Genomic DNA, 72,089 nt, shown 5'->3' on the forward strand with positions numbered 1-72,089 from the left:
CCACCATCTTCTGACCTTGTGCTGCTATTATTTTACATTTGGATGATGCATGTACCAAGTTGCAAATATGCATTGTTGCACCTTCAATGGAGCTAAATTTGTGCGGCAACAACCGAGAAAATTGCGTTAGAGACAAAAATACTTGAGAATAATCGGTCATGTATTGTGCATTGCATGATAGGGAGGGAAAGAAGGGTCGAAATGAAAAGCAAAGCTACATATGAATTCTATGCATGTAGGGTTTCGACTGTTTTGAGTATTGCAACTTTGCAAGTGAAATCATTTTCAGTCCTATCTTTTTTTCTTTGGTTTTGAGTTCACCACATCGTACTACAATCTTTTTCTTTTCCTTTTTTCTCTGGCAAGAAAGAAATCAAACTATTATTCTTTGTTTTTATCTTTTTTTGATGTGTGTTGTAGGGTAACATTTTTTTCACTTCTTTTCTTATCATGGTTGTACCTCTAGTTGTCACACTCATGTCGTACTAGATTTACGCGTTTTTTCCACAATTGATTTACTGGATAACAGCCGGGAGCGGAGCTAGGATTTCCAGAGAGGGGGCAAAAAAAGTAAACTTCCGGCTTAGGCTTTCTACAATCATACCTCTCCTAAGCTGCTCTTCTGTTGTTGTTGGGACAGAGTGAACACCAGCCCACTGAAACATCCTGGCTTTAATGGTCAAATATAAGAGTCGCCGGCCACCGAGAAGTACTCTTACCTCCTGTGGAACCCTTTTACAGATAAAACAGTAAGTTGGTTACGAAAGTTTTATGCCCAGTATGGACTGTTTTTCTATAGCCAACGGTTGGATTAATTTACCAAAGAATGCTTGGGATTTCTCTCGGTGGGTAAATATATCTTTACGCACATGATCATTGTGATTGTGATCGATTAAAACGTCGCCACACGCTAAATCTGAGGTTGTCAAGAACCTTCCTGCAATGATCTACGACACCACTATTGGTGTAAAGAGCAAAAGCTAGGTGTTGCAGTCATTAATGTATAGTCCTCAGAAGGACCATACATTCATATCATTTCCTTGTCCAGATTGCGACTGGGTAACTTACATTGATCAAAAAGGAGAGCACCAAAATTATTTCAAGTCAGATCACGACCTTACTGAACCTACGGACCAATCGCCACTGTTCATACTTCATTTAGAGATTATTATCTCAGTCAGGACCTTGCTAGTTACTAGTACTACACATAGGGACCGAAATTTGAACGATGGACCATGCATGGTTGATGGCTACCTACGTTTACTATCAATGGAAAACCCCATCAACCTTGCAAAGTGGATGTACTACGTAACACTTACTACTCTGAGACCCAAAGATTTTCAGGTATGATAAAAGTTTTGAAGCATATCATGCAAGTGGCCTTTAACTTCCGATTCCGCAATTAATCATCAAAAGAAAAAGAAGTAAAAGCAAATTAATCATACAAAGAAGAAGAAGAAGCAATTAATCATAATAATGAGTACTGTAGTAAAACATATTATTTTCCATTTTCAGTTATTGTGTGTATAAATGTGGCCATGTCAGATGAAAGAAAGAGACCGGAGATATTTGAAACAACCCTTCAGGAGAGACCGTGAAGCCGAAGATCACATAAACACTATCATTATTTTGGAGAAGAATAAAACCCCGAAAGGCTATATATTATGGATAACATGACTGGTTTCTGCCTACTTTTCCGGTGATGTTTTTTTGTTGAGTTGTTTCATATTTCCCGGTGGTTGGTTGTGCTGCTGATAGATCAAAAATGCACAAACAATGTACGAAAAGAAGATTCGCCCTTTTTTAATCAAATATTTTCCCAGAGTTTGTGTTATTTCTTTATTTTATTTTATTTTTGATCGGTCAAAAGGAAAATATTCATTGAAAAAGAGGTACTTAAAGGGGAACCTCAACTGTGTTATTTCTTTATTATCTACCTAATTTGAACGTGGTTTAAGGATTAATTACCCCTTAACTGGAGTTTAAATGATCTGAGAAGTGGAGTCGATTGGAAAGCTCAATCAACAGATTCTGCGGACATAAGGAAAAATCTCAAACACTTTTAGCAAAGATTAGAGATTGGAAAGAAATGACCCGTGAAAAGACCTGCGGGAATCTCATATTTCCATCGGTCTGGCAAGGGCGCTTGTTCCAAGTTAGTCCTAAACCTTGGAGGAAAGCTCACTGTATTCACTGGGTCTGAAACGAATACGTTTGTTTCTCAGAAATCGTACTTAACATCATTATACCTGCCGTTTAAAGCATATTTGTATTCATTCTTTTGGAAGATGCTCGAATGCCGTAGGTATAAGGTAAACACGACATATAGACAAATATATATATACGGGTCCGTTGTATAGTATCTTATTTAGGTATTACTACGAATGATCTCATTTGAAGATGACATACAACCCACACATAGACCTATCCACACACTTGAGCAGATTTTAATGGGCATTATGACAAGGTCATTTTCCCAAAAGCAAAATATCAATTCCTATGGCCCGAAATCGTGATACGTAGCAGTTACGTACTGTGTTTGTGGTTCATTCGGAGACAGCATAACGTAACAGTAGTAAAATACGGCAACCTGTCTTGGACGATCCTGGTATTGCAGCATGGTGAACTGATTAATGAACTGGATACCTGGTCCACATCAACAACAAAATTTAAGCTGATTTGGTTTTCTTTAATCCTCCTTCAATAGGAAAGGTTTATTTGAAAAAGAGGTACTTAAGGGTACCCAATCCAATAAAAATTACAGGATATAGAAAATTAAACTGTTGTGATACCAACTCCATACAGTTCCGTGTTTATGACTATTATAGTTAGTTTGTTCATTCCTTTATTAAGATAGGTGTTTAAGAGTTATTAAAACTCTAGTTCTTTACTTCTTGTGCACGGCTTTGAAGCTATAAATAGCCTGACTAATTATTAGTTTGGTTATGAATTAATACAAGAACAGTTTTCTTTTAACCCTTCTGTCTAAACTCTTTCGCAGAGGTGGCTAACCCTCCAAGTCAAAGGATTTTATCTTGATTTTCTAGTCTTTTGATCTGATATCATTGTGTTTTGGTGTTGGGTCATAACACCTGGATCAGAGCAGGTTTGATCAATCATCAAAGTTTTCACCAATTTTTTTTTAGAAAAGATGACTTATTCAGAAAACTTACAAAATTTTCAAGACACTATTAAGACTGTTGGTCAAAAAATCGATATTCTTGTTACTACCATTAACAATAATCATGTTCATGATGAAGAAGTACGTACCAGAAAGAAAGCTGAAGATAAACAATTGCATGAAGAAGATCGTGTTATTAGAAAGTTGGATTTATCAGAACATACAACTGAATTATCACGAACTCTGACAACAGAACTCACAACAGCTTTAACTACATCTTTGGGTACTACTTTACGCGAGGTGTTTCGTGAATTTATGCCTCAAGTCGCTCAACGTAATGGTGCTGCTCCACCACCACAACCTCTTAATGGTGGTAATGACAATAATATCCGTGCTGCGTCAATCAGTCTGAAATTTCCCACTTTTGATGGTGATGATCCAGATAGCTGGATTTTCAGTGCAAATCAATATTTTAGTTTACATGTGGTGGCTGATAATCTCAAGCTGGCCATTGCTTCTGCACATCTCAAGGGTGATGCCAATGCTTTGTATCGTTGGAAACGAACCACAGTTAATGTTACTACTTGGTTGGAGTTTTGTTCACTTGTTCGTGCTCGGTTTTCTTCTACAAAGTTTGTGGATGCTCGCGTGGCAATTAGCACAATTAAGCAAAAAGGTACGTTCCGTGAGCACATTCCTGAGTTCGAAAGGTTGTTGAATTTCGTCACAGATTTACCTGAGGATCACTTGATCAATTTCTTTATTCATTCTTTTAAACCGGATATTGGTCCCATGGTTAAGCTGCTTGAACCTCAGACATTGACTGCGGCTTTTACAAAAGCAATAAACCAAGAAGATGCTTTGTTAGCCATCAATTCCACACCAAAGCCTTATCGTCTTCCACAACTAAAAACTCCAACACCTGCTGCTGCTATTCCATTAAGAAAACCAAATTTACCACCTGGAGCTAAGAGACTTACATGGGAAGAACAAAAAGGAAAACGAAAAAAATGCCAGTGTTTCAATTGTGATCAATTATTGGATTTTGTGTTTGAAGCCAAGATTGTTAATTTTGGAGGGATCTCCTGATACAGATGAGTTTTTTGTTGAGCAGAAAGATAATGACATTGTCAAAGAACTAGCAACATAGTTTGAGGAAACACTGGCACCAACACTTTCTTTTCATTCACTAATGGGTGCTCCTTCTCCCAGAACAATGCGCATCTAGGGCTTCACCAAAGGTCAAGCATTAACAATCCTTCTTTATTCAGGTTCTACTCATAATTTACTTCATCCACGGATAGCTAAACAACGTGGTTACCCAATTCTTTCTGGAGATGCTGCCTTGCGTGTGACAATTGGTGATGGTAGTCAGCTAAATACTCAGGGTTTTTGCTCTATATTCCACTTTCAGAACTATGAATTTACTTCTGATTTTCATCTTTTATCGATTAGTGGATGTGATATTGTTCTAGGCATTCAATGGTTACACACTTTAGGTGCAATTTCTTGGGATTTTACATCTTTGACTATGCAGTTTCGCATTAATGGTTCTGACATTACTTTGGTAGGAAATGATTCTCCCACAGTAATGATGTTAGACAGTTCTTCAATGCAGCGTTTATTGGATAGAGAGCATTATGGATTTTGTTCCAATTAAGTACATTCAATGAAAACACTTCTACAACTGCTTCTGTCTTAGCACCTGAAATTAAGCAGTTAATATCTACATATTCAGATATCTTTGAGACACCTGTTTCACTGCCTCCTTCACGACAGCATGACCATCATATTCCCTTGTTACCAGATTCTTCACCTGTCAATGTTCGTCCTTACCGTTATCCACACTTTCGGAAGAACGAAATTGAAAAGATAATTTCAGAGTTACAACAAGCAGGTCTTATTAGGGAGAGTTCAAGTCCTTTCTCTTCTCCAATTTTGATGGTTAGAAATAAAGATGACACTTGGCCTATGTGTGTGGATTATCGTGCACTAAATAAGATAACAATAAAGGATCGTTTTCGAATTCCTATGGTCGGCGAACTCTTGGATGAACTACATTGTGCTTGTATATTTACAAAGTTGGACTTACATTCTGGTTATTATCAAATCAGATTGTTTGGCCCTGATATTCACAAGACTGCTTTTCGAACACACGATGGTCATTACGAGTTTCTCGTCATGCCATTTGGTTTTTCAAATGCACCAGCGACTTTCCAAAGCTTGATGAATCACATATTCAAGCCTTATTTACGAAGGTTTGTGCTTGTGTTTTTCGATGAGATTTTAATCTTTAGCAAGAGTATTCTGAGCATGTTGAACATCTGAAAGCTGTTTTTGAGATTTTACGTTCTCATAAGTTATTTGTGAAGGAAACAAAGTGTAATTTTGCACAGCCTTCTGTGGGGTATTTAGGCTATGTTATTTCATCTGACGGAGTATCAGTGGAAGATGATAAAATCAAGAGTATCATTTCTTGGCCTATACCTAGTACAATTAAAGAACTTCGAGCATTTTTGGGTCTTGCTGGATATTATCGCAAGTTTGTAAAAAACTTTGGCATCATTAGTCATCCATTAACTCAACTATTGAAGAAAGATGATTTTATTTGGACTGATGCAGCTACTTCGTCATTCAAACAACTGCAGCATGCTCTCACTACTACTCCAGTATTAATATTGCCAAATTTGAACAAAGAATTTTATTTAGAATGTGATGCTTCTGGTGGGGGTTTAGGTGTTGTGTTAATGAAATCTCAGAGACCCATTGCTTATTATAACAAACCATTATCTGGTAAGAATTTGAATCTTTCTGTTTATGATAAAGAAATGTTGGCAATTGTATCTGATGTTCAGAAATGGCGACCATACTTAATGGGAAGACACTTCAATTTATACACAGATCATAGGAGTTTGAAATATTTTTTGGATCAAAAACTATCATCCATGGAACAACAAAAATGGTTATCAAAGTTATTGGGATATGACTATCAAATTATTTTATCGCAAAGGCAAAGAGAATATTGCTGCAGATGCTTTGTCACGTTTGTCAGGTCCTCAACTAAACTTGCTATCTACACCTATTTTTCTGGTGTGCATGATATTGTAGATGAGTGTCATCAGGATGATGAGTATGCATCACTTATTGCTGAATTGAGTGTTAACCCTGGATTTAAACGTCATTATACTTATATTGATGGCAGTTTAAGATATAAACAACGCATTGTGGTTGTTTCTTCTTCTTCTTCATGGTGTTCAAAACTACTTCAGGAATTTCATACAACTCCATTGAGGGGTCATTCAGGTTATCTAAGTACACTCAAGAGACTTCAACAAAAAATTTATTGGAAAGGTGTGAAACATTCTCTTTAAGTCATTGATCACTGTGACATCTGCCAACGCAACAAGTCTGAATCAGTGTCTCCTCCTGGATTATTAAATCCTTTACCAATACCTGCTGATGTATGGCTTGATATTTCAATGGATTTCATTGATGGGTTTCCTTTATCTGCAAGAAAAAGCTCAATTTTGGTTATGGTTGACCGCCTCTCCAAGTATGCTCATTTTATTGCTCTATCTCATCCATATTCTGCCAGCACAGTTGCTGAAGTATTTATACGAGAAATAATACGTCTTCATGGAATGCCAAGGAGTATTTTCAGTGATCGTGATGCGATATTTATGAGTAACTTTTGGACAGCTTATTTCTCCTTACATGGTACCCAATTATGTCACAATTCATCTTATCACCCACAATCAGATGGTCAAACTGAAGTTACTAATCGAACTTTAGAATGTTACTTACGTTGCTTTGTTGGTATGAAACCCAAAGATTGGTTTCAGTGGATGCCATGAGCTGAGTGGTGGTATAATACGAGCTTTCATACTGCTATTCAAATGACTCCTTATGAAGCTTTGTACAGCCGTATCCACCAACAATTTTATCCTATTTACCTGGCTCTACACCAGTACATGATGTTATCTCAATCTGCAAGAAAGAGATCACACTCCGAAACTCTTAAAATCACACTTGCTTGAAGCACAGACTCGGATGAAGAAATATGCTGATTCTCATCGCACAGAGAGGTCTTTTGAGATAAATGATTGGGTTTATTTGAGACTACAACCATACCGGCAAACTACTGTGGCAAGCACATCTTTTTCAAAGCTTTCTCCTCGATTCCATGGTCCTTTTCGAGTCATGGAGAAAATTGGAAGTGTGGATTATAAGTCAGAGTTGCCTGCAACAAGTCGTATTCATCTTGTCTTCCACATTTATCAACTAAAAAGAAGATTAGGAATGAATACTAATATGGTTGTTGTGTTACCAGATATCATTGACTATGACAAATGGGAGCCATCTGCAGTTCTACAACGTAGAATGTACAAGAAAGGTCATAATGCTGGCACACAATGGCTCGTACATTGGAAAAATCATTCTAAAGATGAAGCCACTTGGGAGGATGATGACGAGATTATTGCAAGATTTCCAACTTTCAAGACTTGAGGGAAAGTCTGTTTTCCAGAGGGGTAGGATGTTGTGATACCAACTCCATACAGTTTCTGTGTTTAGGACTACTGCAATTAGTTTGTTTATTCCTTTATTAAGATAGGTGTTTAAGAGTTATTAAAACTCTAGTTCTTTACTTCTTGTGCACGGCTTTGAAGCTATAAATAGCCTGGCCAATTATTAGTTTGTTTATGAATTAATACAAGAGCAGTTGTCTTTTAACCCTTCTCTCTAAAATCTTTCGCAGAGGTGGCTAACCCTCCTAGTCAAAGGATTTTATCTTGATTTTCTAGTCTTTTGATATGATATCATTGTATTTTGGTGTTGGGTCATAACACCGACCCTAAACTCGTCATAAGCCCATGGGTAGAACTCAACTCGAAAACCGGTTGACTGGATGAGGGAACCCATTGACTTATAAACTACTAATTAAGCCCCATCTAACCAATGTGGGACTAGGATCCCAACATCCCACCACGCTTCCAGACCCAACGTCCTCGTTGGCCCACTCTATCGACACTGACCCGAAGGTAGCCATTTCTCTTATGACGGCTTCATTCCCCTATCAGTATTCAATGCGGGTGACAACTACGCCCATACATAGGTTCCCCAACACTTTAATTTAGCCTATAGGTCACCCCTTACGTGGAGAGGGCATGGGTCGTGGTGGTTGGCTCTGATACCAAATGTTAGGGTACCGACCCTAAACTCGTCATAAGCCCATGGGTAGAACTCAACTCGAGAACCAGTTGACTAGATGCGGGAACCCATTGACTTATAAACTACTAATTAAGCCCCATATAAACAATGTGGGACTAGGATCCCAACATAAACCAAGTTGGGATCCGATCACCCAAAGAGAAGTTAAAAAAGAAGAAGAGCAAGTCTTTATATTTCTAATCGAACTTACTAAATTCCTCTTTCTTGTTGTTGAAAAAATTCTTATATTCCTTTATTTCCAAATACACCACCATATGCCAGCATAGTAAATGTCAATATTAAAGCCAGATATTTAAAATGTATCGAATGCCTCTCACGTTTTATTAGAATCCTTGTAGTTATGTGTTTATCCTTTACGTTTTGGCAACTCGATCGTCTGATTTTTACGGAGTTATTCGGATAACTTGACCAAGATGTCCGAGAACAAATCAGTAAAAATCGTACTCAATTTATCCAAATAATTCGGTAAAAATTGTACAAAATGGGCATTGTTATTCGAATAAGGATGTATAATTACAACTGCTCGACCTATTTGGAATCATCAGACATATGATAATGCTTAATCGACTCTTGTGGTTAATGTGCAAGTTTTCTATTTCAATTTTTTTTTTGGGTGACTTGGTAGATTTTGGGCCATTATGCAAATATGATTTACGTGGTTTTAAAGCATCGCTCGAGTTCAAGATAGTACTTGATAAAATTTGAATCACATATTGATAGAACTGAATACCTGTCTTGGAATGAAGGGGCTCCTTGTATTGCAAGAATAGTTAACTGATTAATAGAACTGGATACCTGGTCCACATCAAATTTATGTTGATTTAGTTTTCTTTAAAAAATTAGTCAATGGGAAAGATTCATTTAAAAAAAAGATACTTAACTAAGAGGTACCTCAATCCAATAATAACAACAGATACAAAAAAATTAAACCGGATGAGATTCTGTCACCTAAAGAACAGTTAAAAAAGAAGAAAAGCAAGAATTAAAAAAAAAAAAACTTTCGGAAGGCAATTCAATGTGATTTTTTACGGGGATTCATGACCCATAATGATGTCACCGTGTTGTTATTAATCCTAGCATTTCTAATCATAGTTGTTAATACTAGCATTTTAATATTTGACTTAATCAAAAAAAAAATTATATTCCTTTTCCAAATGAAGTACCATATGTCGACTTCGTAAATCTCAATATTAAAGCCCGATATCTGAAGTGTATTGAATACCTCTCTCATTTTTTTTAGAATTCTTGAAGTCATGTGTTTATCCATTTTTGTGTTAGCAACTCGGTCGTCTGATTTTTACCGAGTTATTCGGATAACTTGACCAAGTCAACTCGATTTTCGATGTCCAAGAATAAATCAGTAAAAGTCGTACTCAACTTATCCAAATAACTCGGTAAAAATTGTGCAAGGCGAGTATTGTTATCGAATAAGGATGTATAATTACGAGTGTCAACCTATTTGGAGTCATCAGACATCTGATAATACTTAATCGGCTTTTGGGTTAATGTGCAAGTTTTTTATTACAAATTTTTTTTGGGTTACTTGGTAGACCAATATGCAAATCTGACTTACGTGATTTTATATATAAAAGTGGGTTTAATACAACATCTTTCAGGCGATGGTATAATTTTTTTTTGGGTATTGTTAAAGCATCGTTCGATATATCAAATTATTGTCAAATTTAGATGATCAAAACCATACCTTGATTTATAATTTACTACGGTCAGTCCCGAACTAGGAATAGAGCATGGTAGTTGAGTTTTAGAATTCACCAATCGACCTTGAAGATTGAAGACTGAAAAACAACCGAGACATCTATGGGAACTTCATCAACAAAGGTATGTGAACACTGTCTATCCTATTTAATCATATTATCTAGAATTTTATCAACTGAGACAGTATCATATGACTTAGTATTAATATGAATATTGCAAAGAAGAAATCTCGAGCTCAAGATAGTACTTTTCAGAGCAATTCTTTGTTTGACATACCGTAATTGTATATTAAGTTTATACGAGTCATCAAGTTAGTTTTTTATGTTCACGAACTAATTTTAATTAATTCGGACAATACACGAACTTGGAACTTTTAAATAATAAGACTTGATGAATTATTTTCTAATCAACTCGCGTACACGAACTGATTTGGTCAGTTCACGAATTAGTTGATTTTTAGATATTTCTAGACACTTTTAAGAGGTTCCTGGAACACTTTTTGTAATTTGAGTACACGAACTGATTTGGACATTTCCCGAACTTATCAAGACAAAACGTTCCTAAACCCCGATACGACAAAATATTCACAAATTAGTTTGCATTGTTCATAAATTATTTTTGTGAACAAGAATGCTTGATGGTTCGCGAACGACTTAACCATTGTTCTTGGGCTAACCATTTGGTGCTCACAACTTATTTCGACAAATATGCGTTGCACATTCTTTCTTTTTTTAATTCAAAGCAAACTTCTCACATGCCTGCATGGTCAATCTATATTAAGAATCCCATCTTGGTATACAAGTAATTCGTAAGCATGAAAAATAGTTTACGAACTTAGCTTTAATTATAAGCTACTTAGCCTTGTTCACCATTATAAATAAAAGACTCTTTACATACCAGAATCTTAATACTAACACTTCAGTTTCCTGGTTGCCTCTAGAGTCATCCTCTAAAGACCTAAGTTTCTTTATGAAACTGTATTAGGTTGCGACTTATAAAGTCTTCATTGTGGGATTAGTGAATTCCGATCAAACTATCTTTTTCCTGATGGTTCTTGTTATTCAGAATTTTATCTTGATCATCGTAATTCTTATCTATTATAAAGGGCCATCTCTTCTGATATACGACCTTAAATCAGGGAAGTTTATAGAAATTAAAAAGTTCTTTTCGTCTCAGACTTCATAATTCCACAAGTATCATATTTGTTAGATTGATCTTGTGAGGTAGAGTCGATCATGCATCTATATAACCTTTTGAAGAGAGTAAGCCATCCTAATTGTTAAGGTTTTCTTGATATCTACTTTACCTTGAAGATCCATCATAAGCAAACAGATTTCCATTATCTTGATTGCATATATTTCTTAAGGAAATCAATAAACTATCTGTTAGAGGCAGATTTGTGAAAAGTATTCACTTAGGCTGAACCAACTCATAGATATGTAAAGGAAGTCATCTAGAGGAACCAAGTGCGTAGGGTCTTGCGAGATCCAAGAGACGTAAGGAGCGCGACCAAAGTATGATAGTAGGATAGTGTTTGTAGCATCTTAATACAAGACACTGTTCAAAACTAGACTAGGTCCTAGTTTTTCTTTTCTTCACATTACAGTTTTCCTCGTTAACAAAATCTCTGGTGTCTTGTGTTATTTCTTCTGCACATTATATTATTTATATTTATATATAAATATCATAAGTAACATGATAAGGGTTCCAATTCAAGTGATCCTCATAATTTGTGCCCATAATTTTGGAGAGACCTTCAAGATGTCCATAACTTTGATCATTAGAAGTAGACGATTCAGTGGGTTGCACAACGAAATAACCTTGACCAGTAGAAAGAAGGTAGAGGTGATTGCATAACATGCAAAATATTATCCAATGGTTGGAAGGTTGTTGGTTGTTGTGACTCTGCTTGAAATATTGGTTGAAATCCATATCCTTGTTTTGTGTCATGCACAATTTCTTATGATTCACTATGACTTACAATACAAGTATCATGGATTGAAGTCATCTCAAATGTCATGGTCTCCATCTTGAACTTATTTTCGTGCTCCAAATATGTAGCCTGCATTTGTTGATTTAGAAAGTACAAATTGTTAACCCCTTCGGTTCTTTTTTCAGTGACGTTTAGATCTTAATAAAATTAGTACGATTGAGGCCTCATAAAATGACTAGGTCATTTTAATCCCTCCTGGGAAGTTGTATATAGTTGGTAACTCCCAAATCCTTGGTGAAATATTTGACGAAAATGTTGAAAAACCTCCATTTATGGATACCTATATGTGCAATGTTCTTATGGAGAAAGATGGCTTGGAAGAATATTCATATTACGACCTAAATAAGCTAATGCAAGCTAATCACATCCACATATTCTCAACACCAACTACCAGATGTAAAATTTTCTTGAACCATATAAGGTACCCATGTTCATCAACATCCTGTTAGCAATTTAATTGATAATCCTCCCCACCTTGACTGTCCAACATTTCAAAATAATTGAGAGACGTAACCATGGGTTGGGGGATTAATAGCTATTTCTCTTATGTTGAGTAACTAGTAAAGAATCTTCCCCGTAAATACCGAAAAACTTTCTAAGACAACAAAATCAATAGAAGTATCCTTGAGAGTGAGTACTCCAAGAATTCTTTGACATCATCATCATCATTATGCTTAAGAAGATTATCATATGGATAAACAAAAATATTCTCCATGTTTCTTCTCATTTGATATTGGCGTTGTACAAAAGCCGATATACTTCCATTGTCCTAGTAGTACTTTTCTATGATTGGCATTCTTTTTGAGTTTTCCGTAAGAAGTGGTGAACAATTACGGAAGTAAATATACCACCAATATTATTGAAATTAATCTGAATGACAATATTTATAAATAAATAATATATACTTATTAGAGATCATTTAATTGCGATATTTACCTCTATGATGTCAACATACACAATTTGAAGTAAAAATAACGAGCGTTATATGTACTGGTTTCTCTCCCGTTGTAGTTAATATTTCAAATGAAGATAAATATAACGTAACATCGTTCATACTTTCAATGGTGGTTGACTTAATCGAAAAAAACATAGACTTGTTTCCATTTTTGACACGTGTAAAATTTTTATTTTATTTTCTTCACCCTTCATAAAATTAGTTTATATCAATCTTTGACATTTTTTTCGAAGAAACACTGTAGTTTTATACTAAATGAGTTTTTAATACATGAGATACACAATCGTAATTAAGTTAATACTAGTATACATTGTAAATAGTCCTAACAATATCAATATCTAATACTTAATTGATTTTTGTCATGATTTTATTTTGAAAATATATTGTAATATTTATATAATTACGCATATGCTCTCTTCATTTTTTCCATGTTACATTTTCTTCGAACTAAAATGTTGTTATGCCTATTTATTTTTCTTCTTCCTATTCTCAATTGCATCTTTACCAAACCCCTCCAATTTTATGTTTTGAACTTTTATGAATTGCGGACCACCAATATCTCTGATACAAAAATATCTTGTTGTAAGGTCAGATCTTTTTTGATATAAGCTATCTTCAATCTCTATACTTGCTCTCCCAAGATACGAAAGATACTCAGCTAAATAAGTGTGCTTTTAAAACTTTAGATTAGCAATCCAACAACCCCTAAAATATTCATTGATAAGTCTTGTCATATGAAGAACAATGAACGAATTTCCGATACATCGGAATCTAAAAAAACACCTTCATTTAGCAAAATTAAATATAACATACTTGTTATCATAAGTTGTATGAATTTATTCAACGATACCATTTTTCTTAAGTTCAATAATTTCACATTTATGTCCTTCAATTGTATTAGGGGATCACAACCTGTTTATTCATTTCTTTCCTGACATATCCAGTGGATGATAATAAGAATCATCAGTATCTATTGTAGTGGTGTTTAGGAACGGTGGTGATGTGCTTATTCTGATTTTACATTTTCCTGATGCTAATATATGCCATCTTACATTTTTCTGCCGAATCTGCCATTGTAGTTTTGCTTCTCATCAAAACTATGGGTGCTTAACTTTTGTATTTTCTTACAATGGCTGACAACATCGGAAATCACCCGTCGGATTCCAAGATGGCCCCTGTGAGAGAGGATGAGTCACAAAAGAGGGTTGGGTCAAAGGAATCCCAGTAGGTGAATATATATTTGATTGGCTGTACAAAAATGCGTAGAAAATTATAGTAGTTATATGTTTTGTAGTATGTTTGCATTATGAGGATGTTAGTATGTTGGGAATTATGAGGATGTTGGGCATTATGTTAGGCATGATCCAATTTTGGTTAAATTCTCTCATTAGAGAAACAGAAAAACTTGTTATGTAAAGGTTTTAAAAAATATAATTTTACAAAGACAGTCATTTCCTGTTCGTGTGGATGGATTGACACGTTTAAAGTGGTTGATTGATGTACCTGAAGGTAGTTTATACTCTTTTAGGCACCAATCATCATTATTAGTATCAGTTTTTAGATGAATGAATTTTCTCCAATGGATAATTTTAGCAATGTCTCTATTGGTTTCTTCTAGATGGAACCAGTTCGGTTGACCCAAGCACTAGCTTTTCATAAAGATTGTATTATAGAATTACATTGTAAGTTCAATAATTTCACATTTATGTCCTTCAGTTGCATTATATAATTCAATTGTAAAACCATCTGGACCTGGGCTCTTATTATTGCCAAAATGTTGAATAACTGATTTAACTTCCTCTTCTATGAAATGTTTCTCTAAATTCACACACTCTTCAGTTGATATTGTAGGCATGGCCAGTTGATCGAAACCCGGTCTCATTTTATGAATTTCATAGAATGTTGTTATCATCTTCAAACCATATCATCAGAACCAGTTCAACAACAATGGATATCAACTTTGTTCATCATCAATCTTTGTTGTTTAACATCATAACAACTTTAAAATAAACCCCTTGTCTTCATTTCCTGTCATTCCATTTGTCGCTGCAAGAGATTTTTCTTCCAAAAATCCAAGATGATTATCCAGAGTAAAGGTTTTCTCCTCTGGTTTATTCTTCTATTTATTTTCACTTTATAAGCTGTTTGGTTAAGGAGTTGAAAAAATTGGATTGTGAGTATTTCTAAGGCTGTTGAACTGAGTCAAATTTATTTGTGAATTGATTTGTTTCCTTTGATTTGGTAGATGCTCTCTGTTGATATTTACGTCCTAGAAAGTATCGAAGAAACTATAACAATTGAACCGAGATTTGTTACCCTTATCTTTGTTGTTCTCTGATGAATCAATGATTATATTAGTATGTTATTTCTTGATTGAGTAGAGTATTTACAGGTGGATGTCGATCACATAGTGTTCTCTTTTAAAAAAAATAATCCCCTATCTGTTATTTAGATCTTTTAGTTCCCTTTCATGATACAATTTCTTTGTTGCTCAATCTTGCAACATGGTAGTAAATATATTAATAAGCAACGCACTTTAGTTAATTAACAATGCACTTTAATGCTTGACATCGCTAATTTCAGAGCTTACTAGATTGTTCCGCGATACTTCGCATAAACGGAAAAAAGCTACCTATATTAGTAAAATATATAATCCAATTTTTCTTGGAATGGCTTATGACCAGTCGCAAAAAATGGTTTCCGAAGACGCAATTAAAACTAAAGTTAACTTGTTGGTATAACAATACAAAAGCATAACTAATTTATTTTTCTTCACCGACAAGACACAATAGGCGACTTGAAGTATAGATAACGAGGGTTATGTGCACTGGTTTACCTCTCGCCGTGGATAACATTTCGAACGAAGACAAATATAATGCAACAACCTTTATACTTTCAACAATGGTTGACTCAAATCGAAAAAATAAATAAATTGGCTTTTCTAAATTTCTTTATATGTATAACAATGTATTTTTATTTATTTATCTTTAATAAATCTACTTTAAGTCAATCTTTGACATTTTCTCCAAAAAAAAAAACACTAAATTTAATAATAAATAAGTTCTTAATACACCTTGACTTTGATAGGGATGCTGCATTCAGGGCTAGAGTTCTACTAAAATAATAGACTCCCGGTCACAATCAAAGTAGTCGAAACCGGACTCCAAGGTTGAGCTTCAAATGATTTAGTAACTATTACTTAAACAACCGATTCCGAGCTCAAGCGAAATGGGCCGAGTTGTCCGATTTCAGGAGATTCCAAGCCTATTTTTTTATACTTACTTTAATGTTGGATGCATGTTATGTTGAACTTTTACATAGTTTTACTTGTGTTGGTATTACTTAATCAATACAAAAAAATGGTAAAATTTTGGTTTCATTAATTAGGTATAAGTCATATGATCAACGAGACTCTAACCCTATAATAAATTTATCCTAACATTAATCCGACTTTAGGTGAGTTTCAAGTGTGAACTCATTACTCCAAGTTCCCCAACCTAATAGGAACTTGGAGCAAGTTAAACAACTTTAATCCAAATATGTGGCCTTGTGCATTTCTTGTAACGTTCCAAGCCGATCAATCTTTGAAATGCTACTTGCGCTTGAAAAAAATAATTGGCTGAGTATCCACAACACAGTCACTCTTTAGAGTTTAGAGTTCATCTTATTTATTTGGATATGTTGAGCCCTCTTGAAGTTTAAAAAATCCTTCGACCTTGAATACCATAATCCACTAGAGTTTAACCGTTATAATAGTTGTCTCGCATTAAGTATGTTTCCACACGTATTGAAAGAGACATCATCCATTTTCCATTTGACCACCATTCTCCTTGGTTGAATGGAGGTACTTCTCTCGCACCACTTTTGATCCCACAAATGACAAAGAAACCAGAAGGCATAATCCATTTAAAGAATTATACCATTTGAATGTTGGACATCAAGTGCATGTGACTTCAAAATATCTTTTTTTAATTAACTTAACAATTTCGATATTTATGAAATGGAACGTGCGCGTGGTAGCTCACCATCTTTCCATTAATATTTGAAGAATTTGATTGGTGTGCTCAATATGATTAATATCGGGGTATGTCGCTTATCGGCCTTTAACCGAGACGTTAAAAAAAATATCGACGAGACACGAATATTCCCATTATCTCGGTCGTTGTATCAGACCGATATATAGGTCGTCATATCAACAGATAAAATCGATAAGCATATAAAAATATTTATAACAATCGTTCTTTTTTGTGCTTATTTTAATTTTTATTCTCACACAAATTCTATATTTAGGGATATTAAATTGTCAAGTGGGTAACACAATGTACAACTACTTGTAAATTTTAAAATTCTAAGGTTAATTGTGTATATATTCGACATAATTTTTTATCTAGATGTGTCGCACTTGGCCAATACGAATCTGATACACGATATTTATTACTCCGGTTGTGTTTTTCATGTATGAATTAAAACCTCCACCAATAATATCTTCCAACTCTACCTTGGACAGTTAGAGGTAATCACGACCAAATACTTTTCAATCTTACCAACCACCTCTCAATATGTGATATCTAGGCCATTCTAGAAGTGCTGATATATGATTTGGAAGTAAATTTGGAATAGACACCGGTTTTAGATTCTTTGACAATTTTGAGCCAAATTCTTTTTTAACACAACCGGTGCTAATTAATCCGGTTTTTCGATTACTTTTTTTCTTTAAATTCTTTATCATAACTACAACGAAAATAAAAAAAAAGAATGTAGAAAAAAATTAGAAGAATTTGTGTAATAGAATTAGGTAGCAAATTGTAGAGAAGTATGAGTTGCCAGTGCAAAGAATATAACTATTGACGATTACGTCGACTATGGTGTTTTCATTGGCTTTGTCCCTCGGGGCCATTATCGTGCATCATTTTTGCTGCCGCTCGACACGGCATCTATCGCCTAATGAATTTTACCGTAGTGGCAAAAACTCATTTGCTTCAACCCCACGATTGCCAAGTTATCTGAATTGCCCTTTTAGAATCCAAAAACTTTTTTGCAGGCTGGATTAAAGCGTGTGACAGCAGGGAAAATGGAAAATCTTCCATATTCATATTCAACACCGCTAGGAGCGGATGGAGACCCATCCTATGCAATCAAATGCTCCCATTAGTAACCAAAAAGTGTGGTACCAAGATTATAGGTCTAGGTACTTGTACATACACATCAAAACGACACTAGATATTTTTTTTACTGACCAATTATTGTCGTTGGGAGCTAACAGGTGAAATAAATATATATCCCCCGGCCCCTAGTACACACACATACATAATCATCGAGTGGTACTCAGTACTCATCAGTCATTTCATCCCCCCTACTGGTGTAGGACTACCCTACCCTAAGATATACGACCCTCTCTTAAATTGTGTTGTAAAAAGGACACTGAAGGGTCTGTTTAGCGTTAGCTTTGATTGTCCTTTCTTCTCCTCCTTCCTTTTCCCCTCCCAATAAAAACCCTCCTAATATCATATTCTCTTCTCTATTGTCATTCACTCTATTTTGTTCTTGTTCCTTCTCCCTCTCTGGTTTCGGAGACCCTTACACAGTTGTCTTCTATACCTATACCAAGCAAGTGGCTGTCTCTTATTCGTACACTTCAAATTTCCTGTCCTCTCCTTTTCTCTCTAAGAAAGTGACCACCAACGTCTCTCTTTGTTTAAGAGTCCTAAGACTGATGCTACTTTTAGTATAAACAGAGAAAACAGAGTCTTGAAAGATAAATCTCTCTATCTCTCTGATAGTTTCTCAGATAGTTTCATAAGCTTGAAGACTTGCACAAATTCAAGATCTGGGTCATACTTAAAAATGGCGAAATCGCCAAGTTCAGAGACAAAATGTTGTTCCAAGTCTTCTTCTTGTGATGGGTCTCTGCAGAATCTGGTTTCTGATGATAAAAAGACAGCAGCTTCAAAGAGAAGTATAGGTGACTGTAATAATAACAATAATAATAAGCATCCGACGTATAGAGGTGTGAGAATGAGAAGCTGGGGGAAATGGGTATCTGAGATTCGTGAACCGAGAAAGAAATCAAGAATATGGCTTGGTACATTCCCAACACCAGAAATGGCAGCAAGAGCTCATGATGTTGCAGCTTTAAGTATTAAAGGTAACTCGGCGATTCTTAATTTTCCTGAAATCACTGGTTCACTTCCTCGTCCTGTTTCTCTTTCTCCTCGTGATATTCAAGCTGCTGCAACTAAAGCTGCTTCCATGGAGGAATTCAATTATTTAACCACCACCACCACCACAACAACATCCTCTTCTTCCTCATCTTCTTCATCATTGTCTTCATTATCATCATCATCAGAACAAGATGAGGAATTAAGTGAGATAGTTAAGTTGCCTAGTCTTGGTGATGATTCATCAAATGAATCAACAATTAACGATTTTATATTAGTTGATTCAATTAATGATTATGGATGGGCGTTTCCACCACCATTATTACAGTGTTGTTCTGATGGTGATCATGATTCTGGTTGTGGTTACTCTTTTCTTGATCAGTTACTATCAGGTCCTGATCAAGAAACTTCTGTTCCTAGTAGTTTTGATGCTTTGTTGTTAGATTGTTAGAAATTAATTTTAGAATTTTATGTGTGATTTTTTTCTTCTTTTTCTTTAATCTTTTACTGTACATATGTTTGCAAGATTGCAGTCAACTTTCATATGTTTGCAGCAGTAAGCACTCTCCTTTCAATGCTCTCTCTATCCTTGTCACTGTCACTCACTAAATAATTTTCACTTTTGTTCTAATGATGATCAAACACATTAAAGCTTTTTTTAACCTAACCTGTGTTTTCTTGTTTAGAAAAATCATAATGTGAGTTCGTTTGTCTTTCTTGTTAACTTCATCCACACATTTCATTTTCAAGTTGCTGCAAGATCAAATCGGCTGTTTTTTTTAAGAAGTATGTCAAAATCTTTCTAATAATGGACATTCAAGAACTCTGGTACCATGTTAAATATCTGTAAACCTAACCATTTTTAAAGCCGGTTTGCAACAGAAGGATTGTCCACCTTCGTCAAAACAGAAATTCAATTTTTTTTTTTAAGGCAAACCAACAACACACGAATATCTTAAAAAATATGCTAAACCCTTTTTCCAATAACGGACATATGAGAATTCTGATATACATTCGTAAACCTAACCATTTTTAAAACGAGTTTGCAATGTCCAGCGTTATCAGAACGGAAACTCAATTCTTTATTTAAGCAAACCCACAAAGAGGTAATAAGATATTTTGTCTTCCTGCGTTGCACACGAATAATCTCTGACCGATAAACTATTAGATTTTTACACTGTTTTGTCATGATATCTGCGCCGGTATTACCTTCTCTGTAGATGTAGATGTGAGAAAATCTGAACCGCATAAACTCACCTAGAGAATAATTGATCATTTTGTCAACAAGATTTCTTTAAAATTAGTGAAATTATAGGATTCCAAAATTAGAAACCTCTAATTGAGCTAATTGTCTCATGATGAAAGCTCTAAAAAGAACATTAGGCTACAATGTGAACTCAAGTACTAAAAGGCACATGAAAACAAAATCCTATTTAGTATTAATTAAACCAAAATTAACTTTCTGTCTCCTCTTTCTCTTTATACAATTAACATTAATTACACAAGTGGGCTTCACTATCCAAGACAAATTCATAATTCAACTAATCCCGTTGTTTCATAGTGGTGTGCCATTTTTCCTCCTAACAGCACTGTGAATAATGTCACCAAATACTCCATCTCTAAATGCGGTCATCTTTAAAGATTTCTAGACCCACAATTAAATCTCTCTAGTCCTTTCTTAATACTATTATTATACTCCACCTGTATGGTTTATGATAATGAAGGTTGTTGAGTCATAAGAATACCCCAGTAGTTATTATAGAGTATATATGCGAACCCTAAATGCATTATTATGGTACCACCAAAAGGTCCAAAACCCAAAAGTGGAAGTTTCAACAAGTGTGTGCATATTCTAGTCAAAAACACACAATGGAAAAAACTGGATAGAAGTTATAACAAGAATAGTCAATTCTATGGATAAACAATTGGAAGAAGACTTTAGCACTTGAATGGCATATATGTGGCAGTATTTTTCTAAGGGTGCTAATAGGGGTACCAAATTGCTGGGGGAATACCAATCCTTTGCTTAGAGTGTTTTGTCTTATTTAGTTTTTTGTACACCCCCGATCAATTTGGTACCTCCTATTAGCAATGTTGGTGATTTTTTCTTAATGGAGAAACATGGACCGCAATGTCAGTGCTCATAGATTTCCCTTTTATCATAGGTGATTACTGCATGTATACTAACATTAAAATCCATCTTTTTGTCTTTTGCAGATAGAATTAACTGTTTATTTGGAAGAACAGAAAGTAAGAGAGTGAAACCCTGATTCATCTACTGTCCTAAGACCAAAATGGGTGCTCATGTTTTTGGCTTCTCTGAGGTGAAATTTTGTAGTATGAAGAAGACTTTTAGGTAATGAACAGTACTTGAATGGTGTGTAGCAGTATTTTTTTTTCCTTAGTAGAGAAGCATGGACCGCATTGTCAGTGTTCTTAGATTTTCCCTTTTATCATAAGATTACCACAGGTAAACAAACACTAAAATACATCTTTTTGTCTTTTGAAACAGATATATATATATATATATATATATATATATATATATATATATATATATTACTATTTGAGCTTTGGAAACAACATGAAAATGAAATTGGTGAATAGTTTTGGTTTTGTTTCACTTCATGAGCTGGAAAACTCAAGAAATTAGTCTTAGCTCATCGAGATTATATTAATTAAACTCGAATAAGAAAAGTTTAAAGAGACTTAACTTGCTTGTCTATATGTTTTAGAAAACAAAAATGTGAAGAGTTCTTTTTTATTCTCTTCGAAAAAGAGGTGAACCCTCCACAATTATGTCGATACTAATCGTCCAAAACAAAACAAAATCGGGAACGGTTACAGGATATAATTGAAAATTTCCAGAAATTATAGGAATTTCAAACAAGCAGCAAATACATTTACGGACAAATTATATAACGACACAATCACGAAAAGAAATCTGATGCATAATCCTAAACACTATGTGATGAGTTAAGAGAGAGTTTCCATATCATTTCAGAGTTTACTTTTTTAACACCATATAATTAAATTGAGTTTTTCCGGAATCTGCTAAAACAATAATCTGGAATTGATTGCGAAAGTTAAAACCAGAAAATACAAAATTTGGATTCTTTTACCCTTTGTAGTTTGGTGTATTTTCTTGGCAAGAACGAAATAACAAATGTGTAGTTGCGAGAAATCTCACAACTACACCCTTAGTAAAATCTATAGAAAAATCTAAGAAATCATCATAAGAATCTCAAGAACTTTTATTAAAATCTTAGAACAAGTACAAAGATATGAGAAAACCCGAACATGGGAAGCAAATAATCTTTATCTCTCTGAATTATCTTGTCTAAGCTCCCTAAAAAGATCTCTCCCTTTTGCAAAGGCGCTCGGCTCCTTATATAGGAGTTTACATAGTGGAGGACAACAAATAAATCCCCTTATTTCGGATCTGACGTTGTTGATGGTGGTTTTTAGCTTAGGGTTAAAATCGTAAAATCGCACATCTGACATGACGTCACTATGACCATTAGCGCATTTATTAGACCAATCAGCATGCCTACGTAAGAATTACCAGGGTACCTTCTTTTTATGTGTCATGTTCCACGACAGAACCCTTAACATTGACCGACATCATCTATGCCAAACCCTAATTCTCATGCTACCGTGCCTATGGCAAACCACACCAGCCACGTCTCCGCGCCAAGGCATGCCAACCATGCCAGTCGCATCACCTTTCCAGCCACGTCTCTGCGCCAAGGCATGCCAGCCGCACCACCGTGCCAATGGAAAACCTTGTCATCCACGTCTCCGCGCCAAGGCATGCCAACCATGCCAGCCTCACCACCGTGCCAATGGCAAGCCATGCCATCCATGTCTCCGCGCCAAGGCGTGCCAACCATGCCAGCCGCACCACATGTGCCAATGTCATGTCGCGCCAGCCAACTTGCTGCGCCTAAGCCATGCCATGCCGGCCTTCCCTTCACGGCTGCCAAAACGAAGGCGTGCGGCAATCAACGGTCACCCTTCCATCTTAGATCCAAATCTAAGACGTCCAAGGTCACCAACCAACGCATGTTAACCTTTGACCCAACGCCAAAACCCTAGTTTGGACGCGCCTAAAACACGCCAAGGCATGCCGACCATGCAACATGTGCCAATGGCATGCCGCGCCAGTCGCCTTACCTCGTCTATGACATGCCATGTCGGCTTTCCCTTCACGGCTGCCAAAACGAAGGCGTGCGACAATCAACGACCACACTTCGATCTTAGATGCAAATCTCAGCCGTCCAAGGTTACCAACCAACGCATAGTAACCTTTGGCCCAACGCCAAAACCCTAGTTTGGCCGCGCCTAAAACATGCCAAGGCATGCCGACCATGCCACATGTGTCACTGGCATGTCGCGCCAGCCACCTTACCGTGCCCAAGCCATGCCATGTCGTCTTTCCCTTCACGGCTGCCAAAACGAAGGCGTGCGACAATCAACGGCCACCCTTCCATATTAGATGCAAATCTCAGCCGTCCAAGGTCACCAACCAACGCATGGTAACCTTTGGACCAACGCCAAAACCCTAGTTTGGACGCGCCTAAAACATGCCAATGCATGCCGACCATGCCACATGTGCCAATGGCATGCCGCTCCAGCCACCTTGCCACGCCTAAGCCTTGCCATGCCGGCCTTCCCTTCACGGCTGCCAAAACGAAGGCGTGCGAAAATCAACAGCTACCCTTCCATCTTAGATGCAAATCTCAGCCGTCCAAGGTCACCAACCAACGCATGGTAAACTTTGGCCCAACGCCAAAACCCTAGTTTGGTCGCGCCTAAAAATGTCAAGGCATGCCGACCATGCCACATGTGCCAATGGCATGCCGCGCCAGCCACCTTGCCGCGCCTAAGCCATGCCATGCCGGCCTTCCCTTCACGGCAGCCAAAACGAAGGCGTGCGACAATCAACGGCCACCCTTCCATCTTAGATGCAAATCTTAGCCGTCCAAGGTCACCAACCAATGCATGGTAACCTTTTGCCCAATGCCAAAACCCTAGTTTTGGCGACGCCTAAACCGCGCCAAGGCATGCCGACCATGCCTCATGTGCCAATGGCATGCCGTGCCAGCCACCTTGCCGCACCTAAACTATACCATGCCGGCCTTCCCCTCACGGCTGCCAAAACGAAGGCGTGCGACAATCAACGACCACCCTTTCATCTTAGATGCAAATCATAGCCGTCCAAGGTCACCAACCAACGCATGGTAACCTTTGGCCCAACGCCAAAACCCTAGTTTTGGCCACTCCTAAACCGCGCCAAGGCATGCCAAATGTGCCAATGGAATGCCTTGCCAGCCACCTTGCTGCGCCTAAACCATACCATGTCGACCTTCCCTTCACGGCTTCCAAAACGAAGGCTTGCAACAATCGACGGCCACATTTCCATCTAAGACGCAAATCTTAGCCGTTCAAGGTTACCAGCTAACGCAGGGCAACCTTTTGGCTCGACGCCAATCCCTAGTTTTGGTCGCGCCCAAACAATGCCAAAACTCTAGCTTTTGGCCACGCCTAAACTAGGCCATATTAAAGCCATGTTTTCATGCCACTGGCTACCAAACGAAGGGTTGCAAATCAACGACTACCCTTCCTCTCAAGATGCAAAATCTCGACCGTCGAAGGTCACCACCGAGCCGGCAAGTCTCCCAAGCTCAACTTGCCAAACAACAACAACATGATACATGTTTTCCATGAAAACACTCGAGACATCAACACATGTCACAAACTGGGGGATTCTCATTGCGTATTGGTTTGGCGGTTTACAACATGCGGTGTACACTACGCCCGTTACAAGACAGTGTCATAAGGATGAGGAGGTTAGTAAATACAGGGAGTAATGGTAAAACGCTTTCTTTTATGGAACATCAATTCCAGGCGTTACCGGTTACCACCTCCTCCCACTTACTCATCCGTTTCCATTTCTTACGACACCAGAGTACATTTCACTTCGACTTGTATAAAAAAGTCTTACCTATTTCCACCTAAAAACAAGTTCTGGTCAGGAACATACAACACTCAGAAAAACATTTGCTAGCTTTCCCATCTGTTAGCTTCCCACTTTATGATACAAGTCGTAAAACATCTACTCTTCCAGAATCAACTATTCTGGTCTCAACACTCTCTTCGCTTCCCTCCCCAAAACCAACCCTTCTCCTTCACTTTGTGACCGAAGCAAGTCTCCAATAACCATTTCTTGGTTTAGGATGGATTTGTACAGATTGATCTCTCGAATCTAAAGTACTCTCTTGTAGTACATTGTTTAGGGTTTAAATTTGTTTCTCACCCACACACCCGAAATTATCAAAATCAGCAGAAACCATTTTTACCTTCAAACAATTGGCGACCACAGTGGGAGGTCAATCTCTCGGTTCCAACACCAATTTCAGAATATGTTTCTCTAACTCAGGAAGATGGTCGGTTTTAGGGCTGAATCCGTGTCCTCAAGTTCCATTCGGGCGAATAGAAATGTTCTTTCTCCCAACATAACATCCAACAACGCAATCGATGAAGGAATTCCAAGGATAACCGACTTGGAATGGATTCAGGAGATCCACACCAAGAACATGGATCTGATGAAAGAAGCGATTAACATCATACTGGACTTCCTCATCAATTTAACGACGGAGTTGAACGATCTACTTTACCCGGAAACTCCAACACTGGGGACTAACATCCCAGACGATCACTCCCAAGTAAACAGCTTCACTACCAATCAGAAACCAGTAGGCCAGGAAGCGGCCTCACTGGTGGAAAATTTATGTGAACTCTTACATCTTTCAAGAGATCAACGGATAGAGACGTTCACCGCCATCAATCTAATAGCGTTAAATGCGTCTCTGGTTCATTCACGCTTGGAAACATCAAGAACGCCAGAGATGTCCATCAACAATATCACGTTTACCAATGATGACATGATGGCAGAGGAAGGACATAACCGGGCCCTACACGTCACGGCCCGTATCAAGGACATGGAATTCAAAAGGGATCTCATCGACACGGGAGCATCCTCCAACGTTGTTACCCTCAGGACACTCAGAACGTCCATGGTACGATCTAACGAAGTCGTGCGACAGTCCACTACAATGACCGATTTCGAAGGCAACGAAACCAGCACGTATGGGTACATAAACCTGAATCTATCATTAGGACCCGTCCAGTCAAAACTGAGGTTCGAGGTAATCAAAAAGGAACCAGATTACCACATGATACTGGGAAGACCATGGCTCCACGACAACAAAATTATTCCTTCGACGTATCACCAATGATTGAAAACCATGCTGAACGGAGAAGTCGTCCGCGTAGCTGCGTCGTTATCTCTATATGCGCCTATCTGCGCCATGGATATTTTTGAGCCAATGAAGGGCCCGCAGGCCACATCCAACAAGACTCACCACACCCCACTACCAAAGTGGACGACCATTGAATGAACCAATGGTCTTGCACCGCTTCAAGGATAAACCCGATCTCACATCACCCCTTTGGAAGAGAGACACGCCGGCCCCCACCTGCCAAGCCGGAATTTGGCTCACACCCATACTAAGCGAGAACGGGCTTTTACCATGGGCCATGATGAAAAAGGGAAAACCGTATATCAGCGCCGATGTTAGCAATTAACATGAGAGACTACCACACAGTCTCTCCGCCCAATGGAACGCAAACGCAGTAATGCACCGCATGAGGAAGTACCTGATGCACCACGACAGCTACAAGACGGGACCAAATATACCATAGACGAACTTGAGGTTGTTAATATCAGGAGTGAAGAATCTCCATGACCCATCTCGATCAGCTGGACTCTGTGCACAGACGAACGCGTAAAGCTGGTAAACCTTCTCAAGGAATATCAAGACGTATTCGCATGGACATACGAGGAAATGCATGGCTTGGATGAGAAGTTGGTCACTCATCATTTACACGTGATACCCGGATCCAAACCGGTCAAGCAAACCCCGAGACAATTTCGGCATGATGTGGAAGAAAAAATTAAGGTAGAAATTCAAAAGCTACTAGCGGCTGGTTTCATCAAGCCAATTCACCACCCTACTTGGCTGGACAATGTAGTCCCGGTAAAAAAGAAGAACGGCCAGATCAGGTGTTGTGTCGATTTTAGAGATTTGAACAAATGTTGTCCTAAATATGACTTTCTGATCCCCAACATCAACATGCTGGTAGACGCCACCAGTTCACACGGTATGTTCTCTTTCATGGATGGATACAGTGGCTACAACCAAATAAATATGTACGAAAACGACACAAGTAAGACGGATTTTAGAACTTCTCTTGGAAACTTTTACTACACTGAGATGCCTTTCGGTTTGAAAAACGCTGGTGCAACATACCAACGCGCCATGACCACCATTTTTCACGACATGATGCACAAGCAAGCCGAAAATTATGTAGATGACATAGTGGTCAAGTAAAAAACTCGGGGAAGCCCATGCGGAGATTCTATGATAAGTGTTCGAAAGATGTCGCGAGTACAAACTGAAGATGAACCCGTTGAAGTGTGCTTTTGGTGTCTCTTCAGGAAAGTTCCTAGGTTTCCAGGTGACTGCCGAGGGAATTAAGTTGACCCAGTCGAAACACAAGCTATCCTCACGATGCAACCACCATGAACCGTGAAAGAACTCCAGAGTTTCATGGGTAAAATAAACTACATTCGCCGCTTCATACCAGGATTGGCTCAACTCGTTGCTTCATTTACTCCCTTGATGAGGAAAGGAGAAAGCTTCGTCTGGACCACACTACAACAGGAGGCGTTCCGGAAGACTCAGCAAACGTTATCTTCCCCAGCCATCATGAAATCTCTCATACAAGGAAAACCGCTACACCTCTACACTGCTTTTAGTGACACTGATATCGAATCTCTCCTCGCCCAAGAAGATGACGAAGGGATTGAGCATCCCATTTAATACTTCAGTCGAACTTTAAAAGATGCCAAACTCAAATATCCCAAAGCGGAAAAAGCGTGCTTATCTTTGATTCACTCCATATAGAAATTCAGGCATTACTTACTTTCTAATAAAGTGGTGCTGATATCTAAGTCCGATCCTGTGAAGTTCCTCTTCTCAAAACCGGCCCTGATAGGAAGGCCGACCAAATGTCTCCTCCAAATGTCAGAGTTCGACATAACATGCGCTTCCCCGAGAGCCATCAAAGGGCAAGCAGTTGCGGATTTACTAGCAGCATTTACGGGAGAGAGCACCATGACACTACACGAGGACCTCCCTGGAGACTTTCCGGAAATCTCTTTCATCCAAGAAGAAACGTGGCTACTATTCTTCGATGGATCCGCTACACCTAACAACGTCACTAGAGGAGGAGGTGTGGTTCTAGTATCTCATCCGTTGAAGTCTCCTCGAACTCCTTCAAGCTAGATTTCTCATGCACCAACAATTCAGCAGAATATGAAGCCTTTCTCATCGGGCTGTCCTTGGATAAACAAGCTGGAGCAACACGTTTGGAAATACGAGGGGATTCTAAATTATTTGTCAACCAGGTGAACATAGTATACGCACTAAAGGAAGTAACCTTCGCCCCATACAGATACGAGGCACAAAAACTACTAAACTACTTCGCCGACCCGACCATAACACATATTGGGCGCAGAAGCAACCGACATGCTGATTTTCTAGCCACGCTAGCATCGAAACTGCAATTTGAAGGTTTTGAAGAAACCCTGAAAGTGAAGAGACGAACCGCGGATTCAACATGGATTTCACAACCCGAAGAGGATGAAGCCGGCGACTGGAGAACACCAATTATCCAAGAGCTTAACAGCTCGCTTTCCCAGGGAAAGGTCAGTCTCAAAACCTTACAAAATTTCTTCATGCTCCGAGGGGTGTTGTACCATCGAAACCCAGACGGTTCCTTGTCAAGATGCCTCGGAGAGAGAGAAGCACAACAACAACTCAACCGCTTACATGTTGAAGTCTGCGGGAAAATATTAGTGGTAACACTCTATCGCCGTTTGCAATGCCTTGGCTACTACTGTCCAGAAATAGAGGCTCAATCTCGGTTACTTCAAAGAACCTGTTCTAACTGTCAAGCGCCGCCGCAACAATTAGAAGTTTTCAATATTGGTCACGCTGGGGACTGGCAGGAGACATACACCCGTTACCTTCGTGACGGTATGCTCCCCACCAATAAGAAGGAGGCAGTCAAGATAAAACAAAGGTCCGAGAGATTCGTATTCCACGAAGGAATCTTATATCGTAAAAGCTTTTAAGGAAGTTTTCTACGATGTTTGAACGAAGCAGAAGTCCCAATCATGCTGAAAGAGATGCACGAAGGAGAACATCAAGGAAAACGGAAATTATTCCTTCAGATACACGAGAAATACTACTGGACAACTATGGAGGATGGTGCAGCTGTTTTCGTCCATAGGTGCAAAAAATGCCAAATTCACGGAAACCTTATCCATGTACCATCAACTCCCATGCATTCAATAAGCAGTATGTGGCCCTTTTACAGCTGGGGACTCGACATCATTGGAAATATCAACCCGACATCCTCAAAGCATCACGAGTACATAATAACAGCAACCGAATATTTCAACAAATGGGTCGAAGCCATACCTTTACGAGGGACTAATGGAGCCACAATCGCGACATTAATTAAGGAGTACATTATCTGCCGATTTGGTGTTCCTAAACACATCATCACCGACAACGGCACTCCTTTCGCAAACAAGCAAGTACGACAATTACTCGAAGAATATGGAATTAGGCAAGTCTTATCCACCGTGTACTACCCCCAAGGGAGCGAACAGGATGAGAGTACCAACAAAACTCTGATCTGAATCCTTAGTCGGACAGTGCACGATAATCCTCAGACATGGCACGAGCAACTTCCAATGGTACTCTGGGAATATCGGACATCACCAAGAAGTTCCACTGGTGCCTCTCTCTACTCCCCCGTTTACGGCGCAGACGCCATCCTACCAGCAGAAGCTAAAATCCCATCAGCTAGGATTGCCGAAGCAAGTGGAGTTCGATGGGATGAAGCTGAAGCATTGAGCGCCAGAGTAGCAGAATTGGACACTATAGATTCCAAAAGATCCAAGGCAGAAGAGCACGCACGAGCAAACCGAAATAGGGTTTCCAGAGCATATAACAAAACAGTGAAGCCTCGGGTTTTTCAAGTGGGAGATTTGGTACTGAAGACTGCCAAACACATCCAACAAGACGCGTCCGCACCAAAATTCTCCGTAAAGTGGGAAGGGCCTTATATAGTCACGAAGACGTACAATAGTGGGTACTACAAGGTCATTAAAGAAGACGGAGGAAAATTGGAAGCATTCATTAACGGAAAGTGGCTGAAGGCACACTACGCCTGACCACCACCTCGCGCCCCGCTATATCACAAACACGGATAGCCAGGCATCTTTCCACTTTTCTTCTACATCTCAATTATCAAGTTCTTTTCCTTTGTTTGATTAAAGTGAATCAATAAAATTCTCTTATTCTTTCAAAAAAAAAAAAACGATGCAAAAAAAGGGGGGGGGGGGAACATGCTCAATACTCAGAAAGAAACCAAACATCTCGCAACTACATAACACAAAAAAGTTCATCCAACAGATTGTAATCCCTCGAAAGCATCATCTTTAACCGGCTTTGATAACTTTCAGTCATACTCTTCAAGTTCCAGATTGACTCTTCCACCTTATGTGACTCGATGGCCAGAGATTTCTCCTCTTCCAGAATAGCTTTCGTAGCAGGAACCACGCCAGCAAGAATACCGGCTCTGTCGACCTTCACAATATTAAGACGATGCCGCAACCAGCTAATGTTGAAATTCAGGGGATCACAGGTAGACACCATGTTCTCCCACTTTTGAATAGTTGGTTCCGCGACAACACGTATAGACATACTTTCCATTTCGGCGACCATTGGCAAGAGACAATTCACTGTGGAAATTAAAGCAGACGAACAATATTGCACTACATTCTTGGTGGCGATGTGGCCATATATCCTCCATATCTTTGTGTAAAGAGTCACGAATTATTTCCTCACCAGAAGCCCACCGACGTTTCGGTAATTAGAGAAGAGACACCTCATGCGGGTTCTGAACGACAAACCTGCATTGGGATACTCATGACAAGAAATTCCTAAGTCGGCGTTCTCCAGATCTGCAGCGGTTGGTGTGATCGGGCTCGAAGGAAAAGGGGTAACCAAATCATCCTCATCAATGATAGTGACGCATGCTCCGACAGGATATCTCTACACAGAAGAAAAAACTTTTGTCATTCATCAGCAAACAATGAAACATCTGTCGGTCGACGAAAACATACCGGTTTAATCTTCTTGACTCGAGTGACCCGGATGGGGGAATTGTTGCAAGAGTCAGGCCTCACGCGTTTGACTAGAGGATCTAGCTGGCTCGAGGATGATTCACTTCTGACTGACATGATGAAGAGATACGGACTCAACAAGAGGAAATCTCTGTTGTAAAACGCGGAAGACGATGCCGCTTCTCCGGCATAAATAACGTGGAAACCCTAAAGGAAGAAAGAGAAACAAAGGTTGAGTAAACATAACGTGATTGCATCACGGCCGTGAAATCATCCTCGAACGAAACCCCTCACCAAAACCTTAATGAAAGCCAAACAAAGGAGACATGAGGGTGTGATCCGTTGGCATTTGAATAAGGAAAGGATTTCTTATTCAAACGAAATCATCCTCGAACGAAACCCCTCACCAAAACCTTAATGAAATCCAAACAAAGGAGACACGAGGGTGTGATCCGTTGGCATTTGAATAAGGAAAGGATTTCTTATTCAAACTACGTGTGGAAAGAGGCAACCAGACATACAATGGAAAGCTTCACGGTATCAACACGCCACGCAAACGCCCAAGCCACGCCATGCCAACGCCCAAGTCACACCGTGCTAACATCCGCGCCAAGTCTGCGCTAACAACTCCCTTCCAAACCACACCAACACCAACAACTCACCAAGCCAGCGTCTTAGTGTTCCCTAACCCAGCCAAGACGATGCATGACCAGACTAAGCCGACGATCTTCATCTCACCACCTCACGGTCTACACCACAAGTAGAAACTATGCAAGGCCGCCGAACACGAGAATCACCAAAGTCTCCTTACCTCTCGAAAAAGGTTAGTCGGGCCTTCTTGACCATCTTTTCACGACTTGTCTCTTCGATTTTTGTCCTCTCCTGTGACCATCTTATGCTTACCTCACAACAATGCTCCCGTTCCGTGCTAAGCAGGGGACTTAATGTTGATGGTGGTTTTTAGCTTAGGGTCAAAATCATAAAATCGCACATCTGACATGACGTCACTATGACCATTAGCGCTTTTATTAGACCAATCAACATGCCTACGTAAGAATTACCAGGGTACCTTTTTTTTATGTGTCATGTTCCACGGCAGAACCCTTAACATTGACCGACATCATCGATGCCAAACCCTAATTCTCATGCTACCGTGCCAATGGCAGACCACACCAGCCACGTCTCCGCGCCAAGGCATGCCAGCCATGCCAGCCGCACCACCGTGCCAATGGAAATCCTTGCCATCCACGTCTCCGTGCCAAGGCATGCCAACCTTGCCATCCGCACCACCGTGCCAATGGAAAACCTTGCCAGCCACGTCTCCGCACCAAGGCATGCCAACCATGCCAGCCGCACCACCGTGCCAATGGAAAGACATGTCAGCCACGTCTCCGCGCCAAGGCGTGCCAACCATGCCAGTCGCACCACATGTGCCAATGGCATGCCGCGCCTAAGACATGCCATGCCGGCCTTCCCTTCACGGCTGCTAAAACGAAGGCGTGCGACAATCAACGGCCACCCTTCCATCTTAGATGCAAATCTCAGCCGTCCAAGGTCACCAACCAACGCATGGTAACCTTTGGCCCAACGCCAAAACTCTAGTTTGGACGCGCCTAAAACATGCCAAGGCATGCCGACCATGCCACATGTTCCAATGGCATGTCGCGCCAGCCACCTTGCCGCGCCTAACCATGCCATGCCGGCCTTCCCTTCACAGCTGCCAAAACGAAGGCGTGCGACAATCAACGACCACCCTTCCATCTTCGATGCAAATCTCAGCCGTCCATGGTCACCAACCAACGCATGGTAACCTTTGGCCCAACGCCAAAATCCTAGTTTGGCCGCGCGTAAAACATGACAAGGCATGCCGACCATGCCACATGTGCCAATGGCATGCCGCGCTAGCCACCTTGCCGCGCCTAAGCCATGCCATGCCGGCCTTCTCTTCACGGCTGCCAAAACGAAGGCGTGCGAAAATCAACGGCCACCCTTCCATCTTAGATGCAAATATCAGCCGTCGAAGGTCACCAACCAACGCATGGTAACCTTTGGCCCAACGCCAAAACCCTAGTTTGGCCGCGCCTAAAACATGCCAAGGCATGCCGCGCCATCCACCTTGCCGCGCCCAACCCATGCCATGCCGGCCTTCCTTTCGCAGTTGCCAAAACGAAGGCGTGCGACAATCAACGACCACCCTTCCATCTTAGATGCAAATCTCAGCCGTCCAAGGTCACCAACCAACGCATGGTAACCTTTGGCCCAACACCAAAACCCTAGTTTGGTCGCGCCTAAAACATGCCAAGGCATGCCGACCATGACACATATGCCAAGTGCATGCCGCGCCAGCCACCTTGCCACGCCTAAGCCATGCCATGCCGGCCTTCCCTTCACGGCTGCCAAAACGAAGGCGAGCGAAAATCAACGCCACCCTTCCATCTTAGATGCAAATCCCAGCCATGGTAACCTTTGGCTGCGCCTAAAACATGGCAAGGCATGCCGACCATGCCACATGTGCCAATTGCATGCCACGCCAGCCATGCCATTCCGGACTTCCCTTCACGGCTGCCAAAACGAAGGCGTGCGAAAATCAATGGCCACCCTTCCATCTTAGATGCAAATCTTAGCCGTCCAAGGTCACCAACCAACGCATGGTAACCTTTGGCCCAACGCCAAAACCCTAGTTTTGTCCACGCCTAAATCGCGCCAAGGCATGCCGACCATGCCACATGTGCCAATGGCATGCCGTGCAAGCCACCTTGTCGCGCCTAAACCATACCATGCCGGCCTTCCCCTCACGATTGCCAAAACGAAGGTGTGCGACAATCAAGGGCCACCCTTCCATCTTAGATGCAAACCTTAGCCGTCCAAGGTCACCAACCAACGCATGGTAACCTTTGTCCCAACGCCAAAACCCTAGTTTTGGCCACGCCTAAACCGCGCCAAGGCATGCCGACCATGCCACATGTGCCAATGGCATGCCATGACAGCCACCTTGCTGCGCCTAAACCATACCATGTCGGCCTTCCCTTCACTGCTTCCAAAACGAAGGCTTGCAACAATCGACGACCACATTTCTATCCAAGACGCAGATCTTAGCCGTCCAAGGTTACCAGCTAACGCAGGGAAACCTTTTGGCTCGACGCCAAGCCCTAGTTTTGGTCGCGCCCAAACAATGCCTAAACCCTAGCTTTTGGCCACGCCTAAACTAGGCCATATTAAATCCATGTCGTCCATGCTTTCATGTCACTGGCTACCAAACGAAGGGTTGCAATAATCAACGGCTACCCTTCCTCTCAAGATGCGAAATCTCGACCGTCGAAGGTCACCACCGAGCCGGCAAGTCTCCCAAGCTCAACTTGCCAAACAACAACAACATGCTACATGTTTTCGACAAAAACACTCGAGACATCAGCACATGTCACAAACTGGAGGATGCTCATTGGGTATTGGTTTGGCGGTTTACATCGTGCAGCGTACACTATGCCTGTTACAAGACAGTGTCATAAGGATGAGGCGGTTAGTAAATACAGGGAGTAATGGTAAAACACTTTCTTTTATGGAACATCAATTCCAGACGTTAGCGGTTACCACCTCCTCCCATTTACTCATCCGTTTTACATTTCTTACGAGACCAGAGTATGTTTCACTCCGACTTGTATAAATAAGTCTTACCTATTTGCACCGAACAACAAGTTCTGGTCAGGAGCATACGACACTAAGAAAAACATTTGCTAGCTTTCCTATCTGTTAGATTCCCACTTTCTGATACAAGTCGTAAAACAACTACTCTTCCAGAATCAACTATTCTGGTCTGAACACTCTCTTCAGTTCCCTCCCTAAAACCAACCCTTCTCCTTCACTTTGTGACCGAAGCAAGTCTCGAACTGTCATTTCTTGGTTTAGGCCGGATTTGTACAGATTGATCTCTCGAATCTAAAGTACTCCCTTGCATTACATTGTTTAGGGTTTAAATTTGTTTCTCACCCACACACCCGAAATTACTAAAATCAGCAGAAACCATTTTCACCCTCAAACAGACGCGTGTCACTGTCGCATAGGGATTTACCATTGCCGCACGGTTTCTTAATTTTCGCACAGATCTTCACACTTTACTCGTGATTAGATGACGTTATCTGGTTCGTCATCTTGAATATGTTGTATGCGATTGTAGTCGCTTAACATTTAAGGAGTTACTTCCCATACTAAACGAGTGTGCGGTATTTTGTACCCACAAAATGTTGTGCGAATAAATATACGAGTAAAAAGCAACTTATCATTGCAGTTAAGTGTATTATGTTCAGTTGGTTGATTCATACCGTTACACCCATATCTTAGATAGTTTCCCTCTTTCAACTTTAATCCGTAATTGGTATGTTTTTGTACACTGCCCCTTTGACAGTCTTCTGCAATTGACTTTTAGATCCAAATATCCTCTAAACGTTTTTACCGTTTAGGTCACTCCATATAAGTGATTAGGAAAGACAAAGGGTCTAGAAAATGACTAACTTTGAGTTTGATATAAACCAAAAAAACATGTATCAAATGCGATTTTCAGTGAACAAGAAGAAACGTTTTATTGTGGTTATGTATTTTTCGAATTTCTGACGGTGGTCCTTTTCTTTTTGAATGTTTTAATGTTGAGTGGGTTCAAGATTCTTATTACTAAATAATCACATTTTGGCATATCGTTTTTCATTTTTAAATATCTACTTTGGATACTCAAAGCACACCAAGACACTTTGAGTCTTTAACCACAATCGTTTAGCGAACAAATGGTGGACGCATATCCAATAGATACAATTATTGGAATGCATATTAACAAAATAAATCTTTAGATGGATTTCCTCCAATTCATCTGAGATTTTCACTGTCTTCATATTCTGTACCAAAATGAACCAAATACCTTTGTCAAAATTCATCCCCCACATGATCAGACACAAATGTCTGGGAAATTAAATCACTGTATGTAGTGTAATTTAACGCGGTTTCTTAATTATTGAAAAGAAAGTTTGAATCTTACACCTTGTTTGTTTACTCCTGACTCATCTGGATCTGAGTTGTCTGGATCACTGACGAACCCATGAAAAGGCTAAAGGGAGCTATAGCCCGGATCAAATGTGTAGAAAAATAAATTTATGTATGAGTAATCTCATAAATTTTTGGTTTAGCCCACACGTAGTTCGACAACTGTCCAGAATTAGTTGTAAAATCATAACAACTTGCTATAATTTTGGTCGTAGTCTATGCTTTTGTTGTTTTCTTTGCTTCACATGCAGTAGAAAGTCTTCGTTTGTTCCCTTATTCCCTCATGCAATATTTTCTCCATTAGTTTGTACGTTTAAAATTATTTCTAATCCTCTAAAAATTTGTCGCGACCGTTGGCCGCTTAATGATTGCCTTACCTTATGAACTAGCCCTACCCAACAAATAATCTTGGGTCCGTCCCTGGTCTGGATTTAACTGAAATCACCTGATTTAAGTCTGATCTGACTCAATATGTTTGTTTGTGTCAGATCTGACTCAACTGATTCAAAAAATGTGAGTCAATGGTTTAGGTCTGAGTCAGAGGTCGAGTCAGATCTGATTCAAAATTGAAAACAAACGGTCTGATATCTGATTCGTCAAATTAAGATCGCGAGTTAGATGCAAACAAATATGCTAAATTTTTATTTTTATTCTTTTGTTATCCTTTCATTCTTTTCATTAGATGCAAACAAATATACGAGTCGCATTAGTCAAACTCTCTTTCAAGATCTAAGAGCACTTGATTAGGTGGTGTATGTTTCAAATAGAAAAGAACTTACAGACAAAAAAAGACTGGGTGCATGTGAACCAGAGTCACCTTCACACAAATTCACGAGCTCTGGAGTGCAAAGGTCGTACATAAAAAATGGCCCTAACTTTTGAAACATGTGAAAAATAGGTGGGATGATCAAATGAATTGTGTGAAAGATATTAGTAGGAGCAAATCACAACCGGAGCAAATCACATGGTCCTTCAGTTTATCGTTAGCTCCCACAATTTATACATCAATACATTTGTCCATTTTTGATCGTAACAACGTTACAATCGCGTCCATTACGTACTTGCAAACAAACAGGCATTGTTACAGCGGCATTTTGGCTGATGATGAAAATCATTTTCAAGCCAGCTTTCGGCGATTTTGATACCTTGGCCGCGCTCTCCACCCGATATGCGTCTACGTCGAAGTCCTCTAAGAATAAGAAAGAACAAAAAAAAAAATCAAAATATACAGACAACCAAAGACAAGCAATCAAACATAGTACCACATGAGTTTTGTCGCTTCCTTGCAAAGTCAGTACAGCCCGCGGTGCGCATTTGAAAAAAAATATTCCCAACGTCGAGGGGCTTTGACCCACAGGGCTGAAAAAGGGGCTTTGACCCAAACAAATTCTTTGCTGGTCATTAAAAATCCAATTCATGTCAGCGGCTCCAGCTCCCAAAATCTATCAAGTACAATAATGAAGGCACGGCTACGTTTTCCCACCCCTTTTTAAATTAATTGAGCACTTAATATTGCTTAATGGAGTATGAAATTTGTGATGATTATTCTAAGTATGTTTATGTTGATCAAAAGTTGACTGTGACACATGCACCACCATTTATACAAGTTGACCTCTGTTTACGAGGTTGATCTTTATAAGTTAACCGCTGGCATCGGTGGGTGGGCGAGATGCAATGATAGGCAGCTCCATTTGTTAATCATAGTAAAACCAACACTAGCAATATTGTATTAGAAGGCACCATTTTGGTCATTATTGATCATGCTAGTGCTATACTTTTTTTGGTAAAGAGTGTAAAGACAGTATACTGCGGGTCCTATACTATTGGAATTGGATGAGTACTACTGGGTTTATATGCCGAAAGTGCTGAATCTAAGACCTGAACTGAGAAGCTGCTGCATAGCCGAAGCTCAGGCAACGGAGGAAGAAGTCAACTGAGGAATTCAAGAGGAGCTGGAGAAGTGAACCAGCTCAATAACCATTTCTGTTCTGTTTCGGTGCAAGTACGAGTATAGGTAGCGAATGGAAGTATTCGACTCTTGAGTAATGAATGATATTTCAAATGCGGCTACTTCACCCACAGCATACTCAAACGGTCATTCAATATACTCCGTGACCCGTAATGATACAAGGAGATGTTTCCAAAATCCAAACTCAACGAGATAAACGAGTAAGGACATGAAACAGAAAAAGAAAAAAAAAATATTCATTGCAAATACCATCTCACAATTTCCGGATCATTTTTTTTTTCTTTTTTTTCTTTTTGTAACAACCAAACAGTAACATGATTGAAGTTCATATTTTGGAAATATGTTTATCTTACAAAGCTTCACACCATCTCACACGTTGAACGTTATTTTTGTGAATAAAAACGAAATCGTAATTGATTTGAAGCTAATATTTTGAGAACATGTTCCTCTTACCAAGTGCTACATGCATACCAAAAATGAGCACATTTGGAAATACAAAACCTCACAATCTATCGGTCTTAATTTCGACAGCCAGACGTCCGTTGATTTTCAACAGTTCATTTTCAAAGTAGTAGATAGTGGTGTTATATGTATCAGAATACACTCATTTTCGGTAGGAACGTAGAGCTAGGTAATAGTAACATATCCCCAAAGTATTAACTTCAAATCCGTTACAGCTTGATTTTCATTCACAAAAATGACGTCCAACATGTGAGATAGTGTGATAATAAAAGTGTGAGGGGATCCCTCCTCATCTTACTAAGCTTTACATATCTACTAAAAATGAGTGCGTTTGGAAATAACAAACCTCAACATCTATGTATCTTAATTTCGACGCTGATTTCTAAAATAGTAGATGATGCTGTAATACGTTTCGGAATGTGCTCAATATTGATAGATATGTAGAGACTTGTGAAGCAAACCTAGCTCCAAATTATTAGCTTAACGTTTGGTTTTTATAGAAAACAATTGTGGAAATAAAAGTGTTGAATAATGTAAAAATAATATTGTGAAGGGATTCCCAGTTATATACTTATACCTACAATAATATAGATATTTGATTTAAATATTATTTTATATTGGTTTAGATATATATTTTTTCTAATAAGGATGGTCATATTAAAGCAAAATGAAAATACTCCTTTAGTCCAAGTTATATAGGTGGAGAAGTGATTTTTGCTTGTCAACTAGATAGGCGGAGTTCATATTTCTAGGTTATTTTTAACATATATGCCCTTATTAATGTCGCATAAAAATCACCACTATTAACTTGATGTTTCTGGTATTGGGAATATAACAAGGGGCAAAACAAAACACGAGAAGAGTGTTTATAAAACCTACATTTTTTCCTTAATTTAAGATATTTGGGTTCTCCGCCTACATAACTTGGACGGAGGAAGTATTTACAATCCTAGGAAAATTTTAAAACAAAACTACATCTGAATCATTGTGTCCCGGTGAAAAAAATATTATTTAGTAAACTCCCTATCCAAAATCGGAGAAAAGTCATTTGTCCAATGAGCATAATGAGCTCGATCGCTTCCATAACTTTACCTATAAAAGCTTTTCTGTTTCTTTCCTTCGAAAAATGACACATAACGACACACATTACCTTCCGCAAAATCTCCTTGCATCTTCCTGCTAGTTTATTAAGTTTCCACAACTCAAAAATTCTCGAGAATCATGAGTTACCCAATTTTCTTTAAAATCATTAATAAAAGGAGACCATATTTCGAAATAAAAATGACACCATACAAAAATATGGTCACCTTTTCTTCCATATTCTTACAGAAAAACCATTTATTATCTTGCACATTCACACTTCGGTGTCTCAACATACTCAAAGTAGGCAACGAGCGTTGAATGTATTTATCATCAGTGTATAGCATAAAATTCACTTTTTGGTGAATGTTTTTCTGCCATAAGTACATCTCAAAATTACTATTGGCAGCCTCATTCTGTTGCATCTTATAATATTTCTTACCTATCGGAGATAAATCTCGAGCAAATCTTAGAGAAGATAACACTCAATACGATAGAATAAGTAAGAACAGATCACGCAACTATAGAGAAAATAGTTGGGTCTGACTTCACGAATCCCAAATGAAGTCTTCAAGTCGTTAACCTATAATGGTTTTGGAAAAACTTAGGTTAAAGGAGAATTGACTCTAGTAACAACTAGGACACAGGAAAGTGTCGGGGTTAGGTTTTCCAGTTGCTATAATTCTCTCTTATATAGTCTTCCAAATCAGGGTTTGCTTTCAATCAAAGCTAAGATAGCTTAGTAAACAAACCATTCAATATTCACCATTAGATGAAAACTTTATTTAAGATTCAAGCTAAGTCTACTTAAAACCAAAACAATATCTCTCCACCATTAGATGGTCTAAGATTGTTACACAAAAATGAAATGTACTTTCATTTAGATATGGGTAACCATACCTAAACATGTATATTAAGTTGGATCAATAATAGTTAACCGAAGTTATCCATACGAATACTTTTGCCTTAACCACATTCATCTAACACTTCTAGATGAACTATGATGATCAATCAACCATGAAAGATAATCAAATGAATATAATTGTGTTTCAAATAGAGTTTCTCAATTGTTCACTATTTCACAGAAATATATATGAACCAATTGAATCAAAATCGGATCGATTCATAAGAATCAATTCATGAACATTAAGCCACGGTTTGCGAAGATTGCATTCCTTAATTTATAAATGTATTTGTTCATGACTATGAAAACATAATTAACCAATTTTAGAACCTTAACCACTAAGTTTGCAAACAGGTACACAGAATATAGTTTATGGACTTTGGTCTCGTCCGGCAGTTTGCAAAAGTGTATGCATACTACTGTCCCGGACCTTAACTTAGGTAGAACTGTTCCCATACTGGTACACAAACTTGGTTCCTGAACTTTAACAGTTAAAACCGTTGGCATACTAGGTATGCGAAAAAGGTTCCCGAATATGAATCATACCACAACGGTTTGCATACTAGTATGCATACTGTGTTGTATCCAGACAAAGTTTAATTGTTCTAAACTCCCATTTCAATCATTGAAACATCCTTATAAGACGACAATAGCTGTCTCACACAAACTATTAGCTTATAAGTAATTTTCAAGTGATCGAATGATCAATATAAAACTTTCTGAGTCGACATCAAATGATTGTCTCACACAAATTATGTAGGATGTTTCAAGAAAATTTTCACATGATCATCTTTAATTTGATTTATTATTTAGTTTCCAACAAATAAATTGTTTCCAACTAAACTCTTCAAGAATATTATGAACAAAGAAAAAAGCTTCCAACACATATTTCGAGAATTAGATAACCGAGTTAAGCTCATCTCGAAATATCAAATATGTATAATATAAAAGTCTATATAGCTATACGACTTAGTATCATTAGGAGATAGAATAGAATTGACTTCTGAGTAATAGATAATTTTTAGTCTCCACATACCTTTTGTTGATGAAGTTCCTCCAAGATCTCCTCAGTAGATCTTCGTCTTCAATCGATGAACGCCGTGAAGTCTAAAGCGCAACTACACATTCTATCCTAATCCGAGACATAGCTATAAGTAGACTAGAAACCAAAACTTATAGTTTTGATCAACTAAACTTGACAAACAAGATTGAGATAGCAACGCTTGCGAGTTCGACCAATCAATGCTCTAACAATCTCCCCCTTTGTCAATTTTAGTGAAAAAAGTATCAATACATATGGATTACAAATTAAATAAACTTTGTAGATTCTTATCCATCATGCTTGATTTCCTTGGTTCTTCAACATTCCTTGAATTCTTCTCCTAGCATCATTGTTGTTGAAGATCCGTAGCCATAACAATAAGAAAACGTATGAAAAACATTTGTTTTCAATTGTTATACAATATCATAGTATTATTACACAACATCAAAGTCTAATTGTATCACAAATTTAACAATAATACTACGGTGATATGTATCACTCCCCCTTAGTCAATACTTCCATCTCACAATGATCCGTAAACCATATGTATGTAGTGTGAACTACCAAATAATTCTCCCCATTTTTTGTCAATATAAATTGGACAAGGTACGAAAATTGCAGGATCATAATGAAATTCTCAAAGAGATAATTCATGACTAAAAGAGAACATATCAACTTAGTTTCGATGATTTCACATAGTCGAAACTTAGCGTATTCATCAAGGAGTTTATAAAGATACAAGATAACTCCTACAATATTCCACATCCTCACTCCCCACAAAGATTTGGAAGTTAAGCACAAGTTCAATTAAGAACTCTCCCCCATAAAATGTCATTCCCGAAAGAACAACAAGAGCGACCTTACTTTTACAAGAAAAAAAGAATTTTCTTGGATATTAACAAATTACATGAAACATGAATTTGTGTCTAGAAAACTCAAATAAATTAATCACAAGAAAACCATATACATTAATTCAATCGAAAATACTCAACATAAGAAATCTTACGGAGCCATACAATACTTTCACTTAGAAGTGGATCAGGGAAACATCAATACTGCAGAATATTCAAAAGTTCATTTTATCTTTTATCAATATTTGCATAAAGAAATAATAGACTTAAAATTTGAGCATATATGATATAATCATAGTTCACGGACGTAAACACACATATCCCATAAAATATTTTTGCAATATATAAAACCAATAAAGATTAATACTGCAAAATCAACTTAGAATTTAAATAAATAAATCTAAAATATTGCAAGATGAAAATCGTTGGAAATAAATATGTGTAATCACAACATTTGCTATTCCAAACCCTAGTTATCCTTCTCAACATAAGAATAAATTCTCATAGTAGATAAAGTTAATTATCGAGGACTTCAGGTGGGAAAGACAAGGAAGTCAACTTTGTTTGATAAGCGAATTTATTTACATCTTTTAGTATATATTCTCGAACATATTTAATCACTTTGAGTATTATATATATTTAATACGAAATCACAAGAAAAAATATTTTTTTTTTGTGTAGAGCCTCATTTATATAACTTCGCCTAAAACCCCCGAATACTTTGATACGGACCTGGATAGAGGTACTTGCTCTGTTTTTTTTTTACGAAGATCAACTCTAGGATTAATTTCGTTTAGCATTATAGCGAGCCTCATGCTCTGCTTCAAGAGAGACAACTTCTTCTCTTGAAATGATTGGCTTTTGAGTTAGAAGTACGAATCAGACCTAGGATTGCTGAATAAGGAGTAAGAAATGAGTCAGCTGGTTTGTCTGTCTGACTAGAAATCTCCTTAAAACTATCTGGACACTAATTGTCCATAATAACAAGATGTTGTGCTTGAACATGATCTACATCAAAGATTTCAGAGAACCAGATCTGTTCTTAAAAGGACAATGTGAAAGTATTGTTTCAATGATTCTTCCTATGCTCTTTTAGCGCTTTGTTTAATATCAGCTACCTCACTTTGTTTTGTCATTCTGATTAAGAGTTTCATCTTCTGTATCCAAAACTATATCTTCAGATTCGGAAACATGTGCTGAAGGTTATGGTGGCATTAATCTGGAAATTTTTGGTAAAATGTATTTAGTTTTAGATGAACTTTCTTTTTTAATTGCCTTTTGTTTGGCTATCCAGTTTGGAAAAACATCATCTTTATGATCAATTACACGACAAGATGTATAAAAGAACCCTGATACCCTGAAGTACCTACATTTAATGATATGCGGTTGTACTCTCCCTCCAGTAACTAGAGGTATACCTGCTGGTAGAGCACGTTGAAAAGAGATACGAGCGCTAACTTTTACATTATTTTTTAGTGGATGATTACCAGAAGGATCCTTCGCATCAATGATCTCACGAAGTTTGAAAGTAAGCAGATGAAGATCTTCAAATTCAGTACATTCATTCGGTACATTACATAGGATGAGCCACATCATCTCTTCAGAAAATAAAATTTGACAGTTTACTGGCCAACCAGTAGGGGGCACAACTCTGAGAACAATAAGATATCCACAAGCAAACAATGGACGATGCTTATTAATTATGTAAAAATATTTTCGGCTCAGAATTTTATCAGAACTTTGTTTCTTAAGCCGCTAAAGGTTGTTACAATTGGATTTTGAGACTAAGGCTGCACAAGAATCGGTCACTTGTCCCAGTACCGGACTGGAACCGTACCGGAACCGGTGTAGGAGGTACAGATACCGGGACTGAATATGAGAACCGGTATAAGACTGGGTACAGGGAACAATTCTTAGGGGAGTACCGGTCTGTACCGGCTTGAAAGTCCCGGTTAATAAGCGCCGTTGATTATAATTTATGGATTGATCTTAACCATCCATTCTAGGATAGGTTTATAAGAAAAATTTCCGATCTGTTTCTCATTTTTATTTTTATTTTTATTTTCACTTTCATTTTCAGTTCTTCTTCCCTATGAAGAAGAATCTCACGATTCTCACCGTCGCCTTCTTCCCTTCTACTGAAGAGTCTCACCATCCTTCTTCACTTCTTATTTCTACATCTTCTTCTGTTCTTCTTTTCTGTTCACCTCTTCTTCTACGTTCTTCTTCTTCATCTGGTTTAGGGTTCTTATGTTTTTCATCTTTCTACTGCTAGATACTAAGGTAAATCGATTGCATCTTCTCAATGCTCTTACAATTATACAATCTGGGTTCTGTTTAATTTTTTCTAATTGCATGTTTGATTAGGGTTTTTTTCGATTTGGTCAGTCATTGAGATGTGTATGAGATTTGTTTGATTTAGGGTCTTTTTCTTCAGTGATTCAACAACAGCAACCCCACCAATAATTGCATGTTTAATTATGTTTGATTTCAGAAACTAATTGCAAGTAATTGTGTTTCAGTGAAATATTGATTTGGTGAAAGACGAGACAGCAACCGGTGGAAATAAATTAATTGGAAAGTGTGGATGGGTCTGGTAGAGTTTGAGCTGGAGAACTTGAATTGGTGATGGTGTGTTAGTTGCCGATACAGGTAGCTGGTGGTAATATGCTGCTCGAATTACAGAAGAAAAAGGTTGGGTTTGAGCTGAAATTAAAGAAGAGAACATGAAAAAGGTTGTTGTTGAAGGAGGGATTAAATGGGCATTGGTGGTTGGTTTCTATTGAAGTGATGGAGATTAAAAGGGTTTGTGAATGCATGCTTTACAGGGAAAGACCATGAGGCAGTGAATGGAAGAATGAAGTTGAAGTGCAGTGAGCTGTAGGTAATGGTGTTGATGCTGTGCTGTTAATGGAGGAGATCAAGATAATGATTGGTGGTATTGGCTGTGAGTTATTGAAGCAACAAAAGTGAATGGGTCAGATGCAACTGTTGTGCGTGCAATAAGTTACAGAAAGAGTTGCAGGTAATGGTGAACTTGACTTGCATATGGTGCTGCTTTTGGTATTTGGATAATGATGTTGGTGGATGGATTATTTAAGAAGGTAAAATGAGTGGGTTGGTGCAGCGAAGCAGCTACAGCTACTGCTTGAACTGGTAATTACAGTTTGAATTGATTTTGACTTAGTTTTAGGCGAGAAAAACCATGGAGAAGATTGATGTTTCTTCCATTGGTTTATATAATTAAATGAATGCTTGTTAAATGATACCCATAACTATGGAATTAAATAATTTTTTGGTTAGCTGTAAGTTTAATTACATAATTATAATTGTAATAGGTAAAAACCCGTTACCGGTCTTACAGGTACAGTTACAAGTCCAGGTACAAGTAAAGGTACCGGTCGTCAAAATTAGGTACCGGCCAACACCAGGTACAGGGACCGGTTTCACCAGAAAACCGGGTCGTACCGGCTCATGTGCAGCCTTAATAGTGACTATTGAGAACAAATGTGGTTTCTAATAGAAGAAATAGGAACCAAAGTCTTACTGCAAACATATCCTACCATACACCATTTCCAGTTACTATCATTTTTAGCTTAAGACCATAGTTTTATTGATGAAAACCAGTTCAATGAGAGTTGAAGGAAAATTTGTGGGTGATCTAAGTTTTTATGCTATTTGAGAAGATAAACCTTGAATATCAGAAGATGTAGTGTTAAGATCTTCTTGAGGTTTGGATGTCTCCATATAAATAATTAGTCTGATAAAAATGAAAGAAGACAAATTCTGGATGAATTTTGAAATGAGTGGTTGGTGGTGTGTTTATACGAGCATATCTGGATATGACAATGCCAGGTGATGGTAGAGCATGTGATATAAACATGATGTTCAGATAGATACAAAGTTTAGAGGCTATTGGAGACTAGACCTTAAACTGGGAAATATTTGAAGGTTGAAGCTTAGTCAATGTAGATAAAAGGGAATGAACTTGATGAAAGTATGAGAACTTTTATGTCGTGAAAGTGGTCCAAGATTCCCTCATTTACCAAGTTAACCTCTCTAACAAACCTTCTCCCCTAACTTCTGTGAGGGTTAACATACTTACTCATGTGAATTTGGACTGATAGGTATAATAGGACAGATTTACTGACGGTATTCCTACGATAGATTATCATAACCTATAGCGAATAAGCAAGCACCCAACAAACTATGATTGTTTAGTAATAATTGTAATTGTGTTTTCTCCAACTATAGCTGGATACTGTTTCTGAATACCTCCAAATGAAATCAATGTGTTTTGGGTGGCATGAAATAAGATTTTGGTGGGAAAATGTTTGTGCAAATTGGTGGTATGAATAATATTATGAGGTTTGGAGGAAAAAACACAATAATTTTGACCAAAGGTAAAGGCGTCAATAAGGATTGAGTAAGAAGTTTTGTGAATTTTGGGAACATGCCAATGGGCATTGACAGAGACATGCGGCCTAGCCAATGTACTCCGGATAAAAATAGTTCCTCTCCACAAGTGCTGCCTTTTCTGGATCGACAAAAAATGAAAGATTTTAGTTAGTATCCAAATGAATCCAAGTGAATTAGATGATCTACCAATGCACCTAATAATGGCAATTCTGAGAGGTATTAAGGCTAATGAGGCGTCTAAAATAGGTTTTCGAGGAGTAATGATGGTTCCGGAGAAGATGCATATGGCCTTGAATAGACGTGAATTTCCAAGGGATGAGAAATTCACCCGACGCCATAAATGACTAATTAATAATGGCTTTTTTTGGGCTGTTTATAAAAAGGAATTGGAGAGATAATTTCTAACACGGACAAAGTTAAACCAAAAGTAGAAATTTCGGTTAACATAACATAGAAGTTAAAAAATGGCGAACCAAGGAGGGAGCAAAAATGGTGCTTTGCAGACTTCAGACACCTATAATTTTGCTAGGAGCGCAACATTAGCTCTTGAAATCAAGGAGATGGTATATTTGAAGAATTTCATGGAGGGTAAAATAAACAGGAGAAATCGTAAAGTAGAATATGAAAGGGCTCGACAAGAGAATGCTCCCGAGTATATGCTATGAAAATAAATGAGAACTGCAAGATATGAGAGGAAACAACGAGAAAGGGATGAAAAAGATCATTCTCATGTATTGATAAAAAGTAGCAGTGCAACTGAAAATAAGTCTAAAGGGCTTCTAGAAGTGATAATAAAGATCAGTGAAGGAAGAGGGAAAAGAAAGAAGATGATGTATGATATAAAAGGTATTTAACAGAGAATGATGATCCTCCAATTTTTGCATGAACCATGAGGGGGCGATTAGATGATGATTCAATTAGAGAGAAAATTGAGGAAGTTAATGAGGGTGGAGATGTTGTTGAGGATGTAAATGCCATGAAAAAGGATGAAGACGATGAAGATGCTTATGATGGTTATGGTACTGCAACACTAGGTGGAAGTGAGGATAGTGATCAATACTGAAGAGGAGGGCTTTGCGACCAGCGAGGAAGCTGATTCCGAGTAGTCATCTTAGGAGTATCGGAAAGATAAGAGGTATTAGGGTTAGTTTTTTTCTCCAACTATAGCCGGATACTGTTTCTGAATTCCTCCAAATGAAATCAAAGTGTTTTAGGTGGGTCTAGGGGTGGCTTGAAATAAGATTTTGGAGGGAAAATGTTTGTGCTATTTGGTGGTATGAATAAGATTATGAGGTTGGGAGGGAAAAACACAATAATTTTGACCAAAGGTAAAGGGGTGAATAAGGATTGAGTGAGAGGTTTTGTGAATTTTTCGAACATGCCAATGGGCATAGACAGAGACATGCGGCCTAGCCAATGTACTCCGGCTAACAATAACGCCTCTCAACAAGTGCTGCCTTTTCTGGATCGACAAAAAATCAAAGATTTTAATTAATACCCAAATGATCCAAGTGAATTAGATGATCTATAAATACACCACATAATGGAAATTCTGAGAGGTATTAAGGACAATGAAGCGTCTAGAATTAGATTTTAAAAATAGGTTTTCGAGGAGTAATGATGGTTCCTGAAAAGATGCGCATGTCTTTGAATAAAAGTGAATTTCCAAGGGATGAGACATTTCACCCGAAGCCATAAATGATTAATTAATAATAGCTTTTTGTGTTGTTTATAAAAGGGAATTGGAGAGAGATAGTTTCTAACACACGGAAGATTAAACTAAAGTAGAAATTTGGGTTTGCATAATAGAGAAGTTAATAATTAATAAACTAAGGAGGGAGCAACAACGGTGCTTTGCAGACCTCAGACATCTATAATTTTGCCAGGAGCACAATATTAGCTCTTGAAACTAGGGAAATGGTATATCTGAAGAATTTTATGGAGGGTGAAATAAACTGGAGAAACCATTAAGCAGAATATGAAAGTGTTCGACAAGAAAATGCTCTTGATTATGTTCTATGGAAAGAAATGAGAACTGCAAGAGATGAGAGGAAACAACGAGAAAGAGATGATTCTCGTGTTTTGATAAAATGTAGCAGTGCAACTGAAAATGAGTCTGAAGAGGTTGAGAATAAAGATGAAGGGGGTTCTGGAAGTGATAATAAGGAGAAGCGGAGGAAGAGGGAAAAGTGAGAAGATGATGCATGATATAAAAGGTATTTGGCAGAGAAGGCTGATCCTCCAATTTTTGCATGAACCATGAGGGAGCGATTAGATGATGATTCAGAAGGAGAGAAAATTGAGGAAGTTAACGAGAATGAAGATATTGTTGAGGATGGACATGCCATGAAAATGGATGAGGACGATGAAAAAAACAACGAAGATGCTTCTGATGGTTATGGTACTACAACACTAAGTGGAAGTGAGGATAGTGATCAATACTGAAGAGGAGGGCTTTGCGACCAGCGAGGAAGCTGATTCCGAGTAGTCATCTTAAGAGTATCGGAAAGATCAGAGGTATTAGGCTTAGTAGTAAATTTAATGATGACAAACAAGTGTTTTTTTAACCGATCTTTCTGATATTTGTTTTTGTTGTTGCTATAGTCGTTAGTGATCTTTTTGCTCTTTTGTGAAGTTCAAACAACAGTTAAGATTTTTTTGTTGGGGCTAGGCTAGTGGGATAGGTAGTTTCTCTAGTATATTTATAAGCATTTAAATAAGTTTTTTGATTTTATGTAAATTGTGTCCGGCGGTGAAAGAAGTAAGTATTGTTGTCGGAGTTGTGATCTCTTTGATGCATTATAAGAGGTCTAGACAGGATTCTAGGATACTCGTAGGTGTTACTCTCAGTTGTAATGAACTGGATTCCTTAAATGTAACAAGTAACTGGTAAGACTTGTAATCAACTAAAGGATTTTAGTACAGTTTGTATAAAAACTCGTGTAGAACTGGTAAATTAAACTGATATTGCAAATGATCCAGCGAATGAATTTCTTGATATTAATAGAAATATGACTGTGGATTTGATTAACAGATGAAAACATTGGAAACTTTGTTAGAACATGCTTATGTCATGATGAAGGAGCACAACGAGCCTTCGACTACTCCCTGCCTAGTTCTCAAATCATAAGATTAGGTTAAGAGAGTAATTGCGTTTAAACATAACTCCGAAAACTTAATTTCAATTCGTTGGTATTTCTCGTTATAGAAAAAAGAGAAAAAACAAACTATTTAGACATCTTTCCTAACCGACTTTACAGTTAATCACTACTCTTACCCGGGTGACCAACGCACATAACATATTAACTAACACCTTTTGGTTTCGCACACAGAACATGAATGCAATTTCTGTTGTCCACAATATCACAATATCTTACTCGTTGCACTAAGACCCAGCTTAATGATCAAATAAGAACCCTGTTTTAGGGCATACGTAAAACTTTCAGGGCATACTGAATAAAGACAAAATAGGGATGTAAATATCAAAATCAATAACCCCTTAGCCAAATATTTTTAGTAATTACAAATCTGCCCTTTTAGAATTAGTGTTAATTAATGGTTAGTTATAATAATCCTGATTAGTGATTAATGATTACTGATTAAGATAATTTAGTTATATATGTTTGAGTAGATGAATTTTTTTGAGGAAGAACCAAAAAAGTTCGGTTTTTTTTTGAGGGAGAAGGGGAAAGTGAGAAAAAAGCTTGTATTTTGATTCAATGGACGAGGAGGGTCAATCTTCACCAAACTCAAACTCAAGCATAAACTCAAGGTGATGATTTTTATGAGCCAAATCCAGATGATGAATACATATATGAGGAACCCAATGCTTCTAATACACAGGTACACTTCTATCTTAAACAATCTCGCTTTTGTATCTTAAAATCATCAAAAGTTTGTGTTTTTTCATTAAGGTTCGGCGAGTCTGGATGAACAGTTCAGCTAGCTGAAAGTGTTATAATTATGAGCCAAACCTACTTTTAAGACCATAGTTCGGCTAGTTTAAAATTTTTATAAGGATCCGAACCATACACTTGAAATTCTGGAAGAAAATTCGTTAAAGGTTCGACTAGTATTATAAAAATCGTAAGAGCCGAACCTTTTGACAGTACATGGTTCGGCACTTATTGTGAATATCGTAATAGCCGAACCGCATAAATGTGCTAGGTTCGGCACGTATTTAGATTATAGTACTAGCCGAACATCTCCATTAATTTTTCATTGTGTTATCTTACCTTGTGTTATTCTTTGTAGATCGTGCTTGATGGACATGTACCGATGGAAAATCAACCTGATCCCGTAGACATAATTCACGAAATGTAAGAGATAACATTTGAAATGTAATAATATTTGTTTAGTGTAGTGCATTTTCTTCATGTTTGTCATGCGATTTTGGAATTTATCAACCGACAAAGATGAAGAAAAATGCACAACACTAAACAAAGTCACTATATGTCAACACTAACCAATTCTATCACTACCAAAGAACAATTTCCGAAGTAAATCAATAGGTTCGGCTTGCCCGAAAAAGAAAATATAAACAGAACTCAACAACTATCAGTTGATTCTTATACACAATGAGGTGTTCGGCTTATAATTCAAAAATTCTTTCAAGCCGAACCCTACCACCATTAGTTGATTTTTAAACACAGTGACATGTTCGGCTTATATTACAAAAACGCTTTCAAGCCGAACTCATATACTTACGATTTGTGAAAATGAAAACAACATATGTTCGGTGTAAAATAGTTTTATCGAATACGTCGAACCCTCCATGCATGTCTATCTGTGACTAGGTTCGGCTTGAAATTTCATGCCGAACTGTTCATATACACTTACAAGAAGCTTTTGCGAATAACGGTTCGCTTAAAAACGCAACTCAATTTTGAGCCGAACCCAACACTGTAACTGTCAAAGCACTATTTTTTTTGGAATTAAACCCATTTAATCTATGAAAAACAACAAATAAGAGATTGGGTTTGTAAAAGTTACTTTCTTATCCTCATTTCCGAAGTTGGAGATGCAGTTGGTTCAATTTCTGGTTCAATTGGTGGTTGGTTTTCAGTTTCTACTCCTTCATCTTACATTGATGGATTAGAAGACGATTTGGTTTGCCTAGTCCCTGCTTTTTTCGTTGTACGAGTCATTATATAGTTGAGTTTAATTGATGATCAAATTTTTACGAATCGACGACTAATCACGGTAATGAAATTGTTTTTTTGTGGGAAGGGAAAAGTTCGGCTAGAGGAGGAAGAAGAAGAGATCTTAAGGGAAACTGATTTTGATTTTTTAGAAAACTGATTTTAGATTTTTTGTATTAAGGATAAGAATAGATAGGTAATTGAACTACCCATAGGGTACCCCTTATAAGATCACCCAAGATGAAAATATTATTTTGTATGAAAGTTTTACGTATGCCCTAAAACAGGGTTCTCAAATAACGGTGACACTTCGTACTTGTTACGGTCAGTGGGCTTACCTGCAGCCGCAAGGATCCTATACGACAAGCTCAACCAATCCCCACATGTGACATGCACTTACCCTTCACGGCAAGTGAATAGTTCTAGTGTCTGTCTTCTTGGTTCAAGTTATTTTCGGCGGGACCACAGCATACAGAGATTGCGAGAGAGTCGAACACATAGCTCCTCTCGCCGGCAAATACAAACCACATGTGTATGGGGTTATTTTGTATGACAGACGTAGAATATACCATAATATGTTGGATAAAATGAGTTATTTAATAAATAGATTTTTGGTTTTGGTGTGGTTTGATCTCATGACCTTAGGGTCTAAGGATACTCACTCATTTTTGAGTGAATGAAATGGACCTTTTAGTCCCACATTGTGGAAAATTAAAGAGGTGCTCCACTATATAACCATGTGCTCATGGATATGTTGTAAAACAATGTGGGTGAAGCGGGGTAGGCCGAAAAATACATGTTTCGATCCATGCCCATGCGCGCATTCCATGCACCAAGTTCCTCTTCTACTCATATTTATTTTTGGCGATTTTTTCTTTAGGAAATTAATTCCAAAAATATCTTCTTAAGAGTTTTATTTGTGGGAAATTCCTTTGACGACTTTTACTTGTTTTTGAAGAAAACCAAAACCTAACTTGATTTGCAAGTATCTCATCCTATAAATATGACTCGAAATTCTGTTTTCAAAACACACAAGCAGCGATTATCTCTAGGTCTACTTTTCTTCTTCTTCTTGTTTTTTGTGCGTCGTTTTACTTCCATCCCTGTTGTTGAGTTCAAGAGTGGGTAACTTGCGTTGTGCTAACTCAAGTTATATCGGGCAATCTTATCCTGGACACATCTTCGCACGTTGGGGTTTAACATTACTTCAGAGTATACCCGTGAACTAATGTGTTAAGGACAGCTTGTTCAACCTGTGATTCTGCCCTCATCAATTTATTCGTGGTAGACTTGTTTGATACGGTTCTTTATATTTATTGTTTAATACATCTGACGTTTTTTCTATTGTTGCAAGATTCCAGCATAATATACATACATTCAATCAAAAAAACGTAAGTACACGTTCTAAGTTTGATTGGCTACGTTACTTTAATGCATCTAACTGGTTAGTTGGTGTAGTATGTAGAGTAGTAGCATATGCATGATATCTTTGTCGGAAGAAGGTTCTTCTGGCATACAAAGTTTATTCAGCTACCCATTTTGTCTACCAAGTCATGGATCACCAACCACATTTGCATACCAGTCACCATCTCTACATGCTGGGATTTTTTAATGGTTGATTGACCGATGCTATACTGAAATGATGAGACCGAGCTTTCGAATTAAATAACAATGACACTTGTTCTGCGCCCAGTTGCTTACTTATCATCCCCAGCGCAAGGATCCTACATGTTTTTCGATCAGAATCCCGCATGTGATTGCGCTTAACTCTTCGCGGCAGGTGTATATTTAGTTGTTTTATTGTATGTCTTCTTGTTAATTAATGTTAAGTTTCTACGGGACCACACCATATAGAGACTGTGAGAGAATCGAACACCTTACTACTCCCGCCGGCAACTACATGTGCTTGAGATGGTTCTATTCTTGACGACCAGCAGCTTCACGAGAGTAGGTTTTAACATTTTTCTGGTTCTATTTTTTTTTTCAAAAAACTCGCAACATGGAATAAACGAATGTGGGATGAAATCTAAGTTGGACACAGACTCAGGTTCTTCGCCATTGTGCTTGAGACTGCCAATGCTATCTCAAATCGACCAAACTTTCAAATTTTGTTGATGTGGGTTAACCCAAACCGACAAAATTTACTTCTTTCTTTTGAAAGGCCTGTAACGCCTGTTGGTTATATGAGACCGACCGGCTAAATTCATTCATCATTCGGTCTTTATATGAGACCCACCGGCTAAATACATTCATCATTCGATTGGTAAACAGAACAGGAGGCCCTTAGGATTATAAACTGCAGGATCTTAGATAACTCAAATAAATGTTGGACTAATAGTCTCATAAAAGTGATTCATGTTAGAATACGGGCATCCAACTCAAAACCAATTGCTAATTAATGGAGAGACCCTAAGGATTATAAACCACATGATCTTAAATAACCCAGATAATGTGGGAGTAATAGGCTCAACAATTCAGCTGTTGGTTAGGCACGCATTCCTTCCAACAATAATACTGTTGTAAATTGTAGTCCTAAGTTCTGCGAGCTTGGAAACTTCGGATTTTTTGAAAGTGGCTTTATGAATAAATGGGCTTCACAAAATCTCTCAATGGTAATTTAGCCCATTTAAGTTCTATTCCTATTTTATTCTTAGCTCACCTGGAAGCTATGAGCTTATTTTCTGGCTCCGTCTCGGATTGTATACATTTCGTGTGCTTTGGCAAGAACTTGCATGGATACGTAGGCAAGAACCGGCGCGACCAGCATGAAAGAGGACGGGCAAGAACTTTGCACGAATACGTGGGCAAGAACCTGCCATAACTACCATGAAAGCTGATTAATTTGATGAGGACTAGAAGAACTTTATAGGATTGAGAGTCTGTTTGTCATGGTGAAAATGAACGTTAGCCGCCCATTATTTTAAGCAACACATCTGAAAGTCCGGCAAATTGTTACATAAAGATAAAGTGGGAATTTCCCATGAATAGGCACCCTAGTAAACTAGTCAGGATGAAAAATATGAATACTCAGCCACAAGCCCATTATCATGGGCGTAACCACATTAGATTTAAAGGGGTGTCTAAACCTATCATGGGCATATGCCTCAAAACAATTTTCGAATTCGAAACCTATTTTGAGGCATACTCAATTTTTTTTTTGAGGCATACTCATTCATTATACCATCTAGGGTGGGTTTATAAGGGGTATCTAAAGGTAGTGCAATTAGCTATATATCCTTAAACAATTTAAATTACTAGAGTGCCCTTATCCTCAAAAACCTAAAATCAAAAATCAAAATAAACTTTAAACTTAAACATCTTGGACTCCAATTCAATCAAGAAATTGATCAAGCAAAGCAAACACAAATCGAAGTGAGCGATGTTGGAGTGCGAAATCCAAATCTTAATTGCTCTTAGATGTATTTTAGAATGTATGTGTAACAAAACCCATCTTGTTTTTGATTGATTTTATTTTGTTTGATCGATAGAGTATGATTTCAAAGATGAAATCAGGGTTTTCAGAAGATCAGTTCGGCTGATCTTGGAGTATCAATTTTGAGCCGAACCTAATGTATGATTTAGAGAAACATTATGTTCGGCTAATGCGAGTTTGCTAGATTTTGTTCGAATTAGCCGAACCTAAATTTGTCATTTACAGAGTGAAGTTCGGCTGATAACTTTTCAGCCGAACCTCAGTTTTTTGAAAATATACCTAGGTTCGACTGATAACTTGTCAGCCGAACCTACGTATATTTTCAAAAAACTGAGGTTCGGCTAAAAAGTTATCAGCCGAACTGTTATTCTGGTCAGTAGATCTGGGTTTTAAAAATTCAATTTTTTGACAGATTCAACTTATAAAAAGAAATTAAACCTCGTATAGAAGTCTACCTCTGATTTGAATCACACATTTTGGTCACTTCTACTCACTAAAATCTCAAAATTCAAAATTCAAGTTTTTTTCTTTCACTTCTTCGTCTTATTCCTCTCAAAACCCCCAACTCTCTACATAAATTTGATTTTCTACTAATTCACCACTATTTATTTAATTTTTAATCAATCCTTAAAATTCCTACCTAATCAAATCTAATCATAATCATTAATACTAATTATGTAAGGGTAGTTGTGCTATTATCAAAAAGGGTGGATAAGGGGTGATGTTGTTTTTTATTTAGTGACCCTATTTTGGCATTATTTAGTATGCCTCAAAATAGGTTTCGAATTAAGGAACGTTCGAATTAAAGTTGATACTGGGCTTAGGGATGAGCATTGTCAGTATCCGTTTTATCTGCATCAAATCCAATATATGGTAGATTGCTAGTTTGATATCCGTATCCAATCTAGTATCAAATGGATATATATATATATATTTAATGGACGACCGAATTAAGGATTGGGTGTGGATGAATCTCCATATTTTTGCAATGATCAATATTCATAACATTTTAAAAATAAAATTAAGTAAAATTGGCTTAAAATCCCATGTTTAGAAGACCGTTTCGAATTTTCAAGTTACGAAAGTTAAATTAGTAATTAGAATATACGTACTTTTCGGCAAAATCTCATACCTTCAATCCAACAAAATTGAGAAAATTTTTTCATTCTTCTCCTTATTAGGAAAGATGAATTCATAATCATGACGTGGACGTCATAACGAGGATTATGAACTTCCCGTATAAAATATAACTTCATGCAAACTTTTACCATAATCCACAAGAGACCCCCTCTAAAAAATATTGAGAAATCAGGATATTATTAATATCCTCAAACTATACCCTAGGCATAACCTAGTGTCCAGGAAAGTAAACTTCTCAACCAAGCAAAACCCACAAGCCCTTTTACATTCTGGTGCAATTCAGCAAATACAAAGGTTTTTTTGTAGGTTAGCAGAAAATTGTTTAGTTCATCAACAATTCACTACTTTGGTTCATTCTAAATCATTAATTTTATTACAAACTTAAAACACACAACCTTTTATTTTAATCTGAAAATTGGAACGTATAAGAGTGGATTAAACCACCCAAATTCTGATCAGCCCTTCATTTACAGGATCGATATGAAAGGGGTTAGTCTCCAAAATTAGGTTTAACTGTTGAATATTGTTCAGACAAAAGATAAAAGAGCTTAAATCGAATCCGGACCAGTTTTGGATTCTACGAGATTGTCCACAGATTCTCGCAAGGTTTTTAGCTACTATATTAGTTACAAAACTTATTAAATTTAACTTAGTTATTTCAAAGTATTTTCTAATTAGGGTTCCATTTTCATTTCGATTTTTTGTATTTTTGAATCTTCCTCCTACAACAACAACCTATTCTTAAATCAGGAGATGCAAGATTCTTTTCTAGTCACTTTCAAACTCCATTTTGTGACCCATATCTGACGCCCATTGAAAAGTTATTCTTGTTTTTTTCCTAATCAGGTCTCCTTTAGTGATGAAGGAAGCTGGAAATCCTTTAGCTCCCTTACAATGCCCTGCATAATCAGTATACCTGCCATTATATTTTCATTCAATGGCACATGTATTATAATATTTATTTTATGACATAGGAATTCTAGATTTTCCCAATTGAATTTAAAGTGAATAGGAATTTCTCTAGCTTGGTGTTCATTAATTATAGGAGACAAGATAATAGTTGGACTTTTGGTTGTCCTTAATTGCCAATCTTGTATTGATGTGATTGATGATTGTTCTTGTTGTATCATTAGGTTTCTCATGTTTGTTTTGGAAAACTAGAAGACATATTGCCTTCAATATATGCCACTTTATGATAGCATAAATTTCAGACCATTTCATAGTACCAATTGACTGTCTTCTGGTTTGGAACCAGCTGGTCATCAAGTTATGATAATTTGTATGGTTTCTAATTATACTTTAAAGAGTTAGATGTAACTTGTGCCAAGTTTCTCTATTAAAACTACATTCGATGAATATGTGGGTTTGAGTTTCCTATCTTCCATTAAAAATGCGACATTGGGGATCAATATAGGAAAGTATTGTGGATATTCTCGTATTTGTTGGTAGAATACTATGAGCACATTTCCAAAGGAAAGTTCTTATGGAAGGATCCACCTGAAGCTTCCATATTTTCATCCAATTTCTTCATGTGTTTAACGTATCATTAGATTGAACTAAATTTTGGTATAGAGATTACACAATGAATCCACCCCTCTCAGTGAGAGGCCATATGATTTTATCCTCATCATTGGGGGGAATCAAATAACAAAGAACTTTCCTTTACTTCGTATAGAAATATCATATCTTACCATTACTTCATAGTTATAATCTCTTTTGGTTTTTGATGGTTCATTGCAATATCTTGCAAGGTTTTACGGGCATAATTAGCTTTTCGGTGTTATGATTTGTAATACCCCGATTTCGGAAGTGTGCATGGTTCGTCTAACGGAATATAAGTAATGGTTTGTCATTTCCTAACATCGAGGCCTAATAAGTACACTTGGTGGAGTTGTGGGAAAAACTTATCAGTTAAGCGTGCTCGGCCGGTCACTGGATGAGTGACCTCCCGGGAAGCTGTTACCATAGCGATACCCTTTGGAAACCCTACACTGCCGGAGAGAGAGGTCGTTACAAATGGTATCAGATCCAACGACGGGTCACCTTACGACTGTGAGAGAGTATGATGGATGGGTTGTTCTAGGTGCTGGTCTTATGAGAGGTAGGGAACATTGAAGATATGGGCTTGAATCTTATTTCTAGAGCTGAGGACTGCTACAATATAAGATGGTGGTATTTAACACCCCGATATCGTCAGTGGTTTTCCAAATGGAATATAAGTAATGGTTTTTCATTTCCTAACACCAAGTCCTAATGAGTACAGTTGACTGAGTTGGGAAAAATTTTCTCAGTTAAGTGTGCTCGGCCTGGAGTAGTCGCAAGATGGTGACCTCTTGGGAAGCTGCTGCTGGATAACCGCAGTGGGTAAGTGGGAAAAATATCGGTGTTAGTTGGTATACAACTAGGGACAGGTCGCTTGTGCTTGGATGGGAGAGTATGCTAGGACGTTGAGCTAGATATTGGTCTCACAAGAGGCGAGGAACAGAGGCCTTTTCATCACAATTGGCTCCAGAGTTGGCAGAAAACATAACTGACCTTTTATATCTATACATGAACTACTTACTATGTTATCTGGCTAGGGGTGCAGAACAACGACAATTTTTTTTAGTGAGTATGAGTTATTGAAGCAGAATTCATGAAAACTTCTGTACTGACACCGGTAACCCATAACACCGTAATGTATCCAGGATGTTTAGCAGATATCAAACTATCAGGAAAAAAAAGTGGAAGTATTTATATCTTTAGTTCGGATTGTCAATCGATACGAGTTATAGGTAACACCAATGTTGAATTAATAGTGAAAGCTCAATAGGAACGGCGCAATCCTTAAAGAGTTTTGATAATCCAGCTGGGATGTTAAAAATTACCCATACAACTCGAGCAAGATGTTGATAGGGTTTTTTAAAGTATAATTAAATTTAAATTTAAATTTAATTTTACTCTCCTATCTAAAAATATTATTACTAATTACATATAACGGTTTACATAAATAAATTAGTTATATTTTTAAGTACATCATACTTCCAAGCCCTTCATACGATCCTGCAACTAGGATCCTGGAGCTTGGTTTCTAAACCATTGATTTAATTCTTCAGCTGGAGATCCTTCCAAGTTTAATGATGATTTATATTCTTGATAAACCTGAGGATTTTTTTTGAGGGGCTTGACGATATGGAGATTGTTACACTGGACGATAGCCTTCTCTTAGCATAATATTGACTTGTCTGCGACTTCCAAATTAGGACTTAATCTCATGCTCTATCCCATTCTGCGTGACTCTTGTAAGTACATACGTCTGGTTTCCATATCTTCAACTCCATTTGATCTATTGTTTCAGTCAATTGTTCACGACTTTTCCGATGTTCCTGTTTACGAATTAGGATGGCAGAGACCTTGTGAGACAGTTGGAAGTATCCGATTCTTTTCCCCATAGTAAGACTAGAAAATCAAACCTAGTCGCGGTTCTTCAAGGAATCGATGAAGATGAGACCCCTGCTGAAGGATAAGTGGTGAAATATGGAATCACCAGTGGTGGATATGTTGGACATGGTATTTCCTGTAATGATTTTCCCATCACGGAAAAATCTAACCCATTGATGTGCATAACATCTTGACCGACTCTACAACCGATTTGTACCACTCGTCGTATTGGTATTTGTCACAACGGGTGAATAACGTCTCATACATTTTCTATCCTCTTCTCTTTAGTGTAGTGTATTCCATCCCAAAAACAGTATCCATAGATCGAGGTTTTTTGAAAAGACAACTTCACCAACTAATTAATTGTATAACACATCAATACCCATAATAATAAACACCATCATCCCTGACTGGACTATAGAACACAATGAGGTGGAGGGAAAAACCTTAGATTTTTTAGGAAACATGATAGCTTATTTCCTCAAAATCCTCATATGGTATCCATTTAATAGTGTGTTTGTTCCTAAGCATGTGTTGGTATTTTCACACATGCATATTATCTACTTCTCCTTTGTTTTGTTTTTTATGCCAGTTATTGGCATTATATATATCTTACTACAATTAGAAAATATTTATTGGTGTAGTCTAAAAGTCTTGGTATACCAATATTAAAAAACAAATATACCACCAAATATGAAAATAAACATCATCATACAATTAGTTATTTGCTAAATTTATTTTATAACTAATATAAAACTAAAGGATATGGATTTTCATATTTACCTCAACAAAGCCCGAAGACCCTCGAGGCTTGACGAACCCAAGCATGTGATATCGAGAGAAATATACAACTCAGTTAAGATAGTGGACCTCTAATCATAATTGGCAGCAACCTACATATCTCCAAATACCTCTAGTCACACTTGAGTACTAGCGTTTGAGTTGGGGAAAAAACATGAATCAAGTAAACATAAACTAAAAAACTTGGCAATTTTTCTATCCGCTTCAAGTTCATCCATATCCGAATCCCAAACACCTTCACCATGTAACTGGTGAACTAGAAATTTCTTTAAACCAACATTAGGATTTCCACCACTTCTTAAGTTGTAGTGCATAGCCCGGGTTGTTACAGTAAAGTACAATGAAAGTTTATCGTTGTATATGTCTTCTGCCAACCAACTTTCTTGTTCAAATGAAACATCATCTCCCACACCAGAAGCTATCCTTTGTAGTAAATACAAATGTAATGGTGTTATTTTTTTTGAAAAATTAAATTTCTAATTTCATACATCTTCGTATTAATTTCATTGAAACTGTAAATCAAAATAGTTGGCATACTGTTAGAGCACAGCTCGGTCGAACTCGCAAGTTTTGCTATCTCAAGCTTGTTGTGAATGTTAGATTTAAAAAACTATATCTTGATTTTTAGTCTATTCAAGTGAATTATCTGGCTAGGATTAGATTATGGTAGTTGACTATCAAACATCAATGAAAAACCCTCGAAGATTGATGACTGAATATCAAACAAAGACATTTGGAGAACTTCATCAATAAAGAGATATGTGAAGTCTGAGCCATTCCATTGAATCACAATTATTATTATTGTATCTATACGAGATTATATAGTATGAATTCTAGTTGATATTGCAAAAAAAAGGTTATAAGTCAAGCTTATCTTGTTAAACATCTCAAAATAAGATTTAAGCAATGGATGTTCATATGTCCTTAACAATCTTAGTTCAAAATAATTTATGTTCAAGAACTATGCTTGTGGATCATTTGGAAATTTCCCGGGCAATGGAATGTTTCGAACATCAAAAAGAAAGTTTTAAGAACTAATGAAATCTAGACTCAGGGTAGGTAAGCATACCCGGTTCGCATACCATGGACATCTGAATTTCTGGAACATAGCCTAGTACGCGTACCATGGTATTTTGAATTCGTGAATAGGGGGAGGTACGCATGCCCAATAAGCGTACCTCAAGAGCATGAGTTCGTGAATAGCTTTTGGGTGCGCATAACCGGTACGCGTACCTTCGCTATCAGAATTCACGAACTGGTTCGCAGTTACACGTGCCCTCGCATACCTACCCAGTGCGAATTAGCAGATCCTCATAAAATATTTTATGAATATGTTTGGCATTGCTATAACTCTCTTGAACACCTCTAAGATATCTTTGATCACTAAAGCACCTTGTGTATGTATATCATGATTTAAGTCTTAAGTGTCTAAATGAACACAATATTTCTTATTAGTTCTCAAGGCATATTCTCCATGAAATATCATTATATACGGTTCCGGTACCCGGACCATAATGTATATTTCCCTATGTAACAGCACGACAAACATATCACATGCTTACTTGAATTTCTAACATGAATTTTATGAACAGAGAAAGTGTTTGCTTGAATCTCAGGTTATCTTAGATTGAATTCTAAGAAACCCTAGTCTTGAAAGTCTATAAATAGAGAGACTCAAACAACCAGGAAATTGAATCTGTGACACTTATATGTCCTAGTTGTTTGCTAGAGTCTTCCTCTATGAACCTAGGTTTTCTATGAGAAAAATAATTAGTTTTACGACTTCTAGACTTCACATATGGATTCGTCAAGCCATGTCCGACTATATTTACCTTGATAGTTCGTGTATCCTTATCTTGTTCGTTTTGTTATCGAGGTTTTAATAATCTCTTTCAGGAACGAGATGGATAGAGATCGCAAAGTTATTTGCGTCCCAGACTTTGTGATTCCTCAAGATAGATATATAAAAGAATTATTTGTTGATCGATTTATGATAGCTCTTGAGAGGTGGTTAATAATCCCGGCTTCTCAGCTAATTGAGTGTAAGTGTTATGGATTTTTGAGGTTTGCTAGATTTGTCTATTGCAAACGGATTTCCAAATGTTGATCTATTGATCTAAAGGGAAATCAAATAGGCTTACCCGTTAGAGGCATATTGGTATCAAAAGTCTTCACTTAAAATGAAGCAACTCTTAGGTTGTAAAGGACGTTAGCTAAGGTAATCAACTGCATAGAGCGTTGCGAGGTTCAAGAGATGTAAGTCTCAATTACATTCCAGACCGAAGTCTGATAGTAGGCTTAATACATTTCCATGTTCAAATATGGACGAGGTCTCAGGTTTTTTCTTTTTGCAGTTGCAGTTGCAGTTTTAACAAAACTTCTGATGTCTTGCGTTTTTTCTTTTCCGCTCATTATATTTTTTATCCTTATAGTAGGAATATTACAAGTACTATGTAATTAATTCCACTAAATAAGTCCATCTTAATTATGATCAATTACGAGACTCGTTCTTGTAGAATTTGTATCTTGAAATATAGATAACAAGTTTCATACCTGACAGACTTTAGATTCAATGATTTGGATACGACTAAACTGATCTTTGAAGAGATTGAGACATAAAATCTATATACATATTGTTCAAGAATCATTAAGTTGGTCTACTTGCAATTGTATTAGGTTTTATCCATACAAGCTGTTGAACGAAAAACTTGTTGGTGTACTTCGTACCCTCTCCTTTTCACATACCTATTTCGAGTAAAATGAAACATCTGTGTAATATACCTCCAATGCTCCACTAATACAAACACCAACTTGGTATGTTGTTTGTTCGCAACAATATGGTACAAAGTAATCCAATGAGATTTATCGACAATAAGTTTTAACACAAGGAGATATCTATGCATAAACGTTTTTAATTTAATACCAACCACTTCTTGGTTTTTGAGCATGGCTATCTCGGTCAACTTTTGCAGACATATGAATTTGAGTTTCGGCTAGTTCTCGACCGAAAAGTAGATTCAGATTGTTATTTTCATTAGAATCTGATTGTATTTCCGGTATATGTTGACTGAGGTTATTTGGAGGTGGTTTTCTATTTCTTTGTTGCCTACTTGAGACTCAGACATTTCTATTGTTATTTTCATCAGAATCTGATTGTATTTTCGGGGTATGTTGACTGAGGTTATTTGGAGGTGGTCTTCTATTTCTTTGTTGCCTAATATCTTGAGACTCAGACATTTCTATTGAGAAATTAGAAGGGATTTTAGTTGAGAAAACTTCAAGAAAGAATGAATTTTGGTTTGAGTTGAGAAGTTAAATGAGTATGTTATTTATAGGTGTTGAAATCGGGACCATGTTTTTGCTGTTAAAAATGTGGCCGCAATCTCTAACGGTCGGATCTAATTCGAACGATAAACTCTTTCTCCACTGCCCAAAACTGGTTTGCCCGTCCACCTGGCATTTGCAAAATCTGAACTTGACTTTCTCTAAGGAATGAGTTTCGTCTCGATCCATCGATCACTTCCTCCTAAATATATGCTTTTCTTGAAATTGCACTTATGGTCTACAACCCCCTCCTTTGCCTAATCATTAATAAATACTTATGTGCCATGTCGATGTCATTATAATATAAAAGTCATTGGATGATGATACCAACGATCTAAGGTCAAAATTCTTGAACAAAACACCAAGTTCTTTAACATTCAAAAAATACCACCAAATTGTACAACAGTAACAAAAAAATGCTCGTTAGAAAACACAATATTCTCTGGAAAAAAATATAAACAACATCTACATTAATATATACATATCAATGTCATTATAATATGATGGTAAAGTTATTTGGGATAATACCTGCGATCTACATTCAAAACTCATCAACATAACACCAAGTTCTTGAACGATCAAAAATTCTTTAACGACCAAAGAATGCCACCGAATTGTACAACGGTGAAAAATTACGAAAAAGTGCTTGTTAAAAAAAAAAAACATTCTCATAAAAAAATTGTGATAATACCAGCGATCTACGCTTAAAACTCTTCAACACAAGTTCTTTAACGATAAAAAATTCTTTAACGACCAAGAAAATGCCACCGAATTGTAGTGAAAAAGTGCTTGCTACAAAACATGACATTCTCTAGGAAAAAAATAAAATAAAATAATGAGATTTGGGAAAAAAAATATATAAAAAAAATATATAAAAAATGAGATTTGGGGCAATCCGAGAATTGAACTCGGGACCTCTCGCACCCTAAGCGAGAATCATACCACTAGACCAATTGCCCTGTGTTGTTGTCATTTTCTAGCACAATTGTCGAATTCGAATCCCCAACATTACTTCCAACGAAATGATTATTCAATTTCAAACCATGGAATATAAACAAGTGCGATTCCTTTGTCTAATTTTCCTACTAGTTTGCTGCTGTAGGAAGATATCGTTGGAACTTGGAAGGTTAACTAAGATGAAAGTAACATCCAAACATTCAGATGCTTAACTTCGATAATGGCATCAAATCAAAATTATTGGCACAGAGTTATATCGACATGGTACCACGTGTTGGGTACTGGACCTACAATGACAAGCAGTTTCTCTTGTCAAATTATTTTAGGCAAAACCCTAGTTAGCAATTCGGGATTCGGCAAACGTACGGAACGGCAAACGTACGAGTATTATACGGTTTTGTAAAATCCAGATTCGGTCTAAAATTCGGTCAACGGGACGTGATTCGTCATTAATTCAGAACGGCATACGTACGTGTATAATTCGGTTTATAAATGTGAGTTCGGCTCTGAAAATTCGGTATCTATATATAACAAATAATTTGTATTTATAAGGTCATAGACCAATTTTTATGCATATGTGTGAGTTATTTAAGGAAAAAATAAACTCAATATGATGATATTAATAATATATACAACATTAGTTATCCAAAAGGACGTCGTATGGTGGTTTAGATGCTTGGTTAGTGAGTTTGAGATCTCTCTCACCTTCACCTTCAAATCTCTTCAGTCATTTTTGTTTCATAAAAATTACAACACGTCTAATATTCGGTCGTGTATGTTCGGGAGGCAGTAAAGCCCAAAAAGTGGAGTCTTTGAAAAGTAAAAGCTAAAGAATTTATGGCGAATTAAGCGGACGTATCATTCGGGATACGTAAAATTCGTGAACGATTCGCGAATAATCCGGGAATGCCACATAATACGCGACTTGGGTTCAGAGTTGCAAACGTACGCGAATAAGACGGTAAAATTCGTGATACGGAAAAATTCGCGAATCATTCGCGAATCATTCGCGAACTTACTAACTAGGGGCAAAACTAAGAATTTGTTTTCATTTTTATATTGCCATTTGCATATTGTCTTCACTTTCTGACTGAGGGTTCAGTTGTGGGGAACTAGGGCGTTGTCTGCCACACATAGCTCCGAATAATTGATTCGGGTTAATCAAGTGATGCAGTAAAGAGACCCCCAAGCAATTATTTTATTGGTAAAACATAACAAGAGTCTTCCTTCTTCGTGAACACTTAAAATGATTATTTTCAGCTGCCAAATGTGGCGATATGCTCTGGCCTCCATGCAGCCAATGCTACTTCAGTGCTCCACCGATTGTTTTAATTCCAATCATTTCAATTAAGTGATCCATTACAAAAACCAGATCCGCGCTTTATAAACCACTTTCTTAAATTAAATAGTTTTTCAGTTCTATTGAACATTATGCAATAAATCACATTATATGCATATTTTGACCTAGATTTTTGTTAACGCGGCTCACAAAACGGTTGACGCACTCCGACATGTGTTGTGCTATGGTGGCACATTTTACAACTATAATATAAAGATATTATTACAAATAAAATAAACGGTAAAGAAAAAACAAGGGAATTTTGATAAAGTGATCCTGTTTTGAATTAGGTAAAAAAATTGCCCCTGCATTTTTGCATTTTTCTAAACTGCCCCGCTTTTTTTCAAATAACGCTTTCCATCCAGTTAAATGCAAGGTGGCAGTTATCTCACCTGTTAAAAAGTCATATTTACTCCTGAACTATGTCGTGAACTATGAACCCTAACCATGAACCCTAACCATGAACCCTAAACCCCTAACCCTGAACTATATCGTGAATCATGAACCCTGAACCATGAACAACGAAGCCTGAACTATGAACCCTAAACCCCTAACCCTGAACTATATCGTGAACCATGAACCCAGAACCATGAACTTTGAACCCTGAACCTTAAACCCCTAATCCTGAACCCCGAACCCTAAATCCATGAACCGAGCTCGACTAACCTGAAAAAATGAAGTAGAAGATAAACGTGACAAGTAAAGGGTAAATAAGTAAAAAATTGGATGGAAAACTAAATTAGATGGAAAAGTTAACAGTGGGGGCAGTTTTGAAAAGTTGAAAAAAACGGGGGCAATTTATTAAACCTGGCTAAATTGGGGCCTATGACTGCAGGACAAAAAAATTCAAAACTACTAGTTTACCTCTATCAAATATTAATACTACTAATTTGTCCCCATCAAATTCTAATCATAAAATTAAAAACTAAAATTAAAATCATAAAACTAAGATTATAAAATTAAAAACTAAAATCAAAATCAAAATCATAAAACTAAAATCATAAAATTAAAAACTAAAAACTAAAATCAAAATCAAAATCAAATTTATTTCCATCTCATCTTCAACTGAATCTTCTTCTTTTCATCTCAACCCAATCCTATAAACTAGGTTTTAGTAACATAAAATCGCTCAAAAACTGAAAATTTTGAAATCAAATTTTTCCTGGTTTATCAGAATCGGTTAACGTTAATGTATATGTGATCCGATTGCAAATAGAAACAGTTTATGTTCATTCCCACAAAGACCGATTGTCCTTGATGTGTTTTCTGGTTCGAGAAATTTGAACCAGAATCGGATTACATTAGCACTTATAAAAACCGATTATTGACGTGTAATGCTAAAATCAGATTTTATATGTGTGTCGAGTAAACCGAATGTTGTAAGAAAAAATTCTCAATTTTTCTGTATCTTCTTTTTTGTTAGATTACATGAGAACTTTTATAAACCGATTCCTGTTATGCAATGTCAATAATCGGTTTTTATGTGTGCATCGTGTATACCGATTCTGGTTATACCCGAATTAAAAATGAGTAGTATGATTTTACACAATTTCAAAACGAGTATGATTTCAAACTCAGTTCATACTATATATTACAGGGATGAACCCAACCCGGAATATGAACCGTAAAAGAAAACACCTATTGAACCGATCACAGGAATACCGGCTACAGTACCTATCAACCAAAGAGGAATCCTTCCAGTAATATCGGCCATTTACCCCACTTCCCTCCACATTTCATCAAGTGGTCATGCTAGAGACATAAACAACCATGGATAATTTTGAGATGAGATACTCAATCTCAAAATGAGTATATGAATTTAAATCAAACGAGTACGATTTAAATTATGTTTGATTTTTTTTATTTCCCATAAGCTTTTTGTGTACATTTGTAAAAACCGATTCTGGTTTTTTTTTTATATGAATTAAAAAAATCAACCCAGAATCGGTTTATGAGAGCACGAACATATACCGATTCTGGTTTGATTTTTTCAAAAAAAAAATAAAATAAAAAGAATTCACGTTTTGATGAAGAATCAAGATTAGTTAATTTTTAATTTAATTTGATTAAACATCAATTAATCATCCGATTAACGCTAATTAATCAAGGAGTAAATTAGCCATTTTTTAGAATAATTGGATAAGTGTTTTTTTTATTCTTCAATGACCTCTTTTATCATGTAATCGTAGACCCAAATTAATGGACATGCCCCAATTTAGCCGGGAAACAAAAATTGGAAAAGCGATAAAACAAAAGAAAAATAATAGTAACAAGAAACCCTGCAAATGATAACCATTTGAATTATTCGAATCTACAGTTTATTGTCTTTGGACAGCGGAGACAAGTTGATTTGTTCCTTGGTTGCCATTTGCCAAAAGCATACAAATTTCACAAAATACCAACTATGATGTTTCCAAAAGAATGTTGAGTAAAAGAAGTATGTTCCTTTTATACCCTTCATGAATGGCCAGTGATGGGAGGAGAATTGCTAAAAGTAATTCGCCGGCTTTGCGTAAGTGGTGTCACCGATGCGTCCATGGTTTGTATCTATGTGCACACCTGTATGGCACAGGTACTAGATGTCACCCGTGTGTCCACGATTTTCCTTCTCTGCACTAATTCTTCTATCAGTTTAGGATTGCCTTGTACGTTTGAAGGTTTGAAAGAACGTGAAATACAATTCTCGACTCGTTATTCTCTGGAGTATCATCATTAAAAATGTTTGCTAATCAAGTAGTTTTCCAACAACTATTTTCTCAACGGATCATGTCACTGATTTTTAATAATCTATGGGATCTTTAAAGAAATGCCACATTTTGTTTATCAGATATATAAGAAACTGCCACTTTTTTATTCGAAATATATAAAGTGTCACAACCATTATAAATTCCGTTAGGATCCATATTAATTGGTCAATCTTATTAGAACTGGTCAATATATCATTAAAATCACTCTGTTATCGTTATCTAGATACAATTCAAAACTACTTCGTCACTGTCGCCTCCCCTTTTCTTCTTCTTTGAGCTCTTCACTTGCAGAAATTAAACCCTAAAACAACTCAAAATTTTTTATCATATTTTGATTTTTTTTTTCTTTTTTGATTTTTTTTAATGGAAATCATAGCTGGTATTGGATTGATGACGAGTTTTGTTCGTTTTGATTATCAGCCAGAATTGAAATGTAATTTCATTGTGGTTGTCATTGTTGTTGCAGGTGGCGTCAGAATAGACTAAAACCTCATATTTAAGATTATTTATAACAATTTACCTCATATTTCGATTAGGTTTTGTATGATTGGTTTTTATGGTTTTAGGTATGATAACAATTGGAATCATGTTAGAATTCTAGAACTCAACTGTAGAGAAAATCTAATTTGAAATACGAAAAAGAAGATAGTAGTATGGAAGAAAGTTTTAATTGAATTCATAAGTTTTTGTTTTCATTACTCATCGGATGATTTTAGTTTTTTTTTTGGTGATGACTATTATAATGGAGAACAAGTATTTCTCATCTTGAAAAGACGAGGGTACCCAAAAACACCACAATCTTTTAAATATCAACCTATAAGTCTGATACCAAGTGTGATCGTCTATGGACAAAGTCGAGACAATATGCCAACTTGATATTCACTTGATGATAGTTACGGTACGAAACCGATTTACTATAGGATCAATATCAAGCGATTAGGAATTAACGTACAAGTGCAATTTACTTTAATTATAATAAAACAATTATAATGCGGAAAAGTAAAGTAAATGGCACAACAAGATTTTATTAACTAGGAAACCGCAAATGTTGAAAAACCCCGGAACCTAGTCCAGTTTTGAATACTCTCAGAGTTAAGCCGTTATACAAAATCTAATACCAACTTCGTATAGTTGAGACCAAGAAGACTACCCCTAGCTACTTAGTTCCCTAAGTATCCCTGCGCCTTCGACTTCGAGAGTCACGCACGTGAATAGCAAGTCCTTTGGATCTTATTCCAAACAACAAAGGAAGAATCTGTTTGGTAACCACTCTAATCAATCTTTTTAAAGATAAGATGAGTTGTTGACAAAGGCTCTTCCGTTTAATCTAATAAACTCTTTTTTCTGGTTAGATCAATCTAAATATTGATTACAGAAATAATCAAATTCTGGATTCGTAATCAAATAATATATATAGATCTCAAAGAGAAACTATAAAGCGATTCCGATCTCACGCAACTAATCAATCATGTCTATCAAAGATAAATCGTTTCTAGTTGGATACCAGCAGATCAAGCTTCATGCACTACATCCACAAGATATGAAAACTAATAAGAATTCTTCTTCGTTTTCAAATTTTCTATTGCCATTACCTGCACAACAACACTTGAATCCTCTTGTGATCAATCACACACGAAACAGAGTCTGTTAATAATGGATTATCACAAGATGTATTTAGATACGAAGATGGTTCTAAACATCACATCGATACTTTGATCTAGTCTGAGTGAATCTTATATCGGAAGAGAAGATTCTAAAGAATAAACAAACTATGTGAAATCAAAGTTTCAACAACCGTTAGTCAATCAAACCAATAATCAAAAACTAATAACACTACAGTTATCTAGTTTCCCACCAACGGTACTCGTAAAGCTTCTTGATCCTACAGAAGTCTTTAAACGAGCGGTTGTAAGAGATTTCATCTAATTAGGATACTTTCCTCTCCGAATAGACGTTTACACCGGAAACAACAAGTAATGAAGTTTTCCTGGCTCTCAAAATAGTTTTCAAGAAATGAAAATTCAAGTATTTATAGATCAAGGATGTTTGGACAACAAGGAAATTCCAAAACCGAAAATATTTTCAAGATATGCATTAAAGTACCTGAATTTGGTTTTCCTATTCCCAATTAATGTTGACCATTATTTTCGAAAACTCTCATGGAAAAACTTCTATTATTAGTCTAGCACATTAACGAATAATATTTTCCAGATGATATGTTTTAAATGCTGCTAATTTAATCATAAATTATGAAAATCATAATTAAATGCTTTTCACTTTTTCGAACCAGGGATCACCTTGAGTATCAAGGAATATCTTGAACAATAAATGATAAGAGTTATGTACAAGATCAAATATGTCGACAACTATAAGTTTCTTAGCAAACTATAATTCCAAGCTTCACACAAGACTTTACAGAGATACGTGAATATTAGAAACTCGGTTTTTCTTGTTGGTATTGGTTGTACCAACCTCACAATGTACGTTCTGATCGGTTATACCATGTTTCCCAAACCATGTTGTGACCAGTTACAC

The 72,089-nt window shown here is 37.3% G+C and overlaps 1 protein-coding gene, 1 long non-coding RNA gene and 1 other non-coding gene across 3 annotated transcripts; 2 read left to right on the top strand and 1 right to left on the bottom strand.

Annotated features, from left to right (window-relative positions):
* The first annotated feature begins 18,491 nt into the window (after nucleotides 1-18,491).
* Nucleotides 18,492-19,752, top strand: LOC113348201 (ethylene-responsive transcription factor TINY-like). Its single transcript, XM_026591908.1, has one exon. It carries the CDS (start codon nucleotides 18,859-18,861, stop codon nucleotides 19,621-19,623), a length of 765 nt encoding a protein of 254 aa, XP_026447693.1. The 5' UTR covers nucleotides 18,492-18,858; the 3' UTR covers nucleotides 19,624-19,752.
* A 25,149-nt stretch (nucleotides 19,753-44,901) lies between these two features.
* LOC113353635 lies at nucleotides 44,902-46,135 on the top strand. The gene is made up of 2 exons (XR_003361432.1): nucleotides 44,902-45,116; nucleotides 45,356-46,135. It is a non-coding gene; the product is annotated as an uncharacterized LOC113353635 (long non-coding RNA).
* A 19,263-nt stretch (nucleotides 46,136-65,398) lies between these two features.
* TRNAP-AGG lies at nucleotides 65,399-65,470 on the bottom strand. Its single transcript has one exon. It is a non-coding gene; the product is annotated as a tRNA-Pro (tRNA).
* Between the last annotated feature and the right edge of the window lie 6,619 nt (nucleotides 65,471-72,089).

This window comes from Papaver somniferum, chromosome 2, assembly GCF_003573695.1.
Source record: "Papaver somniferum cultivar HN1 chromosome 2, ASM357369v1, whole genome shotgun sequence".
NCBI lineage: Eukaryota > Viridiplantae > Streptophyta > Magnoliopsida > Ranunculales > Papaveraceae > Papaver > Papaver somniferum.

Coding starts and splice junctions, on each gene's coding strand:
- LOC113348201 (XM_026591908.1), top strand. CDS start 18,859: ATGGCGAAATCGCCAAGTTCAGAGACAAAATGTTGTTCCAAGTCTTCT.